This window comes from Aethalodelphis obliquidens, unplaced genomic scaffold, assembly GCF_003676395.1.
Source record: "Aethalodelphis obliquidens isolate GAN/ISIS:26980383/991018 unplaced genomic scaffold, ASM367639v1 scaffold113, whole genome shotgun sequence".
Lineage (NCBI taxonomy): Eukaryota > Metazoa > Chordata > Mammalia > Artiodactyla > Delphinidae > Aethalodelphis > Aethalodelphis obliquidens.
The window spans coordinates 384,839-456,060 of NW_020838057.1; the positions used below are offsets into that span (position 1 = coordinate 384,839).

The 71,222-nt window shown below is 45.6% G+C and overlaps 2 protein-coding genes, 1 long non-coding RNA gene and 1 other non-coding gene across 6 annotated transcripts; 2 read left to right on the plus strand and 2 right to left on the minus strand.

The window, feature by feature from the left end:
* Window positions 1-483: 483 nt before the first annotated feature.
* ZNF274 (zinc finger protein 274) lies at window positions 484-22,844 on the minus strand. The gene is made up of 7 exons (XM_027097387.1): window positions 22,353-22,844; window positions 21,511-21,637; window positions 20,646-20,741; window positions 6,203-6,685; window positions 3,412-3,503; window positions 2,242-2,368; window positions 484-1,823 (listed from the first exon to the last, which is right to left on the minus strand). Exons 1-7 carry the CDS (start codon window positions 22,461-22,463, stop codon window positions 910-912), a joined length of 1,950 nt encoding a protein of 649 aa, XP_026953188.1. The 5' UTR covers window positions 22,464-22,844; the 3' UTR covers window positions 484-909.
* On the plus strand, window positions 8,745-17,903 carry LOC113615225 (uncharacterized). The gene is made up of 3 exons (XR_003430930.1): window positions 8,745-9,420; window positions 11,926-12,058; window positions 17,167-17,903. It is a non-coding gene; the product is annotated as an uncharacterized LOC113615225 (long non-coding RNA).
* On the minus strand, window positions 14,417-14,522 carry LOC113615283 (U6 spliceosomal RNA). The gene has a single exon (XR_003430952.1). It is a non-coding gene; the product is annotated as a U6 spliceosomal RNA (small nuclear RNA).
* A 15,727-nt stretch (window positions 22,845-38,571) lies between the features above and the next one.
* ZNF329 (zinc finger protein 329) lies at window positions 38,572-54,465 on the plus strand. Of its 3 annotated transcripts, XM_027097398.1 has the most exons (3): window positions 38,676-39,055; window positions 40,931-41,061; window positions 51,344-54,465. In XM_027097398.1, exon 3 carries the CDS (start codon window positions 51,364-51,366, stop codon window positions 52,978-52,980), a length of 1,617 nt encoding a protein of 538 aa, XP_026953199.1. In that variant the 5' UTR covers window positions 38,676-39,055; window positions 40,931-41,061; window positions 51,344-51,363; the 3' UTR covers window positions 52,981-54,465. The 3 variants fall into 3 exon arrangements, with proteins under 3 accessions (XP_026953201.1, XP_026953200.1, XP_026953199.1); XM_027097400.1 differs by lacking the exons at window positions 38,676-39,055; window positions 40,931-41,061 and adding an exon at window positions 38,572-38,616; XM_027097399.1 differs by lacking the exon at window positions 40,931-41,061 and having other exon boundaries at window positions 38,675-39,055.
* The last annotated feature ends 16,757 nt before the right edge of the window (window positions 54,466-71,222 follow it).

Consider the following 71,222-nt stretch of genomic DNA (forward strand, 5'->3'; position numbering starts at 1 on the left):
TCCATTCACCTCGGAGGTGAGTTTCTCTGACCTTCTGAAGAAGTCAGCTTATGATATTAAGTTATCCATATAGCCTTATATCTTTCCTAACTCAGCATTTATTACCTTCAGGTTTCTTTTATTGAGAGTGGTGAGTACAGAGGCTCCTGCCATGAGACGAGGGCATTGCTGGCCCTCCTGGTGACATCATCCACCATTCCCTTGGTTGATCATCCTCCAGCTCATCATCCAGGCTCCTCATATAATCCTGACAGATGTCCATTCATCTGAAGGAGGTTCGTGCAACCACCTGCCCTGCCACCCGCTGATCATGCTCCCAGAGCATTTCCTTCACCTGCCTCGGCCCCCACTCCCCTTATCCACCCCAGCACAACTTCCCAGGTCTACCCAGGGCCCACCCCTTTTGTTTTAACATTGCTTCTTTTAATCAAGTCATTAGTGAAAAAACATTTAATCAAATAAGTGGGAAAAAACACACAGAGATCCTACCACAGAAATATAGTTTATTTATCTAGGTTCTCTTTCAATCCTTGTCCATATGCATAAATACTTTACCACAAATATAATATCAGTGCACAGACTTTTTGGTACCTGGCTTTTTAAACAGATTATAAGCATTTTCAGGTTTCACTAATATCACTTTTAATAACCAATGAACAAACAAATTAAAATGGCAAATCAACTGAGCGAAAAATTAAATGTTTTTCCAACTGATGTATTCATTAGCGATACTCCCCACTGCTTTTCTTACTGACTTAGGTGCAGGGCGGTCTCCCTGGTCATCCTTTGGTCTTGAGAACTTCATCACTCAAGGCTTTCCACATTCAGTCCGGAATCTCAACCAGGCTCGCTCATGTGACACTGCAGGATCAGGCTGCAAAGGCGATGTCTCTTCACCTGGCTTGAGGGCTACGAGGTAGGCTGTTTCTTCTTGCATTTCACCCCGCTGTGCGTTTTCTGATGCCCTATCAGGTGCGAGCTCTGGGTGAAGGCCTTTCCGCACTTGTTACAGGTGTAGGGGCGCTCGCCGGTGTGAGTCCTCTGATGCCTGATGAGATGGGAGCTCTGGCGGAAGGCTTTGCCGCAGTCCTGACATGGGTAGGGCTTGGCCCCGGTGTGAGTCCGCAGGTGCTGGGAGATGGCCGAGCGGTCGTTGAAAGTCCTTCCACACTCGTGACACTCAAAGGGTCTCTCCCCAGTGTGAACCCTCTGATGCTGCGTGAGGGAGGAGCTCTGCACGAACGCCTTCCCGCAGTCCGGACACACGTAGGGCTTCTCTCCCGTGTGGATCTTTTTATGCACGGAGAAGTACCTGGGGTTCCGGAAGGTTTTCCCACATTCGCTGCATCGGCACACCTGGCTCCCTTTGTGAATTCGCGTAAACGTGATCTGCTGAGTGCCCCGGGGTAAGGTTCTCCCACAGCTCCCGCTCTCCTGGTCCTTTCCCCTGCTGCAACTCTTCTGATGAAGTTTTACACAGGGGTTGTGTGTCGTCTTTTTGACCCTGGGGTCACGCTTGCGCAAGCGTTTTCTAGGGATGGCCTTCTGAAGGGAGATGTGGCTTGTGTCGGGACCTGTGCTTGCCTGGGGTTTGGGGCTTTCACCGGGTGGCTTCTGAGGGAGGGTTTTTTCCTGAGTGAGCACTACTGGTTTCAACGCTGTGTCCAAGACCTCCGGGGCCCCAGCCTGCAAGGTGTCTCCAGAGGTAGAGGGCTGGGTGTCATCCCTCGAGAATTCCTCCACTTTCAGGTGGCAGGCTGGCTCTTCCTCGGGTGTGTTGGGGTTTGGAGTTAACTGTTTGCTTTCCAGAGTATTCTCCCACCCTGAAAGAAACACAGAGGTACAGACACTGTAAACAGAAAGTGCTAAAACGGGTCGACAGTACGACATAATTAAATGTCCAGAAGCTGTGTTTTCCAAGTACAGTCATGCACCCTGGGGACGGAGACTGAAAGCAGTGAAGCAGCAAAGAGCGGCACACCGAGCTTGGGCAAGGGCTGTGGGCGTCTCCCAGCTCTGAGTCCCTGTTCTCATTCACCCTCAGGGTGGACAGCAAATCGGTCCTTCACTGGACCTGAGGCTGCCTCTGTTCTTACGAGCCCCATCCCTCCCAATGTAGTGTCAGCTAGAGGCCCTGAACGGTGCAGGGGACTCGAGGGCATGTCCAGGGCCCAGAGAGGGTGTAAGCCCTGACTCAGAGCCCCCATGGCATCCCAGTCCCGGAAGCGTGGAGGGCCTTACCCACAGAGACCAGGTGTCCAAAGGTCTCCAGCATCACGTCGTGGTACTCGGTCCTCTGTGTCAGGTCCAGCAGCCCCCACTCCTCCCTGCTGAAGTCCACAGCCACGTCCAGGAAGGTCACTGGTTCCTGCAATGTCACACACCTTGTATTTCAGCAGGAGGGTCAGGGAGTCCTTGCTGGGGACAGAAGAGAGGCTGGCGGGGACATTCCGACAGAGCTCACTGTGCTGGGATGCCCCAGCTTTGAAGGTTTGCTTGGAAACACTGACTGGGGCCTGTAAAAAGTCCAATGGGTCTGCTCTCACAAAACCAGAGTCTGGGGCCCAGGCTGGAGGAAGAGCCCTACTTCACAAGGAACTACAGAGTGCCACAAACAAACCGCCTCTACCCTTTCCCCATGACTTCCCACCGGAGACCACCCCTCGGGCCAGCCTTGCACCTCCCTGGGCATACCCCATTCTGGAACAGCCCCTCCCCATGGGGACAGGGGTTGCCTGGGGCTGGGGTGGCTGCCTGGGCCGCACCGTGATGAGTCCTTTCCGAGGAGCTGACCAGCACTCCGGGAGGAAGAGGCTTCCCACCGCCCTCTGTCTGGATCCGGGAGGCATTTTGCCCAAAAGGGGCAGAGCCTGCTTGAGAAGGAAGAGGCTGGAGCCCCTGAATACAGTTGTGCCTGAAGCCTGCACCAGACCACTCATTACACGAGAGCTGATAAATTCACTCCTATGCTCAAGCCAGATGTAAGCCCCGACCAAGATCACACAGACACCATCACTGGCTGCTCTCTAAGCCTCAACAGGCAGCAAGACAGGGCCAGTCCTATTTCGTCTACACCCCAGCTCTGATGATTTTGATGCAAATCCCAGGCTTTGTTTCAGTTATAAACACCCAGCTCTGCGTTTCTGAAGGATGAAGCCTCTTTTGTTCTAACTGGGATCCAGCCTTGATCTGGACGCCTGGGCCCGAGGCTGCGAACGCTTGGCCCCTCCCCACTCTTCCCTCCAGATTTCCCGGCTCCTGGTCACTGTGCCCTGTCGTGGTCTCCAATGACACCACAGTCGCAGGAGGGCAGGCCTGCCCTTCACACTCAGCACTCTGAAAGGCCTGCCTGTGGGAGGCCTGCAGGGGATGCTGGGACCAGAGAAGGAAAGGGTGACACTCCCCACTCACCTCAGGCAGTGCCTTCACCAGCCTGGTGGCCATGTCCTCCTCCTGCTGAGCTGTGGTCTGGAGAGAGCTGGTGGGGCCCTGGGTGGGCAGTGCTGGGAAGAGACGGCAGCGCAGGGTTAGGTGGGGCAAGGACAGCCCACGTCTATCTCTGGGACCCATAACTTATCGTGCCCCTCATTCTCCTCTCAAAGCCTGTGTCCAAATCCCCATGTGTGTGACCACAGGGCACCACTGTCCCCACTGCGGGTCCCATCCACTCCCCCTCCAAGGACTGTTCCGGACCCAGTCCCTCCACTGAAGTAGCTGCCTCACCTCCACGCTCACCTCAGCAGCTGGCCTCACACCTTCTCCTCAGAGACAAAGACCCCATTTCCGGCCTCCACGCCCTCCACCCCTTCATCCTTCCTTCCTGCTACACCACGGAGTGGGGAACTTCCCCTGGCCCCAGGACCAGACTCATTCCCCCAAACCCATCTTGATGCAAATTTTACCAAGTTTCTTCCACCTCAGAAAACAGCTCTGCCTGGCTTTATGGCCCCTCTTGACCATGGCTCTTCGATGTCTGACTTTCTTTATGTGTCCTCACATGGTCCTTGGGCTTCTATAATGATGACACCACCCCACTATCAAGGAGGACACACGATGTGACCCAGGCTGGTCCAGCAGGCCGTTGCTTCCTCCTGGCCAAAATGACTGGATCAGGGATGAACATGGGCCCCCCAGCCAGCCAATCAGAGCCAAAGGGGCATCTGTTGGAACATTTAGGAAAGAGAAATTCCATCCTGGGAGCCCCTACATGGAAACAGTGCCTTTGAGTGAAGCCATCAGAGGCCAGCAGAAGTATGATATAGCAGAGAGGACGAGTCCTGAAGATGACTGGAGCTGCTGGGTCTAGCCATGCCTGAAGCTGGATCACCCTTGGACTTTTTCAATATATTGTCCTTCTCCCTTGGGCCACTCTGTGTAAGGCTTGTGGCAGTCATGCCCAAGAGGTTCAATGGACATGCTGACCACAAACGCAGGACTCATAGGGTTCCCTGGAAGGCCTCTTTTGTTGTCCCCTGTAACACTAATTGGTTTCATTCACCCCCAAGGTGTGAAACGGACTCACTGCCTTTCATCTCAATGAGCTCAACAACTGCCACCCTGGCACCTATATTAGTTTCCTGGTGCTGCTGTAACAAGCTGCCATGCCAGTGGCTCAAAATAACACAAATTTGCTGTCTTACAATTACGGAGCTCAGAAGCCTGACACAGCCTCAAAGGGCTAAAATCAAAGTGTTCACAGGGCTGCATTCCTTCCGGAGGCTTCAGGGAGAACATACTCCTTGCTCCTTCCAGTTTTTAGAGGCTATGTAAAATACATTGCTCGTGACACTTTTGTTGTATCACCCCTGCCTCAGTTTTCACATCTCCTATTCTGACTCTGACCCTCCTGCCTGCCTCTCATAAGGACCCTCATGACATTGGGCCCATCCAAGTAATCCAGGATAATCCGTCCACCTCAAGATCCTTAACTTAATCACACATGTGAAATGACTTTTGCCATGTGAGGTTCAAGGGGTTCCAATGTGGATAACTTTGGGGCCCTCACCCTGCAGACAACAGCACCCCAGACTCGGTGCCTGTGGAAGAGACCACTCCCACTGCCACCTGCCCCTCTCCTTCCCCGCACCTGCTTCTCCAGGAAGCCCTCTTCTCTGAATCCCACCATCCAGCCTCAGATTCCCCCCTCCTCCTCAAGCATCAAAATCAATCAGTCAATCACGCATTCACTCAAGAAACATCTTCCAGGTACCCATCACAGACACAGAGAGCAGGGTCTGCGCTCCACAGAACTCAGCTTGAAGGACATCAAGCCTCATGGAGGCTGGCTCCCAAATACGTCCCGAACCTGTGCCGTCCCCCTGGCCCACCACCACCGTTACCCTCTCTACCCCACACCGTCAAACACACGTTCATTTGTCAGACTCCCATCTTTCTTGCTAGATTGGAGGCTTGTTGAGCTCATAAGTCCATGAGTCCTGTCTATCTCAGTCACCATTTTATCCACAGCCGCCACTGAGTGTATGATGTTAGAAGGCACACCAGGGGACTTCTCTGGTGGCGCAGTGGTTTAAGACTCCGCGCTCCCAATGCAGGGGGCCCGGGTTCGATCCCTGGTCAGGGAACTAGATCCCACATTCATGCCACGGCTAAGAGTTCACATGCTGTCACTAAGGAGCCCGCCTGCCACAACTAAGGAGCCCGCGAGCCGCAATTAAGGAGACAACCTGCCGCAACTAAGCCCCAGTGTAACCAAATAGTAAAATAAATAAATAAATATTAAAAAAAAAAAAAGAGAAGGCGTACCAGAAATACAACACCTGTGTGACTGATATTGATATAGCAGGGATCCCAGAGGGATGAAAATGAAGCACATTATCTGCTGGCTTCCATCAGAAATGTGTGGAGGGCTCATTAAAGAACGCAGTGCCAGGCCTCACCCAAGGGTTTCAGCAGCTCTGACGTGGGGCCTGAGACCTTCCATTTCCACAAAAGGGTCCAGAGAGGAAGCCATTCTCAGAGCCTTGGCCCAGGGGTAGTGACAGGTACGTCAGCAAGCAAGTATCTAAAGCTCTGATTCATGAACTGGGGTTGGGGGAGGGGGGGAAAGCAGATGCCCTTGGTGTAGATGGAGTGGGCACCAGCCTTCCCCTACCCCTCCCAGGAAGCCTGGGGTTCCTTCGCCCCCACCCTCCAAGATGCCTTCACAGGAACTGCTGTCTCCCCAGTCTTCCACTGCACTCACCTTCCTCCTCAGAGATCCAGGTCACATCCTCCACCAGGACTACTGCCTCCTGGCAGTCCACTGGGTGCTGCGACTCCACCCACATCCGGAGCTTCCCGGGCAGCGCGCCCAGGAACTGCTCCAGCACCAGCAACTCCAACATCTGCTCCCTGGAGTGAACCTCGGGCCGCAGCCACTGGCGGCACAGCTCACGCAGCCGGGCCAGGGCTTCTCGGGGCCCTGCCACCTCCTCAAAGCGGAATCCCCGGAACCTCTGGCGAGCGGTCTCAGGGTCAGTTGGATGCTTATCCAGATGTTGAGTGGGCTCCCTGAGGATGTCTGGGCTCAGGCCCTCATCTTCAGCATAGAGGGCGCGGATCTGGGCATTCCGGGGAAGAGCCACCTCCTCGTTCAGTGTGAGGATTTCAACAACCTCGATCTTCATCAGGGGATTCCCAGCAGGAAAAGGATGGAACTGAGGGTCCAACTGAGCCTCAGGACACTCTGTAAGTCAAAAGCAGAGCAAGACAGATGGCCAAAAAATGCATGAAAAGGTGAGCAACATCGTTAACCACCAGGAAAATGCAAGTCAAAACCATTGTGAAATACAATTTCATACTCTCTAGGATGACTATTATCAAAGATGGGTGGTAACAACTGTTAGTGAGGATGTGGAAAAATTGGAACCCTTGTGCGCTGTTAGTAGGAATACAGACTGCTACACTACTTTGCAAAACAGTCTGGCAGCTCCTCAAAAAGTTAAACACAGAGTTATATCATGATCCAGGAGTTTCAATCAAAGAGAATTGAAACCATGTGTCGACACAAAAACTTGTACAAGAATGTTCACAGCAGCATTATTCATAATTGCCAAAAAGGGAAAACAACTCAAATGTCCATCAAATGATAAATGGACAAACAAAATATGGTCTAGCTATACAGCATGGATGAATCTTGACTACATTATGCTAAGTGAAAGAAGCCAGACACAAAAGGCCCCATACTGTATAATTCCATTTATATGAAATGGCCAATATAGGCAAATATATAGAGACAGAAAGCAGATGAGTGGTTTCCAGATGGGGGAACTGAAGGGCTTTGGGGTGATGGCTAAGGGATACAGGGTTTCTTCTTTGGGATGCAGAAACTGTTTTGAAGTTAGATCATACTTATGGTTGCACAGCCTTGTGAACATAGTAAAAACCACTAAATTGTATACTTTCAAAGGGTGAACTTTATGGTATATAAATTATATCTCAACATAGAAGGAAAAAAAAAACCAAGAGATAAAAAGAATTGTTATGCTGTATATGCCTGCAGCCATGAGGGGAATAGAACCTGATCCCACCTCCGTGGGGGCCAAGAACAAGGATGTCTGGGAAAGGCAGGGACACTGGGTCTTGTCATAGAGTCCACAGAGCATTTGCTGAACAGAACTCCAGGATGGTCCTGAAATGCTAAGGGAAGCTCTCTATAATTCCAAGAAAAAATGCTAATTCTAAATGACTTAGAGGTTTAAAAAAATAAATTAAAAAAAGTAAATAACACAGACTATGATTTATTTTTGGTTAGATTTCTGTTTTATAGAGTTTTCTTTTTGACCCCAAGCCAATAATCTCCAATCAGAACCTTCTCCTTTTTTCCACTATGAATCTTCCCACTCCCAGCCTGCCTTAGTCTCTACCGAACATAAGGGACGGTGGCTGACCACCTTGCTAGGGTGGGCTCTGAGTAAGTAGCCTCTGCATGTCCTCCTCTGAGTGGTCTTTATTTCCACAACACTCACTTCCTAGCAATGTGGTAAATGATGAAATAAAACTGGAAGACACAGGTAGTGTTAAAACACAGGTCAAGAAAATTGTGAAAGATTCCCATGTAAGCATTAAAAAAATTAATACACTGGTTTTAGGGAGATTATGACAACATAGAAATGTTCCTGTCACATGAAGTAAAAAGCAGAACAGGAAATTACTATTGAATGAGTCCCCCTAAAACCAATTCCCCTGCCGAGTTTATGATTAACCTCTGTTATCCAAAACTTTATCCCCTTTCTTGTCCCTGCTGATCTCAATCCTGTGCTAACTGAACATCAATCAACCAGTGTCAGATGACCAATACTGCTGTGATTGACATCATTAAAGTACAAATTCAAGTTATCTCTTCACGGTAATATGAGCTAACAGATCCTGGAACCATGGACCACCTAGCCAGAGAATCCTAAACCAGAGACATGATGACTTCTGAAACCACGATTAAGTAATGTCACAAAACGATGATTAACCCTAGACTCTCAGTTCTTCCTTTAAAACACTCCTAACTCAAAGACCAAGTTGGAGTGGATCTGAGACTTGTCTCCACGCAATAAACTCTTAGTTTGCTGCAAACTCCTGCTGTCAGAATTTGGCTTTCTATCCCTGGAGCACAGGAGCAACTTTGCTCACACTACTGTGGGAGTAATTACAATTGCGTTAGAAAAAAAAAAAAAGACTCAGGAAGCGATTAGGAGCAGCGGCTCCCTGCATACGCTGCCTCTGTGCTTTTCCTCGCCGTCTGCGGCCTCCCAAGCACCTGCCACATCGTCCACCGGGCGCACTTATCAGACAGCGTGGGCTGCCGGGGAGCTGGCTTTAGCTGAGTCCGCGGAGCGCGCCCGGCCCCTCCTCCAAAGGGTGAAGCGGTAAAAAGCCCATGCCCCACGCACCCCGACCCTGAAGCCTCACTCGCTCCTCTCAGAGCTCCAGGAGCGCGGGGCCGCGACTTCCGGCCTGGACGGAAGTGCGTCAGGCACCCGCCTCACTACAATTCCCAGGAGCCTCCACGCCGCGGACTTCCGGCCCCGCCATGTTGAGGGTTTGGGTTAGCCTGAGGCCCTTGGCAGGATGGTGGCTGCTCGGCCAGTGGTGGGGCTTTCGCCTCTGGCCTCCACTCGCGTTCTCTCCCGGCCTCCCCGGCGACGGTGGACGCGTCCTGGGGCGACGCCGACGCAGCCTCCGCACACACCTATCCGAGCTGCAGGTCTTCCCCGTTGGGTGACGCGGGGTGAGGGGAGCGCGGCCGCTTTCCCCGAGAGCAACGACCACCCGGATTCCCCACCCACTTTCCTCCCCCGCCCCCACATTCTTCCCCTGTCTCCTTACGGCTTTGTCTTCCCTTCTCGGAAATTCCTGACCGCACACTTCGGGTCGGCGGCGGCCTCCACGGACCTCACGGGCGTCGCCCGTTGCTGGCGCGCTATCCGAGTGAGTCAGCTCGGGGTCAGGAGTCGCCCAGTGCCGGGTGGGGCCGCCCTGCCACCCCAGACTGGCCTTGGGCGCTCCAGGGTTGAAAAACAGGTCCTGGGCCATACTGTGGCTTATCGGCCGCTGCCAGTCACTTCTTTGCTACGTTTAAAGTGACTTTTTCCTTGATAAAAATCATGGCAGGCATTTGATCTCTCACTTCTAACCTCTTCCCCCCACTTCCTCCCAAATAAGGTTTTGAGTTAGTTTCATCGGGAGGCTTGCCCGCCCAATTCATATCTGCGTTATCTTGAGCATTTAGTTCCTTTCCTGTTCCTTAGGATTTCTGGAGGGTAATCCCCACCACCACCCGGTCATTCTTGATTTGAAAGCTTAGTTCACTTTTCTTTCACTTACAGCTCTTAACAGCTCTTTAAGGCTTGGTTGGAATTTCTCTCTGAGGATAACTTGGGAGATAGGAGTTTATACCAGAATCTCAGCAACACTGGCCTGAGAAGCAGCCCCCACAAGGGGTGGGCGTGGGGCTCCCTAGCGGCTCCGTGTTGGGCCACAGGCACCATTTTGAGCAATAATCATGCATGACACTTAAGAACAAACTTAATTTTCCGTATTGCTTCATAGCTTTTTAAATTCTGAAATTTCCGTTTTGTACTCCTTGGTTAATCAGAGGAATTTTTATTTAATGCTTTCTCCTTTAAAAAAACCACGTTGGGTCCTTTTTATTCTACTTCATCCCCTCCATCCCCACCCCTTCTCCTTTAATCTTGATCATATATTTAGTTCCTCTTATCCTCGGGGGCACCAGGGTGTTTTCTTAGAATCTTGCATTGAATGCTCACTGAAAATGTTTACAGTTTTAAACTGTAGAGCCTTTCTGGGTTTGGATGTCAGGAACTCTGCCGATGTTTTTGGCGCTGAGATTCCAGTGTATTTGCCTTCCCCCTGCTGTAGCAGCCCTTCAGGCGGACACTGGTTCTGCAGTTGTCATAAAGCACCTACAGGGTGCTCTGCAGTATGTGAGATGGCCACAAGCCTCTAAACCCATGGGTAAATGTCATCCTAGGCACCTCAGTCCTCTAACCGTCTCATCTCTTGGACCACTCCCCAAAACCTGTAAGATAATCCTTACGGCTGTCCGTTCCAGAAAAGTATTCGCCCCACTTGACAGCTGTGTTTACCAGCTAACAAGGCTGAAACTGGATCCCCACCTCACTGAGGCAGGGCTGACTGACTCACCCACTTTCCCACCTACCTGCCTGGGGCTGCATAAAATTATCCCTATCAGCTGCAGCTCCAAGTACTGGCTTTCAACCCACCAGCTGAATAACCCTGGGGGGAATTTGGGCAATTTAGTCCCCTCCCCTGCAACTCCCCTATCTAGCTAGGGGGCTATTACACAAATTCACTGAGCCTTTGGGCAAGGGGCTTAATTCTTCTGGGCCTCAGTTTCCCCTAAGTCCTAAGTGATTAGGGACCCAAAGCCAGTACTGCATGAACAATAGTAAAGGCTGATGGGAGCTGCTGTTTTCTTCTTCTAATTACCGTTTTCTACTCTCATGTTCTCTCTGCTGCTCCTTTCCAGGTAAGCTGTCTCCTTCATAGTGCCCACGTGCCCACTTTCCTAGGGAACGCGGACTGATTAACCAGGTACACTAGGGCTACCAGTCCACAAATATAATAGTAACTAATTACAATGATCTTTTACCAGCTTGTTGGGGGGCGGGGGCAGGGTCAGCTCCCCTCATCCCTGTTGCATACTCCCCTGTCCCTCTTCCTCCTTGTCCAGGATGCCCCCAGCTCTCACCCTTTCTCCTTTCCCCATCACTCTCTTCAGCTCTGCTGGGCACCCTGCTATATCGCCTTCTAAACGTGTCTCCCCCACTGCACCACTAAGGCTGCTAACTGGGTCTCGTGCATTGGAAACCCCTAGGCCAGATCCAGAGGAGGATCTGCCAAAACCACTTATGACGATCTTTACATCAGTCAAACTCTTTGAATCAGTAACAGTAGCTACCATTTCATGAAAGCCCCCCAGGACCTGGGCTTTTACACCACCACAGCCCCACTAAGCAATAGCGTCCAACCTTTACACAAAAGAAATCCAAGCTGGGAGAGGATAGGAACCTGCCCAAGGCCACACACTGGGGAAGGGAGCAGCTGGGATCCAAACCCTCTTCTTTTATGCCCCTTACACCAAAGAGGGCTTCACACAGCAACTATTCTTACTTTTCCTCAAACGTGCCCAAATGTGTCTTATCCAGAAGTCATTGCACTTGCCTGTCTGATAGTCTCTCCTAGCATCTCCACCTTGATCTCCTTCCCCATCCAGCTCTCAGCTCTGATGTCATCATCTCAGAGCTATCTTCCTGCCCAGTTCTAAACTAGTATTGCCTACCCATGCTTCCCCACTCCTTGATAGATACCCTATTGTTTCATTTTTCTTCATAGCACTGATTGCCACCTTAAAGTATCTGACTCACTAATTTCTCTCTCCACCTTCTCTAGAACAGCACTGCCCAGTGGAACTTTCTTTGGTGAAGGAAATGTTCTAGATCTGCAGTGTCCAACACAGTAGCCATTAGCTGCAGGTGACCAGTGAACATTTGAAAGATGGCCAGTGCGACTAAGGAACTGACTGGTAAGTTCATTTTAGTCGGTTTACATTTAATCAGCCACAAGTGCCAGTGGCTACTCTAGAATGAATATAAGCCTAGTGAGACAGGGGGCCTTTCCACCCTGTTCATCGTGGTGACCCACCCCTATAACAGTACTTGGCATTTTGGCAGGTGCTCAAGCAGTATTTGTTGACACAACACAGCTACTAAGTGCCTTGGTGAACGGTTCACCAAGACATTTGGGCCTTTTAGCCTTATGTCTGGATTTACCCATATTTCAAATTTCAGGAAATCTCACTGGCACTGTGAGTGTCCCATCTGAAGTTACCATGGGAGGATGGCTGTTGCTACAAAGTTCCCATCTTTTACTTAGGAGCCTAAGCAGGCCATGGGGTAAGAGGACACTTGGTTTGCACCCCACCTGCTTCTTCCCAGACCAGCCAGGTCAGGGACTTGTATTCATGCTCCCATAGCAGCACTTCTGTGGAGGACTTATAGGACTTAAGAAAGGGACTTCACACACTTCTAGCCTTTGTAAGCTCTCAAAAGAAGTCAGTGCTTTTACAGTACTTACTTAAGTCTTCCATGGCACTCTAACATAACTTTCTCCAAATAGAGCCTGCTCATTAACAATTTATTCTTAGGTTCCATTTCAAAAAAGTATCACTCACAAAATCTATCCTCTATCTGTGTTAAATTGGTTATTCCTGGTATAAGCCAGAGCTATTCGCTTCTGTATTTTGCAATCTGTTGCAACTGCTCAACTCTTATAGCTATTTCAGAGGATTAGCTTTTTTTAAAAAAGGTGTTAATTGTTACAAGCTACAAATATTTCCTCCTTTTCAATATTTTTCTCATTTTGTGCTTTGGTGAGAACGATGCTATGTATACATTGCAGAAGAACCTGTTAACATAGCACCCTGTGTTGTCATTGAGTAGCTCATGTTCCATGGAAACTATCTTTTAACAGGAAGCTGGAAAATATTCACTGCCCAGGTCAATATAGAAACACAACTAACTGGCCACTTTGTTCTAAGAAAAAGTTGGTTTTTACATTTCTCCTGGGACCAATTTTGCCAACTTTACACTTTTCCAGAAATGTTTCCATCTTATTGTTGGTTCTTTCCTGTACTCAACAAATAATTACTGAGCACCTACGTTGTGGCAGGAACTGGTGACATAGCAGGAAGAAGACAGTCGTTTCCATTTTATAAGCATAGTTACCGGCAGCACCTCTAAAAATGGAAAGTCACCCTCCCACCCAGTTTCCTTCTTGGGAGACAGTTACATTCTATCAGTTTCTATATTCTCCCAATGATAACCAATTGACACATTCATACTTGGTGTGTGTATAGTTTTAAGAAAAAAACCCCATGTACATCTATATATCTTTATATATGTGAAGATATGTATGTTAACGATATATATTTTAAGAAATACATATTTCTTGGAGATTGTTTCATATCAGTACATAGAGCTGGCTTATTCTTTATAACAGTTGGGTAAAGTACTATAATGAGAACTACATGTATTGCTGAATATCTGAATAGAGTTTCTTTTCCCTGTATAGGTTTTTAGTTTGCCTTTTATTTATTCTGTCTATCCAGAAAATGGGCTTTTTTTCTTCTTCATTTCTGACTCATTTATTCCTGCTTTTATCTTATTTTCCCTCAGGACTTTTGGAAGTATTTTTTCGCCAAAAAAGGTTTGAGTCAAATGCTTAGTTCATTTACTTTCCTTCTTATTCAATTAACAGTTAAAGCACTTCAGGCTTTGAAATTACTCCAGGGACTGTATGTGGACACCAGAGAGAGTGGTCCCCAGATAAAAGGATTAAGATTACATGGTCCTAGAGAACACATAGATGGATGATAACAGAGAACATAAAGTATTCTTGAATAAAGACTGCACAGTATGTGACCACACCCTGATAGGCTGGATTCCTGCCAAAACATGTTTGATGGTCACTCAAGATTGTAGACTTCTGCACCATCCCCAAGGATGTGACCCTCTCAAAGTTCTTTGTAGCAGTATCTTAAGATTTCCCTTTATCATCCCTTACCTACTCTCTTGTCTCAGAGCCTGGCCTAGTCTTCAGAGTCTCCTCTTTGAAGATTCCCTCTTGTCTCTTGAAAATTTTCCAACCATTTATTCTCTCAACAGTTTCCTGAGCTAGAAAGTCAGTCATTGTCCTAGAACTGGGGACTTACAAGGGAAACTGAAATAAGGATGCATGCTCTCACCCATGCTACTTAACATCTGTTCTAGATGTTCACATCAGATAGATAATAGAACCCAAATTGGAAAAACAGAATGTTTTACTATATATTTGTACAGTTGACCCTTCATGTCTGACTATACTACACCACTTTATTTTCTTTTTAAATATGGAACGCTTCATGAATTGTATGTCATCCTTATGTAGGGGCCATGCTAATCTTCTCTGTATCGTTCCAATTTTAGTATATGTGCTGCCAAAGCGAGCACTGTACTACACCATTTTATATAAGGGACTTGAGCATCTACGGATTTTGGTATCCATAGGAGTCTGAAACAATCCCCCATGGATACCAAGGGATGGCTATCCTTACGTGATCAAAGTTTTGCAGAGTTCGCCTTCCTTATGACCTATCTGACATAAAAACAATGAGACATTTCATTTATATTATTAAGTGTGGTTCTTTTCAGTGTAAGTTTTTCTGTTGTTCTGTCAAATAAGGTGAGAGCTAAGATTAATGATTTGCCTGTGCATATTGCATTGAGAGTCTACTCTCATATGAGTCCTCTGATCTGAACACAATGAGGACTCCTACTGAAGGGCTTCTTGCCAGTGGGTTCTGTGACTCCTGAAACCTTCCTAACACTAATTATTTTCTCAGACACTCTCCAGTATGACTTCTATGATGCTGAAAAAGAGAGCTATTCATGAAACCTTTTCATAGCAGTCATGTTCCCATGATTTCAGAGTTCTCAGATATAATTATTTGGTATAAGAATTTTTCCAAATTGAACAGAACTGGAACTTTTTGTCCAGTATGAATTCTCTCAAATCAGACTATATCAGGCCAGAAGCCTTTCCTGCTATGATTATATTCCTGAGATTTCTTCCATGTTTGAGTTCTCATGTTGAAAACTCACGATGAAAAGGATTTCCTCCATTCAGGGTCTCTTGTGTGAGCTTTCTCTTAAAGGCTGAGCTGAGAATAGGCTTTCTCACACTAGTCTTGTTCTTGAAAGAATTATCCTTTGTATAAAACAATTGATTTCCTACATCCCCCACATGTTGGTTTTATATAGCCCATGTGAGTCCTCTCAGGCTACACAAAGGATGAAATCTGGAGAAGAATTTCCTTCTCTTCCTCCCAACAAAAAAATCTTCTTGTACAAGCTATTTTTTTCTATTGATGTTTGTACTAATTTGAGAGTTGCCACGTTCATATTTGCAGGGCTCTTCTCCTGCTTAAATTCTTAACCAGTCAAAAAAAGTTAAATATTCTTCAGGCTTTCCTACAGTCATGACCTTCAAAATAGTGTCTTTATTGCTTTCCTAATGTTTAAATCTAGATTATGTCTCAAGCTTTCCACCCAAACCACACATATAGTAATACTTTATTGAAGAACACTGAGTGAGAAGGTGGAAGATTTGAGTGCCATCAAGTATTTCTCCACATTCCTTATCTTCATAGCATCTCTTCAAATTAGTGCCTTCTTGAAGATGAATACCTGTCTTCAGCATTTATCCAGTCTCCCTTCTACTTCAACCAATGCCTATGCTGCCATTTTTACTGTCATGGAGAGCTGAAGACATGCAAAATGAGCTGCATCAGAGAGGCCTAGCTTTCATTCAGTTCCAGTTCTCTGCACTGAGGAGAGGCACAGCTACATTAGTGCTGGGAGAAAGAGACCACTGCAGGAGATGAGAAGTTCTCTTAATAGTAAAGCAGGCCATTCCAAACACCTATGATTCCCATGTTTTTATGTACTGCCTCAAGAGGAGGTCCAGGCAGATACATTCAGCTGGCTTTACAAACCTCTACCTGGGTGTTTCTAAGTCCCCCCTCATTCATACTTCGTTAACAGAACCAGTCAAGACATGGGAGAGTTCTAAAAACATTTGGATCTAGGTGAAAGCTATTAGGTAGTTCTTTGTACTAGTCAACTAAGTGTTTACCTAAAATTATTTCAACATAAAAATAAAAACCAAAGAAAACCTCTATTTCCACCCTTCAAAAGTGTCTGCCTTTATCAGACTTAACCATGTCAATGACTAATGCCAAAAATTCCAGGGTCGTAATATCGCTGTTATTGTATTTTTAAAATGAAATACTGATACGTTAAAAAAATATATATATAGTAAATACATATGTTACAAAGAATAGTCACAGGAAATCCCTTGAAGCTTTCACCTATGAGCAGTTCTTGGCACCTTCCTTTCCTTTGCTCTCTTGGGTCAATTATTCAACTAGCCCCACTGAATCCACCTACGAATGGGGAGGAGCCAGCTTCTCCCCAACCCTGCTACTACGCCGTCAGGCCAGGTATTGCCACCTCTTCCCTAGATGCTACCACAGCCTGCTGCCTGCTTCCGTCTGTGCCCTTCCATCTTCACAGAGTGAGCTGTGAAAAGCACACCACACACGTACTCAATGAAAATCAAACCCCCTTCACAGTGGAAGCGCTGTGTGATCTGCCAAACTTAACTTGCACGTCAGTACACCTCGGTTACCTCCTCCCAGCCCAGTGGGTGACTTTCCATTCCCAGAATGTGCCATGCCTGCTCCATTCTCACAGTAACCCCAAGTGGTGTTTGTATCTGGAAGCTCTTCCCCACCACTCTTACGTCTGCTGACTTTCTTTTCTTCAGGAATCGGCTTAAATCTCACCCCTGCATTGTCACCTGACCAACTCTTCTAGAGTAATTCCCCATTGCTCCCTACTTTACACCATGTTCTTTTTCTTCTCAGTACTTACCACTGTTTGTGTTTACACAGTTATATCTATGTAGCTTGTTTGTAGAAGGCTGTCATCTATTAGACTAAGGAGTCTACAATGGCAGGGATTATGTTAGGTCTTTGGCTTACTACCTAAGTGTACAGTTTTTTGTTTTTGTTTTTGTTTTTATATTGCATAGGACACAAGAGACCTTCCACAAATATTTGTGAAGTAAAGGGGAAGCAGTGGAAGAAAAAAAAATCACATAAAGGACTCTTTGTGACACAGCAGAAACGTGTTAAGCACCTATCACCTCAGGCCTAGCCTGCAATTGTCCTGGTAAGCCTCCCTGCACAAGGTCTCTCGTTCTGGAGCACCACCCCTGAATCTCCTGTCACCTGTCAAGCCAGCTCCCCTGAGATGTGCAGAACCATAGGCGCCCAATGCCCCCCGACAGCAGCTAGATTTAGGAAACTACTAGACCATCCAGAATTGCATGCCTGGGAGGTTTGCCCACATGGGACTTAAGTTCCAGAGAGGATGAGACACAGACCTAAGCCAGAGCCACAAAGACGGGAAGAGACCTTAGGAGGCTGGATCAACCGGGGGGAAAGAAACCATGTTGGGTGAATACAAAGTGCTTGTGTTGCTGGGGACCTTCCAGGTAAGGTTTGGTTTAGTGACCTGTGCTCATGGTTAGAAGGGAGGTTTTCACTGTAGAGAGTGAAAGGAATGACGTGAATATGGAAAAGAAAAAATATTAATGTTGAGCCATCAGGCTAACAAAGGAGTCCGGGAAAGGGGGACAAAGAGTCAGTGAAGACTCTAGTCTATGTTGTGGCAAACAGAAGGTCATCACCAAAGATGGGGCCAGGTGCAGGCTTCACAGCTGAAGACTGCCAGGTTGCTCCGAAGCCACTTTCATGAGAGCAGAGAACAAAGGCGGGCAGAACACCCAAAGTTCTCCTTATAAAGCCAGTACACTCTGATACAGAAGTATCCAAAAATAACAAACAAAAAGAAGAAAACCACCTACATCCCCAACCTAATTTATGAATATTGATGCAAAAACCCTAAAAAAATAAGTTAGCAGACACCAGCAACACATTACAACAAGGGCACTTCTATGATTATGTCACTGTTAATTGTTCAAATGAGAAAATCCCCATGGTCGCTTTGGAGGGGGGAAATTGGGGCTATTACTAATTTTCATTTATTAGAAAGGGTGAGGTGACTATTTCTTTATCCAGATAAAAACTGATTTGAATCACAGAATCCAGCAGCATGCTTGTCAAAACCTAGAGACTTGCCCTTTTTAAGTCTAAGACCAGATACTCAAATCATCACACTCTCAGCCCAGTGTTTTGGAAGTACCAGATAATCATAATCATGAATGCAATTACATGATCGTGCAAATGAAGTAAAATAATACAACTGCCTCCTCCTTTATACTTGCCAGTAAGATGACTTTGTACTGAGAAAATTAGTGAGACTCTAACAAAACTGTTACAAATAATAAGAGAATTTAGCAGCATGACAGGTTCATCTGCAACAACTAAGGAAGACTGCAAGGGATGATTAACCTGAGCAGATTAACAGCAACTACAGTGAACTCCCAGCAGCACTTGGAAGGCCTGACTAGCACAGTGAGGTAAGCACATCCCTCTGTACACCTGTGCCAAAACTCAACTGAGACCAGTTCTGCATCAAGGAATGTCTGAATCCAATCAAATGTAAGACACCTTCTAACAAGATTTTCTCAATGAATCCTGACAAGCTGATGGTGAGTTCATTTGGTTGAAAACAGATGTGTTGTTTTTTTTAAATAATGAGAGGAACTACCATTTATCCAAGTTTGTTGTAAAGTTACAATAAGTACAGCAATATGGTGTTTACTCAGACACTGACAGAGACCATGGGAGCATAAGGGGCCAAGAAGGCCTGCACATGGTGATGACTATGGGAATTAAGTCTGTGATAAAGACGGCGTTTCCAATAATGAGAAGAACCAAGTCAGAAAACGGTGTTGAAAAAACTTGTGCCCCACATCATATACACAAGGAAACCCAGTTACAGGAAACAGCTACCCCCCCCAACAAAAATACCAGAATTGACAAAAGTATTGGTACAACCTGCCTATGTATGACATGAAACCTAGAATAGGAGTAAAGACAGATTTGAAAGAAAAAATATCTGAAATCATAAAACTTCTTTATGGAGACTAAATAAAGGTAAAAGATAAATGTTGGGGCTTCCCTGGTGGCACAGTGGTTGAGAATCTGCCTGCTAGTGCAGGGGACACGGGTTCGAGCCCTGGTCCGGGAAGATCCCACATGCCGCGGGGCAACTAGGCCCGTGAGCCACGGCGACTGAGCCTGCGCATCTGGAGCCTGTGCTCCACAACAAGAGGCTGCGATAGTGAGAGGCCCGCGCACTGCGATGAAGAGTGGCCCCCGCTTGCCACAACTAGAGAAAGCCCTTGCACAGAAATGAAGACCCAACACAGCCATAAATAAATAAATAAATAAAAAGGCCAAGCATTTGAAGCCCTTTAAAAAAAAAAAGGTAAATATTGGACTGGTATTTGCAGTATTAACATCCATAACATATAGTATATAGAGTCCTCCTGACCACACACACGCAAAAGACAAACCAAATAGGAAAAGGGAAAATACATAAAATAACAAAAGCAAAAATACAAATGATCTGTAAACTTATGAAAATACGTGCAACTTCATGAGGGAAATATGAACTAAACTGAACATATCTTTTCCCATCAGATCTGAAAATCTTAAAAGAGGAATATAACTCGCTGGTATCTTATGAAAAGGAAAAGCTCTCATGTTCTTGAGCAGCTATATGTATTTTAAAAGACCTTAGCAGTTTGTTGCTACCAGATTTTTTCACTTACATCTTGGTTGATTCTAAGTTCCATTTCTAGAAATCCTTACCTACAAAAAACCAACTTGAGTGCAAAAAAAAGTGTGCAAGGAAGTTTTTTGCAACAACTTGAATGTCCATCAAGAGTGAAAAAATCAGGGCATCCCTGGTGGTGCAGTGGTTAAGAGTCTGCCTGCCGATGCAGGGGCCACGGGTTCGTGCCCTGGTCCGGGAAGATCCCACATGCCGCGGAGCAGCTGGGCCCGTGAGCCATGGCCACTGAGCCTGCGCGTCCGGAGCCTGTACTCCGCAACGGGAGAGGCCACAACAGTAAGAGGCCCGCGTACCGCAAAAAACAAAGAAAGTAAAAAAATCAAATGTGGACTACACTTGCATTTGTTAAAATGAATGATGCAGACCTGTCTGCACTGAGTATGGAAACACCTCCCGAAACAAACATATATCCATAAATGTAAATGTATCTAAAAAATCTAGCCAGAGACACACACCAGTTACTGGAGATGACAGGATGGAAGGGCAGTTAGACAATGAGTGAAACAGGGTGAGGGAGCCCCTGTTGCCAACATGGCACCGGCAACAGGTTCATGTTCATGTTCAACCAAGCAGTACACCCTGATTCTGAAGCCAGAGGAAAATGCAGGGCTTGATTCAGCATGTCTGCAGCTACTCATCACAACACCCCACTGGGGGTTTTCCCCATCCACCTCCTTTTCTAAGACACTAGTTCCTCACTAACCAGGACTCCCGTGCCAGGACTCCCATGTGCCTGGTTCTCACCTGAAAAGGTGTCTCGAGGAATTCCTCTCTCCACCGACCAGAGTTCTTCCTCCTCCTCTAACTGAGACACCACATCTGGCTTGGAAAGCTGATGTTCTGCCCAAGGGAAAAGAGACAGTGCTTGGGGCGGGGGTCTGTGTTTGGGAGAAAATACTTTCCTGCTGTAGCGATTCTGTCCCTGTGTTCTCCCCTGCGAGGGCATGACTTCTGGTCTAGGGCAGTGTTAATAACCCTACCCATCCCATTTGCCAGCTGCTTGCTTTTCTGGACTCCTTTGCCAGTAAAGGAGGCACTGGGACCTGGTTTTGGCCAGCAAGACACAAAGGGAAGTTTGTCAGCTGGGGGCCTAAGGCATTTTTATTTTTTTTTGTATGACAGATGTAGAAAGAGAACTAGCCAGGGTTGCCGTCTCTCCTTCTTTCTGCCTTGAACATGGACATGATGCTTGGCATCACGGCCATGCATATACTAACCTAAGAATGGAAAACTTCACGCTAACCATGGAGAGATGGAAAGGATGAGGGTCTCTGATGATACTCCTGAGCTGTCAGACACAGACACCCCGTCCTGAAATTCTTGTTACAAACACAGTAAACATCCACTGCGGCATCTGGAAACATTCCTGATAGACCCACCTCCCTGGTATTCAACGCCTCTGATGGATGGACTAGGTAAAGCTTCAGAAGTTATATGTGAAATTGCCCTTTTCCAATGGGTACAAAGTAAAGCCCTCTCCCTCAGGCTCCAGGGCCTTGACATTTGAACTCGGATCCCTGCGGGCTGAGCCGAAGCAGACACACACTTCAGAGGCACCACATTCGTGCTGCAAAGCGCAGATCTTTATTGACACAGAGGCCATCCTTACCCACTGAGACAAGGTTCCTGTAGTTCTCCAGCAACACCTCCCTGTACAGGGACTTCTGTTCGAGGTCCAGCATTCCCCACTCATCCGGGGTAAAACCCAGGATCACATCTTCAAAGATCACTGGTTCCTAAAACCCACAGGTGCGTGTTCAGCCAGGGCCTGTTGTCACCCATGCTGACAGGAAGGGGAGGCTGACTGAGCACATGTAGGCACAATCAACACGGTGACCTGAGCATTCCAGGTGTGTCTCATCATGAGTTCCTGCATTTGTCTGAAACAGCAAACCCAAGCTTGACCCTATCAGGTCACAGCAAGGAAGACAACCCATGAGGCTGGAGAAGGTTTTTCATTCTCTGAAAACCTCTCCATTTTTTGTTGACCTGGGGATTCCAACATTTGTATCAGTGTGAGCTGAATGATCAAACCCCAGCCTTCAGCCCCCACCCACTTCCCATACTGCTTCTACTTCCTTCACCTGTCAAAGATTCATCCTCGCTCTCTTCTCTCAGGGACTAAGCTCTAATGCCAAAGTACTGTTTAAATATAAGCCTGATCCCTGCTTAGACCTGACAATGCATACACCCATCCCACCCCTAGTTTAAACGGTAAATTAGTATCCCCCATACTTGGACCTCTATTCTAACCACTCCCTTGGAAAGTAACTTGTTATCACTCCACTAACTAGGGTCTCTTCTTCCCATCCACTCCCCCTCCCCTTCCCCTTCCCGAGATGCTACGGGGCCCGGGGGCATCTCAGGGAAGGTGGTGTCCCACCATCAGCCCGCCACCCCCGCTCCCAAATCCAGGGGTAGACTCAAACTCATAAAGAAGCCTCTACTCACACGGAACCAGGCCGTCGGAAGCCCGGTGGCCATACCTTCCTCTTCCTCAACGTGTCTCGTGGGAGTGGGCAGAATCCTGAGAAGGTCGAATTTGGGAGGTGGGAGGGGCATGAGCGCTACGCCAAGGCCCCCCGCCCCCCTCGGCCCAATCAACAGGAAATGACAAGTCCATTCCCCACCTCGGAAGACGCCCTAAAGGAATGTCTCCACCTGCTCTTGAACACGCAAAAGGACGGTTTCCCACCTTCCTCACCGAGAGGGAATCGCCCCCCGCCCCCGTCTGCCCGCAAGCGCCGGGAGGGGGTGGCCCCGCCCCGCGTCCTCTGGGCCCCGAGTCCCCGACTCCCACTGCCCCTAAAGGCCACACGGCGGAAGGACGGCAGGCGAGGCTGGCTCTGGGCTGCTACGATTGGTATGGTAGGGGCCGCGGCTCGGCGCTCCCCGCGGAGCGGCCCTAGAACTGAACCCCCGACGGGCGCAAGTTTCCCGCCGCACTCACCCCGCGCGCAGCGCACAATGGCGCCCGTCGGCCCGCGGCGAAGTGCGTCAGCGCGCCGGCCTGGACTACAACTCCCAGGCACCCCCGCGGCGCGGTGCGCCCCACCTAGCGGGCGGCGGCCATCTTGGCCGGCCAACTCGGGGCGGCAGGCGAAGCCCAGGCGGGGGAGAGCGCCCTCGGCGTCCCGCTGGGCAGGAGGAGGCCTTGGGAGGGGCAAGTCAGGCCGCTGGGCCACAGCACCTGGGTGGGCGACGACGCAGGCCGGGAGGGATCCACACGCTGCCACGAGGGCTGCTAACGCATGGGACCGGCCGGAAGTGGATAAAGGGAAGCTTGGGCGGGGCAGGGCCGGAAGTGCTGAGGGGCGGGGCGAGCTTCTGCTCACACCCAACGTAGGGGGAGGCGAGGCGGGCCGGAAGTGCGGAGGGGCGGGGCTAAAGTCTTGCCAAGTTCTGGGAAGAGGGCGGTGCTAAAGGTGCGTCCACGTCTAATGGAGAGGAAAAAGGGGCGGGTTGGGAGGGTGGGAAATGTTCTGGAGACGGGACTAAAATCAGCCAGAGGTCCTGGGAGGAAAAGAGGGACGGGCCTGCCCCAAAGTGTGCAGAGGTTGAGACTAAATGTCCTCCAGGCCCAGGGAGGGGAGTGGGGGTCAGGACTGTCTACTCAAGTTGTGCGATGGGCAGGGTTAAGTGGACCCAAGACACAGGGATGGGGGCGTGGCTGTTGTCTACGGTAAACCAGAGCTAGACGGAAGTTAAAGAGGTGAAAGTAGATTTTATTCAATAAACTATTGCAACCGGGGAAGGGAGACTCCAGTGTAGAACTGAGATCAGTTCTGAATACAACCAGAATAAGTGGGGATTTATGGCCTAGGATTGGGGGAGTGGGATACTGGTGGATAGAAAATGAAGAAAAGGAATCATCAAGTCTGGGGGGATTCTGGCTGAACCAAGATAATAGGCTTTTTTACTGAAGCCAGGCCCAGGTGATGGGATATCACCTGGGATAGAGAGTGGGGATGAGGAGTTTGATCAGATATCAAGAGTAAGGAATTCGTGATAAACTGACTTAGGATTCTTGCTAAAATGGGATTCTACGAGGAAGTACACGTATGGGGCTTACTGGGGAGAAAGTTAAGGGTAGCCTGTCTGATGTTTGGTTAAGCAAAGAATCAGGGAGTTGGAGTGGGCTGGATAGGATTCTCTACCCCGTGTCCTCTTCTATGAGCGAGATGCCCATATCTAGGAAATGGGAGAAGTCTTTCGCTGCCCAGGACCCGGTGTGTGCTCTTCTTCCTTGAACCCAGCCCACTCTCATCTTTCTTGGGAGCCCAGGACAAATTATTTTCATGTCTTCCTCAGAGTCCAGTATTTGGTGTCCTTTCATCTTCCTTAGTTTCCAGGGCCCAGGCTCTGATGTCCTCTCTCCTCCTTGGTGCTTGGTTCTCTCTTATCCTACTCTGACCCAGGGCTCAGTGTACTCTTTCTCCCCTTCCTTGGGGTTTCCTAGCAGGTTTCAGCAGCCCTGTGCCTCTGTTTGGATCATCCTGTCCACTGCATGCTAAACTTGTTCCAGGAGTTGTTAATTTCTACGGCCACTGTGGAGAATATCCACGTGCAGGCTGCACATTGTTCATCTTATTTGTTGCAATTAAGACAGTATATCTGTTGACTTTTGCATATTAGTATTTAGAGACTATGCAGATGTCTTTACTTCTAACAGCACTTCCCTGGATTTTACTTGGCTGTTGATAAAACAACATCCCATTCATTAAATAATTTAGGCCTCTTTTCCATACTTTGACTTTAAAAAAATTGATGTTCTATAGCCCTAGGTAGTATGACTGGGCAATTAATTAGCCATATTATTGTTTTGTTTTGGATGTGACGAGAGATGCTTCCAGTGATTCACCTTCAAGTTTGATGGAGGCCTTAACATCTTAAGAAAGAGAGCATTCTTGGAAGTTCAGTTTTTTCTGTTTGTATGGTATAGAATAAAAACATGATTTTAGGTTAAAAAGTGTTTTTAAATAAGTATAGTATTTGAGATTGATTCATGAAACCCACTTGAATACAACTTTTAATAATAAATTGCATGTTCTTTTTTCATTTAGCAAATTAATCATACTATTTAATTTACTGTAATTTGATTACATTAAAAAAACATTTCTGAACAAATGTTAACTATTATGCATGTAAAATGTCAAAAATGTTATGCATCCTGTTTGCATACAGGCCCCTAATCCTTTGTTCTAAGCCTTCAGGGCCAGAAGTATTTTAGAATTCATAAGCATTTGGATTTTAGCAGTATAGTAAGGTGCATACACTGCGCAATATGTAACATCCCAACAGGTCTGGGGCAGCGTCTGGGTATATCTGTATGAAAATATATGAGGAGTCCCACTAAGTTAGAGAGAAACAAAGTGTAAATAGCCGTGTTAGTTCAGGTAAATTTTGCAGAGACATAATAGGGGGAAGAAGCTTTTCATTAGAAAACATTTTAGAATTTAGAATTGCAGAAAAGGCATTGTGGATCATTTATGAAAATTGCTGTATTAGCAGTATTAATCGTTTCATTCAATTGCAAAGTTTAATTTGCCCTTTTCCTCTCTTAGTATAGTCTGACAAACATGTTTATTGAGATACTGAATTGTTGAACTATATTAACATTCTTTCATATGCTTTTTAAAATCAGTAGTCCACTATTGGTTTAATTTAAACAATTTATGACTAAGAATAAGAGATATAAAACTATATATTGACCAAATCACTATGGTAGCTGGTGGCATTCAATCGACTGAATCATGGACCTACAATTTGATCTCCATTCACCGTTATTATTTCATCACACATAGCATCTCAAAGTGTTCCATGTGAAGGGGAACACTTTAAAAGTCATTAAAAAAACAAGAAAATGAAGAAAGATGTATATTTTTGTCTTTGAAACATGAGCCTCTAGGACACTTCTCAACTCCTCAGAGCTTAAGAACTTCAGGTTAGAGAAGGAGGAATAAATTAATCAGCATTTTACCTGTAAATTATTAGTATCATAACTATTTCCTGAAAATAGGCTTTGGGGTCTATTTATTACTGCTACACATTTGTTCGTCGCCTGTTCTCCCACACATCAAGAATAAGTTCAAAATCATGATAATCCAGACAGGATGTAGCACATGGGGGAAAGGTGAAGAACCTGAGCTCTGAGCAGAGACAGACCACATACAGCTTCCAGAAAGTGATCTCTTTCAAAAAGGAGTGTAAGAAGTCCACAGAATACTGGACAACCCAGTAAGTTGACTTTGGAATAATCCAGTTCAAAGCTTTGTACCCTGTATCCTATAGGGCGTGTTTAGCTGTAAATAACTGAAAATCCAACTACCATAAATAAACACCATTTCCTCACTGAAATGAATGTCTACAAGTAGGAGCTTCCTGGTACTCGTTAAGCCACCACTGTCATCCAGGACCAGGCTCCTACTTTCCCTCTTGGTATCATCAAGTGTAGGAGTGTCTCATCCTTTGGCCACTAGGATGTAGACAAGGGATAAGCCAGCAACCTGCTTCCTGCTGGTCCTGAATACAACCCATTTCAATATTTCTCTCTGCCTTAGGAAATTGACCTTTTCCTCTCTGATGAAAATTGACCCCCATCTTTCTTCATTCTCCTGTTTATTCACTCCTCTGTTCAATAACCATGGATTGATATACACATCCAGAACAGAAGGATATCTGCTTTCAGCAATCTGAAGTTTAAGATTTCTGTATGTCCTTGTTACCACAAAAAAGATAGGAAACAGACGTAAGAGCTGTAACTATTAGAAAAGAAAATATAAAAATGCTTCTATTAATAGATAACATTACGAACTTCCCTGGTGGTCCAGTGGTAAGACACCCTGCTCCCAGTGCGGGGGGCCCAGGTTCGATCCCTGGTCAGTGAACTAGATCCTGCATGCATGCTGCAACTAAGAGCCCACATGCCACAACAAAGCTCCCGCATGCCACAACTAAGACCCAGTGCAGCCTAAATAAATAAATATTTTAAAAAATAGGTAACATTAGAATACTTTAAAAATCCAATTGGAGGGCTTCCCTGGTGGCACAGTGGTTGAGAGTCCACCTGACGATGCAGGGGACACGGGTTCGTGCCCCGGTCCGGGAAGGTCCCACATGCCGCGGAGCGGCTGGGCCCGTGAGCCATGGCCACTGAGCCTGTGCGTCCGAAGCCTGTGCTCCGCAACGGAAGAGGCCACAACAGAGGGAGGCCCGCGTACCGCAAAAAAAGAAAAAAAAAAAGAAAGAAATAAAGATACATGAATCAACACACAGGTACACACAAAATCTGTATAACCTTAACAAGTATATTGAAAAGGAGATTCAGAGTAGAAGCATAAAGACGTAACTGTCTGGGATTAATTTGTTGGGAAATGCAAGGAACCTACAGGAAGATAAGTTTCTGGAAAGAATTACAAGTAAAATTGCATAAATGAAGATGAGTCTTATGTTCCAGGTTGGGAAGGCCAACTATAAATCCCAAATCATCATTGGGCTCAATACAACAGCAAATGGGATTACGGGATTACAGTGGGCTCTTTGGGAGCCTGGCCCTTGACTTTGCTCTGTACTTCCTCTTTAAAATGTGAGGAAAGGAACTGACTGCCATCTTCACAAGAACAATCAAGTTGGATTCAAACTCATCTTAAGGAGAAATGCCCTCAGACAGTACTAGTTCAAAAAAATTCTTTTCCTTTCCAATAAATTTAGACTTCAACGCCATCAACAGCATGCAGTAATAATCATAGAATTTTGTGTGTGTGTGTGGTGGCAGAGGATTCATCTTGTTCAGCAAGTTGGCACATTTTTTTTTTTTAAATGGAGGTATGGTTTTCTTCAAGCACCTTTTTTTTTTTTCCGTACCCAGAGAGGACCCATGTCACCCACTATGAAGACTGAGGGGGAGAGTGTACCCATGTCTGCATGTGTAATTTGATGAATCCACCATATACCCTTGTTCCTGTGTGTTTTCACATCATATCCTTGGAACTCTGGAATGTTTCTTTGCCTCCTCTGTAGCCCCTTGGCAGTGCCTCTCAGACTGCAGCTGGCCCTTCATGCTGACCACAGTGGTTCTCTGCTCTTTGTGGGGTGTCCACCTCCTGAGGAGTGACTCTAAGTCAGGTAAGCAAGCGTCAGCCTGAGCCTGCAGAAGCTTATTACCTGTGATGGCTGCTCCTAGGGTCCCTGACTTGTGTCTCAGCATGATTAAACAAGAGATTTGAGAGCAGAAGCTTGTTGGGAGCAAGAAAGGGTTATCATGTGAGATTTTTTGGGGCCACGAGTAACAGAATGTACCACCATTCACTATCTCTTTGCGTGAAATCCAGAGCAAGGGCTTCCAGGGATGGTTTCAGGTGCTCTGCGTCTTCTGCTCAGCTCTCCTCAGTGTATTGTCTTGCTTAATCCCAAGGCTCGTGTCCTCATGGCCTCAAGGAGGTTGTCACAGTTTCACACATCACACGAAGCCATACAACATTTGGCTGAAGATATAGCCATCAGGGAGTGTGTTTGTTTCCTTTGGCACTGTAACAAATTACCACAAACTTTGTGGCTTAAAACAGCACGAATTTATCATCTCAGCTCTGAAGGTCTGAAGTCCAACACGGGTCTTTCTGGGCGAAAATCAACATATTGTCAGGGCTGCCTTCCTTCTAAAGGCTCTAGGGTAGAATCGCTTTCCTCGCCTTTTCCAGCTTCTAGAGACGTCCTGCACTCCTTGGATCATGGCCTCTCTCTCCATCACCAGAGCCAGCAGTGTAGCATCTATAAGTCTCTCTCTGGCTCTGACGTCTGCTTCCTCATCACATTGCCTTCTCTGACTCTGACTTCTCCTGCCTCTTCTTAAAACAAGGACATTCGTGATTACATTGGGCCCAGGATAATCTCACCTCAAGATCCTTAACTTAATTGCATCTGCGAAGCCCCTTTTGCCCTGTAAGATAACATAGTCACTGGTTCCAGGCATTAGGATGTGGGCAGCTTTGGGGAGCCATTACTCTGCCTACCTCAACAAAGGAATGCATTCTCTTCAGAAGCACTCTTTCTTGTAGACTTCCTCAGGCCCCGTTGGCTCAGGTTGACACGAGTGTCCATGTCCTGGCTGTGACAAGAGCTGGAAAAGAGTGGCTCACATTTTGGCATCTGTAGGTGACCCCTCCACGGTGGCTGGCACAAAAGCCAGCTTGGGTGAAGCTCATCTGCCCCAGAAGCCTCTCTTCAAGTTGAGTTCTAAGGACATATGCCCCATCTGAGAGCAGCTGGTGCTGGAAGTTTCTGGACTTGCTTCCATCAGGGATCTGGAACTGAACAAAGTCTCAACATCCAGGGAGCAGCAAGGAGATGGGTATCTTGGTGGAGGATTTGATGGTAGTGCTGGAAAGGAAAGGTGGTATTCCATGGAGTATAAGGGAAGAGCAGGAGCTCTCCCTTGGGTTTAGGAGGAAAACCAGATTTTCAAAGGATTCTCATAAAGGGAGAGGGAGAGGAAGGTCTTCAGAGTTCATGTGTGGGACATTTCCCTTCATCCCTTCCCCAGAACCATATACCCTTTTGAGCAGCTATGGGTGAGGTTGCTCCCAGTCCCAGTATCACCCTTGGAGTACGGACATTTCACCAGGCTGTGGTATGTCTTTTTTAAAATAAACATTTTATTTTTTTTCCTTCCAGTTTTATTGAGGTATAATTGACATCCAGCACTGTATAAGTTTAAGGCGTACTACATAATGATTTAACTTACATGCATCGTGAAATGATTATCACAATAAGTTTAGTGAACTTCGATTGTCTCACATTGATACAAAATTAAATAAACAGAAAAAAAGTTTTTTACTTGTGATGAGAACTCAGGATTTATTCTCTTAACATCTTTCTTATATAGCATACAGCAGCAATAAGTATATTTATCATGTTGTACCATCAACCTGCCTTCATCCGATTCCCCCTCCCCCCTCCCCTCCCCCCCCTCTGGTAACCACAAATCTGATCTTTTTTTTATAAGTTTATTTGGTTGTTTGTTTTGAAGTATAATTGACCTACGATACAAAACTATTTTAGTTCCTGATACACAATATAGTGATTTGATTTATCTATATGTTTGGAAACGATCACCATGGTAAGTCTAGTTACCATCTGTCACCGTACAAAGATATTACATAATTATTGACTATATTCCCCACACTGTACATTTTATACCTATGACTCATTTATTTGGCCACTGGAAGTTTGTGCCTCTTAATCCCTCTCACCTATTTCTCTCCTCCTCCCACCCTTCTCCCCTTTGGCAATCACCTATTCTCTGAATCTGTGACTCTTTCTGTTTTGTTATGTTTGTTCTTTTTTGTTGTTGTTGTTTTTTAGATTCCAAATATAAGTGAAATCATGCTGTATTTGTCTTTCTCTGTCTGACTTATTTCACTTAGCATAATAACTCTAGGTCCATCCATGTTGTTGCAAATGGCAAGATTTCATTCTTTCATGGCTGAGTAATATTTCATTGTGTATATATACCACATCTTCTTTATCCACTGATCTACTGATGGGCACTAGTTTTCCTTCCATATCTTGTCTATTGTAAATAATGCTGCAGTGAACATAGGGGTGCGTATATCTTTTCAAATTAGTGTTTTTATTTTCTTTGTATAAATACGTAGGAGTAGAATTTCTAGATAATATGGTAGTTCGATTTAATTTTTTTCTTTTTTTTGGGTAGTGCTGCGTGGCTTGTGGGATATTAGTTCTCTGACCAGGGATTGAACCTGGGTCATAGCAGTGAAAGTGCAAAGTCTTAACCACTGGACTGCCAGGGAATTCCCTGATTTAATTTTTTGAGGCACCTCCATACTGTTTTCCACAGTGCCTGCATCAATTTACATTCTCATCAACAGTGGATAAGGGTTCCCTTTTCTCCACATCCTTGCCAACACTTGTTATTTGTTGTCTTTTTGATAATAGTCATTCTGACAGGTATGGGGTGATATCTCATTGTAGTTTTGAATGTGATGTTGAGCATCTTTTCAAGTGCCTGTTGACCATCTGTATGTCTCCTTTGAAAAAACGTCTATTCAGATCCTGTGCCCTTTTAAAATTCGGTTTGTTTTTTTTTGATGTTGAGCTCTATGAGATCTTTTAATATTTTGAATATTAATCCCTTATCCTATATATCACTTATAAATATCTTCTCCCATTCAGTTGGCAACGTTTTCATTTTGTTGATAGTTTCCTTTGCTGTGCAAAAGCTTTTTAGTTTGACATGGTCCCATTTGTTTATTTTTGTTTCCCTTGCCTGAGGAGACATAGCAAAAAAAAAAAAAAAAATTACTAAGACCATTGTCAAAATGTGTACTGCTTATGGTTTTTTCTATAAGTTTTATGGTTTCAGGTCTTATGTTTAAGTCTTTAATCCATTATGAATATATTTTTGTGCAGTTTGATTCTTTTGTGTGTAGCTGTCCAGTTTTCCCAACACGATTCATTGAAGAGGCCATCTTTTTCCCCATTGTATATACTTGCCTCCCTTGTTGTAGATTAATTGCCCATATAAGTTTGGGTTCATTTCTGGTCTTTCTATTCTATTCCATTGATCTATATGTCTGGTTTTGTGCCTGTACCATACTGTTTTGATTATTGTAGCTTTGCAGTATAGTTTTAAATTAGGGCGCATGCTACCTCCAGATTTATTCTTTCTCGAGATTGTTTTGGCTATATGGGGTCTTTTGTGTTTCCATACATATTTTAGAATTATTTGTTCTAGTTCTGTGAAAAATGCCATTGGTATTTTGATAGGAATCACATTGAATCTGTAGATTACCTTGAGTAATATGGTCATTTTAACAATATAAATTCTTCCAATTCATGAGCACAGTATATCTTTCCATCTGTTTGTGTCATCTTCAGTTTCTTTCATCAATGTCTTATAGTTTTCCCAGTGTGGTCTTTTACCTCCTTAGTTAGATTTATTCCTAGTTATTTTATTCTTTTTGATTCAGTTGTAAATGGGATTATTTTCTTAATTTATCTTTCTGATAGTTCATTGTTAGTGTATAGAAATGCAACAGATTTCTGTATATTAATTTTGTTTTGTGTGTGGTATGTCTTTGTAGTCCTGCCTGAACACTGACTATGCCCCTAGAAACATGAAGATGCAGGCAACTCTTTATGATACCTCTCTCAAAGTTAGTAGTGGAATGCCACTTGTGAAACATTTGTGAGTTTTTATAAAAGTCTGTAATTTGACGTGACAGGACTATGCAAGAAAGAAATTGTTGGCATATTTTTCAGCTCTCTTCTATGACTACTATAAAACTGTACATATGTTGATCCCTATGATACTATAAGATAAATGATCTCTGCATGACACTTCAAATTTGGTGGTTCTCTGATTTTTATATGATGTAAAAAATATGCTGTTGTCATTGAAACATTTACATTTTATTATCTATGGCAGTCATTTCTATGAGACATTGTCCATCAGGCCTAGACCCCGAGTCCCATTAAATGACTTTCTATGGGAAATCAAGGGCACATGCAGAGCATAAGTGCTCATAACTCGTTATCTGTGACTGCAGGGAGTTACAAGTGCAGAGTCTTATTACATTCAGGTACCTGTTTATGGGTCAAAAATAACTTGTGGATTCTGCCTCCTTTGTGGTTTATTTCTGATATCAAATCACATGGAATTCCAACCAATAGCCTTTCCATATTATGTTCAATGAGTTTCTCTAATCTATATGAATTTCCTGGTGTCAAATAATGTGAAAGCCATAGTTGAAAGCCTGCCAATATTGCCTCTCTTCAAAATGTTCTCCACTATGAGTCCTCTTGTGTTGGATAAAGTGAGAACACCTCCTGAAGGCTCTTCCACACCATTTACATGTATAGGGTTTTCCCAGTATGAGTTCTCTGATGTAGCATCATAAGTGCTGAGCTATGTTTAAAGCTTTTCCCACAGTGAATATATCCATAGGTTTCTCTCCAGTGTGTGTGCTGTGATGTTGAGTAACTGAGAAAAGCATGAAACTTTTCCCTGAATGATTACATTGTAGTGCTTCTTTCCTTTATAGATCCTTGGGTGTAACATAAAGCAATCACACCTTGAAAATAAGCTCCTGAATTCACTGCAAATATGAAGTGTCTCATAAGTATAAATTCTCTCATACTGAGTAAGGGATAAATTGTGCCTATACATTTATAGAATTTTTCTCCTATGTAAGTCCTAAAATGTACTGAAAGACAATCTTTCTCAGAAAAGACTCTCCCACACTCAACACATTTGTAAGATTTGTCTCCTGAATGAATTTGCTCATGGTTATAAGGGTTGAGCTCTGTTAAGACTTCGGTACACTCAACACATTGGTATGATCTCTCTTGAGTATGACTTCTCTGATGTCATTGTATAGTGGAAGAAGGAAGGACTGAGTTCTAATTAACTTTTCCCCCAAATGTATTATTCTTGCCGCCTCTGTCCTGAATCAGTGTTTCCTCAAGGGCCATGTGTTCCACCCCTCTCTTCTGGTTCTCCTACTGCCTCCTTAAGTGAGCCTCACATTCCTGGTCTCTGCCAAATGTGGAGGGATGTAGTTCAGCCTTTGTGAATCTTTCTATTTTCAGGACAGCATATGATTCTAAGAGAAATGCCCTGATTTCTGGCTAACTCTTTGTTTTTGAATCCAGTTTCCAAGCCTGGAAAAAATATAAATAATTATACAAATATAGACATATGTGTGTGTGTATATATATATATACATATACATATATATCACATATATATGCCTCCTTCCCACTTGCACAGGGAGGCTTTGCAAGTCACTAGCAGCATGTGAGGACATGTAATCCTTCTTCAAGGAGGGCAGTGAAACAATGGGACCAACAATTCAACTGACTGGTTTTCAGTCAATGAATATTCATTAAGTACCCAGTATGTGCCAGGTATGAATAAAGACTTAAAGAGGATAAGGAATGAGCTGGGCAGATATCTGATGGAAGCGTATTCCAGGCAAGGGGGGAACAGCATGTGCAAAGACCCTGACGTGGGAGCATATCATGCATGGGAGCACCAGGGAGAGGACGAGTGTGGCTGGAGCTGAGTAAGGCAGAGAGAAAGAGAGGTGTGAGCTCAGGGCTGACCTGGCTGCCTTGCAGGCTGTGGTGTGGACTTTCGCCACTGAGGGAGCTGGGAGACCTCAAAAATTTTGAGCAAAGGAGGGAGGTGCCATGGAAAGTCTCTGGCTGCTATGGGGAAATTTAGCAGGGGAGAAGGATAGAACCAGGGGGGCTGGCAACATGATCACTGTAAGAGATGCTGGCCGTCAGGCAGGCAGTGAGAGTTGGCTGCATTCTGGGTAGGTTTGAGCATGATGCTGGCAGGACCTGCTGTCCAGTCACAGGTAGGATATGAATTAGCAGAGTCCAGACACCAAAGAAGATTTGGCCTGGGACTTCCCTGGTGGCTCAGCAGTTAAGAATCCGCCTGCCAATGCAGGCGACACAGGTTCGAGCCCTGGTCCGGGAAAATCCCACATGCCGTGGAGCAACTAATCCCATGTGCCACAACTACTGAGCCTGCGCTCTGGAGCCCGCGAGCCACAACTACTGAGCCTGTGCTCTAGAGCCCACATGCCACAACTACTGAGCCTGTGCTCTAGAGCCCACATGCCACAACTACTGAGCCTGTGCTCTAGAGCCCACATGCCACAACTACTGAGCCTGCGCTCTAGAGCCCACGTGCCACAATCACTGAAGCCTGCGCACATAGAGCCCATGCTCCATAACAAGAGAAGCTGCCACAATGAAAAGCCCGTGCACCACTACGAAGAGTAGCCCCTGCTCACCACAACTAGAAAAAGCCCGTGCGCAGCAACGAAGACCCAACAGAGCCAAAAATAAATAAATAAATAAATAGATAGACAAATAAATAAGTTTATTACCAAAAAAAAAGATTTGGCCTTTATCAGGGAAAGAATGGAAATGCTGGTGACCAAGACAGGCAACGCTGTGAGAGGAGCTGGAATTGAGGACAGCACTGGCATTCGCTTTGGGGCATGTAAGATGCTCATCAGGCCTTCCAGTGGAGAGTCAAGGAGGCAGGAGAATGTTTTAGTCTGGAGTACAGGGAGGGGCCTGGGCTGGTATGATGTACTTGGGGATCATCAGCAATAGAAAATCTGAAAAAATGAGGCACTGACCGGAAGAGGGAGTACAGAGGAGAGTGCTCTTCAGAGCAGAGGAGTCTGATAACGGAGAACCTGGTGTGAGGAGGGGCAAGGCAGGGGGAGATCCCGACCTTCTTTCTCAAGCCTGAGGCACTTTGGCCTTCGTGGGCTCCTTCCTCCATCAAAAAATAGAAAAAAATACATTTTATTACTACATTGGTATAAAGATGAACATAAGCCAGACGGGATTACATTCATTTTTCTCCTCTAATTTTAAAAGGAATGATACCATTTTGGTAGACCCTTAAGGAATCTTGAGCACTCTGGCTTCTGTTCCTGATGGAGAAGTCTAGGAATTGAAAGAGGATCAGAGGCCACAGAAACCAAGGGGCTAGAACCTTGTGTACGGCCCCGGGCGTCCCCGGGAGTCCCGACCAGCAGGACAAATCCTTGTGAGTCCGAGGAGGAACCTGTGGGGGTTGAAAAAAGGGGGAAGGGCAGGAGACGCGAAAGAATGGAGGCAAGACAAAATCCTGATCAAGCCTCAAACTTTTATTGCTGCGGTAGCTGTATTTATACACTGCAGAGAAAGGGGGGCGGGATTCAGAATGAGGGAAGTACTTGGCTAATCATCATTGGTACTGCGTGCGCGGGCTTTCATTTTAGGCGCGAACTTCTATCTCATAAATCAGGAAGAGAAGCAGGGTGTCGGCCATCTTCTAATGGCGAAAACTTCTTGGCTCCCAACAGAACCTGATGGAGCTGGGGGGCAGGACTCGACCAGGCAAGGCTTTGTAACCTGAGTGAAGGATCTTTTTCTTTAAGGGCACTATGTGCACCAACAGAGGACAAGGCACCAAGGATAGACTATTGCTTGGCTGCTACGCTGACTTGCCTTCAAAGAGGGACCTGCTGTCAGCTGTGAGCTCCTTAGGAGCCCAGGTCACACTCTTTTCCCAGCAGCCTCTGGCCACCAAGCACTCAAGTCCATGGCCCACAGGCCTGGATGTTTGCACCCCACATAAGACTCCTCTCACCGGCAGTCTGCCCTGAGCTTATTGCTGGGCAGCATGGTGGTCTGACAGTGCCTCCTGGCCAATCCTGCTTTCTCCCCTTTTCACTTTTTCATTCTTTTACTAGTGTTATTCCCCAATAAACTTTTGTACTTCTGACTCCATCTCAGTGTATGCTGACCCTGACTATGACACCTGGAGAAGCCAGACAAGAACATCAGAGGAAAAGTAGTCAGGGGAGCTGCTACGTAAAGGTTCATACACAGTTGTGAGATAGACTCCAGCATATACATGGATAAACAATGTAAAGTGACCAGTCCCGAAAAAGATTGGGTAGCTAATTAACAGACATACGGGGAGTGTGCAGACTTGCTGGTTGTCAAGGGCCTGCAAGTTAAATCAATGCATTTCAACTTCTAGAGTGGACATTGTGGTAGGCAAAATTCTAAGATGGCGCCCATGATTTCCACCTCCTGGTATTACACCCTGATTCATTTCGGTTGTACAGCAAAGAGGAAGGGATTTTGAAGATGTAATTTAGGTTTTAAATCAGTTGACCTTAACCTAATCAAAAGGGAGATTATTGGTGATAGATCAAGATGGTGGAGTAAGAGGGACATGGATCGCACCTCCCTCCATGAACACATGAAAAATACATCTACATGTGGAACAATTCTCACTGAAAACGAACTGGAAGTTGGCAGAAGGACTCCTGTACATCCAAGGCTGTAAGAGAGATCCACAAGTAATTGGGCAAGAAGGGAAGAAAGGCGACCACGTTGGGACCTGTGTCCCTGGGTGGGGACTAAGAGGAAAACCCTAATAACCCAACTGCCTATCAGCAGATGATTGGTTTAAGAAGGTATGGGGACTTTCCTGGTGGGGCAGTGGTTAAGGCTCCGCGCTCCCAATGCAGGGGGCCCAGGTTCGATCCCTGGTCGGGGAATTAGATCCCACGTGTATGCCGTAACTAAGAGTTTGCGTGCCACAATTAAGGAGCCCACCTGCCGCAACTAAAGACCCAGTGCAACCAAATAAATAATAAAATAAATATTAAAAATAAGATATTGTATGTATATATTACATATATACATGTGGTATGTATGTATATATTATATATATACACATTGCATATACATATATGTGTATACATATGTAATGGAATATTACTCAGCCATAAAAAATAATGAAATATTGCCATTTGTAGCAACTTGGGTGGACCTAGAGAATATCATACTGAGTGACATAAGTCATACAGAGAAAGACAAATATTATATCACTTACATGTAGAATCTAAAAAATAATACAAATGAATCTATATACAAAACAGAAACAGACTCACAGAGAAAAGAAACTTATGGTTACCAAAGGGGAAAGAGAGAGAGGTAGGGATAAATTAGGAGTATGGGATTAACAGATACAAACTACGATACATAAAATAGATAAGCAACAAGGATTACTGTAAGCACAGGGAACTATCCTCAATATCTTATAATAACCTATAGTGGAAAAAGAATCTGAAAAAAAAACCTGAATTACTTTGTTGTACATCTGAAACTAACACAATATTGTAAATCAACTATACTTCAACTAAAAAAAACCCTACAATCACCAATACGAAAACAAAAAAGTGTATATATTGGGTGAGATTCTTTGAGAATTGTCTCCTTCACCTTGACTTAGGCTGTGTAGGAACTGTGCCTGGTACCCTAGGCCTCACACACATCCTGCCTGGGCTACTCTGGGGGTTGCCCCCCCACATTCATGCTGGATAGTGGAAGTGTGGGTATTTATTATTTTTTGTACATATACTAATTATTTCTTTTTGAAATTGTTTTATTTTATACACATACATAAAACTGAGAACATTTATTTCTTTCAAAAGCACATTTTCTAATGCTTGCTGCTAATTTTTATATACTGATTTTTCCACAACACATACATTGATTTGCATTCCTAATCGTCCATCTAAAATCCTTACCTAACTCCCATTAATTCCAAAAATGTGCAGCTTCTGTTTAGATTTCTAAGGAAATAACTATACTGTCAATGGATAATGAGTTGCCCTTATCTGAATTTTAACATATTTTTCTTAAAAATGTGATGATATAGAATTATTTCAGCAAACTATGCAGTACATAAAAATAAGGCTGCACAATAATGATGTCCTGGGATAAAGCGAAAATAAATGTCAGCGAATCCACATTGATATCAATAAATAACTGAATAAGTAAATGAGGCGAAGGGACAGCTCTTCCTGACAGAACCGCTCTTAAGTCCCTGGGCTGGAGGCGAAGACTGGGCGCAGGGCGGGCGGTGACAGCTCGGAACCTTGCGGCCGACTCCCGCCCAGGGCGAGGGGACTGGATCCGGCGCGGTGCCGAGCAGAAGCGAAAGGCAGGAACTCGGGTCTCTACACCGCAAGGGTCCAGCGGTGGCCGCGGAGTCTCCTGGGACGCGCACATCCGGGTCCCGGCGCGCGCACGCGCATTTGTACCGAACATGGCCGCGGCAGCTCCCGCCGCTGCCGCAGGTGCCGCCAGCCAGCCTCCGGTGAGTCCGCTGCGCCCATCGCCCTTTCGGTTCCCCGATTTCCCCCGAGAGCGGTGTGTGTGTCGCGGGGGGCGGTGTCCGCTGGGTCTTGGTGACGCAGGAGCGGAGCGTCTGCCGGCGGGTTTCCCGGGGTCAGTGGGCGCGTCCGACTCGCAGGGCCGGGGGTCCGCCCGAGGCGCGGCGGCCCTAGCGAGTGAGGACGCCCCCGGCCAATGTAGACGCCCCCCTTCTGCGGTGTGGATGTCCCCCGACGGGTGTGGACGCCCCCCTTTTGCAGTGTGGACGTCCCATGCAGTTGAGGACGCCCCCTCCGGCAGGTGTGGACGCCCCCCTTCTGCAGTGTGGACGTCCCCTGCAGTTGAGGACACCCCCCGGCGAGTGTGGACGCCCCGCTGCGGGTGTGGACGTACCTCGGCGGGTGTGGAAGCTCCCTCTTAGGGTGAGGACGCCCTAGCGATTTCCTCCGCGTTTCCCGGCGGTTCCGCGCTCGTCCTTCCATAGGGGCCTTTTTGCCCCTGCCTGCCGGGTGTCCTGGCCCGGCCGCTGGGGCGAGCCCCGGGTCTGCCGCCCTTCTGCTGCCGGGTGGTGGGAGGGCCCGTGTGGGCGTCGGTGGGTCTCGGGCCGAGGTGGCCGCGTTGCGTCCGCAGACTGTGCCGTTTCCCACCACTCGGCAGACCGGGAGGTGTCAAATCACCTGTTTTTTCCCCACCTAATAGCTGCAAAATCAGATCTTGCTGCACTTCTCAATGAGGGCTGCGTTTTTCCAGCTGTTAGTGGCCACTTCGCTTTCCTCTTCCTTGGTTTAGTGGGTTCGTTTCCTTAGCTCCTCTTCCCGCAGTAGTTTACGATAAAAGTTTTTCTACATACAGAAAAGTTAAGACACTTGTGCGTCCTTATACCAACTCATTAACTCTCTGCTATACTTGCTGTATGCCCTATATTTGTTCCCTTTGTCCACCCTTTTAGTCACCCACTAATCTTTTTGGGATACAGTCAAAGTAAATGGCAGATATCACTCCACTCCCCCCTCAAACACCTTACTACGCTTAACATCAGTTAGAGTTCAATATTGCTTTTTAAATTTTTGAGGGAAAACTGACTTACATTGAAATGCACAGATACTCATTGTATCACTGGATGAGTTTTGGCAAATGCAGTCCAAACCTTTATCAAAATTACCATCACCCCAGAAAGATCCCTTATCCTTTGCCAATTTAAAAAAAATTGCTTATTAGCGACTTGGGCTTGTAAAAATATGTTTTGAACACTAAGACTTTGTTATTTTTTCTACCCACAGCAAGCAACTTTTCTCCCTTCTATTGATTGTTTCTCTCCCTTAGCACTCGACTTTTTATTTTGAAGTTTTACACCTACAGAAATGTTGCAGGAATAGTTCAATAAACACTTGTAAAACCATCCAGATTATCAAGTTATTAATACTTTGCCTCATTAGCTTTACCCTACTTTTCTCCCTGTCTCAAACACACAGCTTTTTATATCTTACACACCCTCCCACAAGAAGACAAAAGGTTTATCACTCACATAATGAGACTGTCTTGGAGAGCAGGGCAGACTTCCCATGATGATCCAAAAAAGTGTGAGTGGGACTCCCCTGGTGGTCCAATGGTTAAGTCTTCTCCCTTCCACTGCAGGGAGCGTGGGTTCAATCCCTGGCCGGGGAACTAAGATCCGGAATGCCACGTGGCGCGGCCAAAAACCAAATAAACAAAAATCGTGAGACAGCAGGAAAAGGAAGCTCGCTGGGCTTCTGTAGTGATTAATGGAGTTGAGATGAGGGTGGCCTTGCATTGGTTGGGGCTTGCATGGTTTGAACTTCCTGCCAACACCAAGGAGAAAACACTCAGGCTTTCTTGTTAGTTTGCCTCGTTTGCAGAAGGAGAAGGGGCAGTAGGTGGTGGTGAGGATGGGGGGTTGAAAGCTGTCAGCAGTCAGTCATCAAAAATGAAGTCAGGGGCTTCCCTGGTGGCGCAATGGTTGAGAGTCCGCCTGCCGATGCAGGGGACATGGGTTCGTGCCCCGGTCCGGGAAGATCCCACATGCCGCGGAGCGGCTAGGCCCGTAAGCCATGGCCGCTGAGCCTGCGCGTCTGGAGCCTGTGCTCCGCAACGGGAGAGGCCACAACAGTGAGAGGCCCGCGTATCGCAAAAAAAAAAAAGAAGTCAGGCTGTTAATCACAATTGGTAATGAGGTGGGTAACTTTATTTGGACAGGACTAAAGTTAGTGGCAAACAATTTATTTTTGTTAAAGAATGTATCATTTGAAGAAGTAAACATTATCATATGTGATCCACAGAGATGGCAAGAACCATGCAGATGGGGTCAGTCATCTGAGGTCTGGCAACCATTGATGTCAAACATCCAGTCATTGGGCTTAAGTGGATCCCTCTGCAGGGTCATAGAGACTGGGTATAAAGCCCTTCAGAGGTGAGTGCCTGGGAATGGAATTCTCCACAAGCTTTATTTTATTTATTTATCAATTTATTTATTTTTATTTTTGGCTGCATTGGGTCTTCGTTGCTGCACGCAAGCTTTCTCTAGTTGTGGCGAGCGGGGGCTGTTCTCCATTTTGGTGCACGGGCTTCTCATTGTGGTGGCTTCTCTTGTTGCGGAGTATGGGCTCTAGGTGCGTGGGCTCAGTAGTTGTGGCTCGTGGGCTCAGTGGTTGTGGCACACGGGCTCAGTAGTTGTGGCTTGTGGGCTCTAGAGTGCAGGCTCAGTAGTTGTGGTGCACAGGCTCAGTAGTTGTGGCTTGCAGGCTTTAGAGAGCAGTCTCAGTAGTTGGCTCACGGGCTCAGTAGTTGGCTTGTGGGCTCAGTAGTTGTGGCTCGCGGACTCTAGAGCATGGGCTCAGTAGTTGTGGCCCACAGGCTCAGTAGTTGTGGCTTGCAGGCTTTAGAGAGCAGTCTCAGTAGTCATGGCTTGTGGGCTCAGTAGTTGTGGCTCGTGGGCTCTAGAGTGCAGGCTCAGTAGTTGTGGCCTGTGGGCTCTAGAGCACAGGCTCAGTAGTTGTGGCACACAGGCTCAGTAGTTGTGGCTCGTGGGCTCAGTAGTTGTGGCACATGGGCTCAGTAGTTGTGGCCCATGGACTCTAGAGTACAGCCTCAGTAGTTGTGGCTCACGGGCTCTGTTTTTGTGGCACGTGGGCTAAGTAGTTGTGGCTTGTGGGCTTGGTGTGGCACACGGGCTCAGCAGTTGTGGCACACGGGCTCAGTAGTTGTGGCCCACGGGCTTCAGTAGTTGTGGCACACGGGCTCAGTAGTTGTGGCCCATGGGCTCTAGAGCGCAGGCTCAGTAGTTGTGGCGCACGGGCTTAGTTGCTCTGCAGCTTGTGGGATCTTCCCAGGCCAGGGCTGGAACCCGTGTCCCCTGTGTCAGCAGGCATGTTCCTAACCACTGCACCACCAGGGAAGCCCTCTCCGCAAGCTTTAATCCCAAGATATCAGAAACATGCCAAGTGGAGTCTAGACCAGTAGTTCCGACTCCCAACAGATTCAACACCTGCTTAATTGTTTAAATAGCTGTATTGAGGTATAATTCATATACCATATAATTCACCCTCTAAGGTATACCATTCAGTGCTTCTTAGTATATTCACCAAGTGGTGCAGCCATCACCCAGATCAGTTTTAGAATATTTTCATCATGCCCCCAAAGAAAACCCCTGTCCCTTAGCACTCACTTCCCATTTCCTCCATCCTTCTTAGCCCCAGGCAATTACTAATCTACTTTCTGTCTCTGCATTTGCCTATTGTAGGCGTTTCATATAAATGGCCATACAATATGTAGTCCTTTGTTTTGGTTTCTTTCACTTAAAAATGTTTTCAAGGTTCATCCATGTTACAATGTATCAGTACTTGGTTCATTTTTATAGATGCATAATATTCCCTTGTATGAATATATTAATTTGTTTATCCATTCATCAGTTGATAACCATTTGAGTTGCTTCCATTTTGGGAGTATTACAAATAATGCTTCTGTGAACATTCACATACAAGTTTTGTGGGGTTTTTTTTGTGGAAATATGTCTTCATTTCTCTTGGATGACCTAGGAGTGGAACTGATTGTAGCCACACTAGGGGGTGTGAAATGGTATCTCGATGTGTTTTTGATTTGCAGTTCCCTGATGGTTAATGATATTGAGCTTCTTTTCATTATGCTTATTGGCCTTTTGTATATCTTCTTTGGAGAATTGTCTATTCAGATCCTTTGCCCATTTATGAAATGGGTTATTGGTCTTTTAATTATTGAACTGTAAGGGTTGTTTATTTATTCTGGATACCAGTGCCTTATCAGATATATGATTTGCAAATATTTTATCCTATCCTGTGGATTGTCATTTTACTTTCTTAGTAACATTCTTTGAAGCACAGAAGGTTTTAATTTTGATTAGTCCAGTTTATCTACTGTGTCACTTGTGCTTTTGGTGTTGTATTCAGGTTTCTGAAGAATTATGCCTATGTTTTTCATTTAAGAGTTTTATAGCTTTAGCTTGTATATTTAAGCTTGTGATGCATTTTGAGTTATTTTTCGTGTAATGCTCAGTCTTTCTTCTTTTTTTAAAGGTGGATTGTCTGAAGCCATTCTGTCTCTGCTCTTTCCACAGGAGGAGTTCTACTTTTTTAAAAAATTTATTTATTTTATTTTATTTATTTTTGTCTGTGTTGGGTCTTTGTTGCTGTGCACGGGCCTTCTCTAGTTGTGGCGAGCAGGGGCTACTCTTCGTTGCGGTGCATGGGCTTCTCACTGTGGTGGCTTCTCTTGTTACGGAGCACAGGCTCTAGGCGCGTGGGTTTCAGTAGTTGTGGCTCGCGGGCTCTAGAGCGCAGGCTCAGTAGTTGTGCCTCGCGAGCTTAGTTGCTCCGCAGCATGTAGGATCTTCCCGGACCAGGGCTGGAACCTCTGTCCCCTGCATTGGCAGGCAGATTCTTAACCACTGTGCCAACAGGGAAGCCCAATGCTCAGTCTTTATGATCAATAGTAGCAATATGCCTTTTACTGTCCTGAAAAGAATTATATAGATAATATTAAATACTCATATAACTTTAAAAATTAAATGTAAAGAATCAATAAAAGGAAAGGCATTTGTATTAAAAAAATTACCTCTATATTTAAATGTTTGGCACAGCTACCTGGAAAACATAAGAAGCAGTCTGCTGCTGGAGGTTGTAGGTTTGGATTAAGAGAAATGGGACAGTCAGAATTCATTGTCTTCAGTGCAGTTGAATGAGGTGAGGTATGGCTGGATGCTGCTGGAACAGTGAATGTTGTGGGTGGATCCAGACCAGGTGTATTAAATAGGAATGGAAGAAAGTACCTTGGTGGAAGCAGGTTCTAAGCACTTACGCAGTTAAGGCAACCCAGGCTGTCTGGATGATCTGGGGTGACAGGTGAAGGGTCAGTCACCCCCTCTGCTATGACCTGGAACAACATCAGGACAATTTATCACAGAAAACAGTTCTCCAAACAGACCTGAAGTCTCAGCATGTGCTGGGGCAACATTCAGTGTATAGAAAGCCTTAGAGACCACCTTCTTTGGTGGCCATGGGGAAGAGAAGGACAGGCTGGGGAAAATGAGTCATACTGGGACTCCAGAGAAGTGGTATTGTGAATATCTGAGGTCAGAGGATGAGTGGGGTGGGGGAGGAATAGAGACTTCCCCCCCCCCCAAATTTGTGAACAGCATCAAGGTGAATTTTTTACAACATAGTTTTTGGTATCATTGTAGTGCCAAAAATAGCTACACAGATATGTATGAGGGCAATAATACGAGATTTTTAAAACAACCTTAATTAATGAAATTCAGTGTAGTTCCTGCATTAAATACCCTAATTTAATACTATTTCCCTGAAGTCTGTCCTAATGTCCTCCTGTATGCTTGTGATTGTTCTTTTTGCAGTAACCGCTATGGCACTCAGGCCCTCACTGATTGAGTGTAGAGTTGGAATGGCCAGTTTTGGTCAAGGAGAGAGATGCAAAATAGGGAATGAGTTCATAAATTCAGGGCTGTATCTGGATTTCCATTCAACTTCCTTCCCCTAAATGAAGGCACCTTTTCCCTGATGTCTTGTAACACACGTAGTATTATTCTGTAGTTCAGTACCCCAGGTTAATACCTGCAGGGATTTCGGTCCACAGGTTGGTCAAACATCACGTGGAGCAGTCCCAAGTGTATTAGCAAGTATGCATCCCTGGTCCAGGGCCATCAGATGCTAGTAGTTCCCCCTGCTTCCGTCTTTGTGACAACCTGACACCTCCACAGATTTCTGGATGCCCCCAGGGGAAATACTGCCAAGGTCAAGCGCTGCAGGTCAGGCTAGGTGAAACTTGTCCCCTTATAGGTGTAAATTTACTTATCACAGCTTTATTGAAATATAATTCATATATCATATGATTCATTCATTCAAAGTGCACAACTCGGTGGTTTTTAGTATATGCACGAAGTTGTGCAGCCATCACCACTATATATTTCCAATACGTTTTCATCAATCCAAGAAGAAACCCCATACCAATTAGGAGTCACTCCCCATACTGCCTTCTCCCAGCTCCTGGCAGCCACTAATTGACTCTCAGTGTGTATGGAATTGCCTTTTCCGGATGTTTCACTTAAATGTGATCATACACTATGGAGTCTTTTGTGTCTGAGTTCTTTTACTGCGTATAATGTTTTCAGGATTCATCTGTGTTATTGAAGCATTTATCAGTATTTCACTCCTTCTTAAGCCTGAAGAATATTCCATTGTGTGTATTTCAACATTTTGTTTATCCACTCATCGGTTGGTAGACATTTATTTGGGTTGTTTCTGCTTTTGTTTATCATGAATAGTGCTGTTGTGTACTCATAATTCATGGAGAAGTTTATGTGTAGACATATGTTTACATTTTTCTTGAGTAGATACCTAGGAGTGGAATTGCAGGGTCATATGATAACTCTGTTTAACTTTTTGAGAAACTGTCAGACTGTTTTCCAAAGCAGCTGCACCATTTTATTTATTTATTTATTTTTTGGCTGTGTTGGATCTTTGTTGCTGCTCGCGGGTTTTCTCTAGTTGTGGCGCGCAGGGGCTAGAGCACGGGCTCTAGGTGCGCGGGCTTCAGTAGTTGTGGCACATGGGCTTGGGTGCTCCATGGTATGTGGGATCTTTCCGGACCAGGGATCAAACCTGTGTCTCCTGCATTGGCAGGTGAATTCTTAACCACTGCGCCACCAGGGAGGTCCCAGCTGTACCATTTTACATTCCCCCCAACAGTGTGTGAGGGTTTCAGTTTCTCCACATGCTCACAACACTTGTTATTGTCTTTTTTTTTTTTTGCCGTGCTGTGTGGCTTGACCCCGACCACGGATTGAACCCAGGCCCATGGCAGTGAAAGCCTGGGTTTTTTTTTTTTTTTTTTTTGCGGTACGCGGGCCTCTCACTGTTGTGGCCTCTCCCGTTGCGGAGCACAGGCTCCGGACGCGCAGGCTCAGCGACCATGGCTCACAGGCCCAGCCGTTCCGCGGCATGTGGGATCTTCCCGGACCGGGGCATGAACCCACGTCCCCTGCATCGGCAGGCGGACTCTCAACCCCTGCGCCACCAGGGAAGCCCCTAAGCCTGGGTTTTGATTAGCATTTCCCTAGTAACTAATGATGTTGATCATCTTTTCATGTGCTTATTGGCCATCTGTATGTCTTCTTTGGAGAAATGTTTATTCAGATCCTTTGCCTATTTTTAAAATTTGGTTGTCCTGTAATTATTGGGCTATAAGAGTTTTTTATATCTTCTGCAAGTCCTTTATCAGATACGTGCTTTGTAAGTATTTTCTCCTGTTTGGTAGGTTGTCTTTTCACTTTCCTAGTGGTATGTAAGTCTTATTTCAATAAAGGAAGTATCTATTATAGATGAAATGGACATTCCCTTTGCTTCTCTAGGGCTGTTCCCTTCCACACTCCCAAGACAGTCATGATCACAGCTTTGGTAGATGTGTTGCCAGGGCATTTTAATATTTTTACTTCGAGAATACTTTGTGTGTCTAAAAATTTGAACTAAGTGGTATCATCCTATATATGTCTGACTTACCTCATTTCTTTTAAGTGCACACATACATCCTCCCCTTACAGACTTGTAGGGAGGTGCTGTCCATCTCTTGTTTCCACAGGACAGCTGTAGGCCACCCAGGCCCCAGTCTACTCAGAAGGCTCAGAAGAGGAAACATGCAGCATGGTAATAAGGCAGCCTCAGGAGGTCTGAAAAGCAGGAGCAGCCAGGAGTGACAGCTGGGGATATGGTCCTCCTGGCCAGCTGGCCCTCCGCATCACTGTTGAATGCTGTGGACGTAGCCGGCCTCTGGGGTCTTGGCCTTGGCTTCAGACTGAACAATTCTCATGTTTCCTCACGTGTGATGTTTACCTTAATTCCCTGTGTTCATAGTTGATAAGAATTTTCATCATGAGTTGGAGCTTTCCTTAAAATACCTTATCAATTTATTGACGTAGGGTAAAGGCGTCTACTACTTTAATCTGAGAGCATTTTGATCAAGAGTCTGGGTGAGATTTGTTCAAATTACTTTCTGAATTTATTGAGATAGGATGTAGGGGGCTGTCTTCTACTTTAATCTGAAAATGTCGGGAATCGTATCAGTAGATGTTCTAATGTTTCATAGGCCTTCTTTTGTAGGATAAATCTAATGTTGCCATTTTGATAACTTTCTTCTGTTTCTTAATTAAATCCCCTTTTTATGATGAATATCACCTATGTATGCCTTCTTGTTCTTTATTTTATGATTACTCTTGCCAAAGGTAATTTCATTAGTTTTTTCAAATAACAGACTTTTGGTTTTCTTCATGTTCTTGGCTGTTTCCTTGTTTTTGGTTTCTGTAATTTTTCATCTTACCTTTATTATCACCTTCCTTTCACCTCCTGTTGGTTTTCTCTGTGGCTCTTTCCCTTACTTCTTAAGTCGAACAGTGATCTCACTAACTTTCAGTCTTCTCTTTAAAATACAAGATTAGGGACTTCCCTGGCAGTCCAGTGGTTAGGACTCTTCGCTTTCACTGCTGAGGGCACAGGTTCAATCCGTGGTTGGGGAACTAAGGTCCCGCAAGCTGCATAGCATGGCCACAAAAAACAAAAACAAAAACAAAACAAAACAAAAACAAAAAACAATAACAAAAAAAACCAAACCAAAAAAAAAGCCCTATGCATTAAAGACCAACATTTTTCGCCTAGCAACTTGTTTAGCTGCACCCTCCTTTGCTACATGTTTTGAGATGTGCCATCATCATCAGTTGTTCAGTTCTCCGTGTTTTCTAAGTAGATGCTTTCTAATTTGCATCAACATTTCTCTGTGAGTTACTGAGAAACAGGTTTTCATTTTTCCAAATAAATAGGGTTTTTCTTTTAAACTTACTATTATTTTTTGTATTTGGCGTTCTTTCTGTTACTGGTTTTTAACTTGAACACATTTGTAGTCAAGAGACTGTGGTCTGGTCTTTGTTGAACTTATTCTTTGGCCTGGTTTATGACCAATGTTAGCAAATGTTCCACTTGTGCTTGGAAAGCCTTTGGCTCTAATTGTTGGTAGTGGGTCTTCAGTCAGCTGTGTGACCAGGCTGGCTAATTACATTCTCTTCTGCTTGTCTCTGTTCAGTCTTTCTGCATTTCCATTTCTGAAAGAGGTTCATAAACCCTCCCAGTATGGCTGGATTTGCTGACTTTGCTCTGTGTTTGGAGGCATGCTGTTAATGTAGACATCTTTGCCATTGTTATATTGCCCTTTTATCATCCTTGAAGTTTATTGTTGGTTAGCAAAACACCATTCAATCTTTGTTTGGTTAGCATTTGTCTGTTCCGAACTTTTGCTTTTGTCTTCTGTGTCCTTTTGCTTTTGGTGTCTGTTACAAACACATTTTTTAATGCAGTCTGACACAGTGTTTATCTTGCCCATCAAAGCCACTTACATTTATTGTTATTGTGATGTCCTATTTTATACTTTCTATCTTAACTTGTCCTTTTTGAGCTTTCCCCCTTAGCACCTTCTTCTGGATTGATCTTTTTTTTTCCTTTTCTTTATTATTCTTTTCTCCTGTAACAGGGTTTTTCCACTTCAGCACTATTTACTTTTGAGTTTTGAGGCTGGTCATTCTATGTGTGAGAGGCTGTCTTGTGTTTTAAAGGTATTTCACAGCATCCCTAGATTACAGTAGCATCTGACCCCAAGTTATGACAGCCAAAAATGTTCCCAGATGTTGCCAAGTGTCTTTTGAGGGTAAAACCGTCTCTGGTTGAGAACCACTGCTCTGTGGGCTTGGAAGTTTTACATGACATTTATTCTTTTATTCCTGACTTGACCAGGTCTAACATGAATCATGAACAATATAAGAATGTCAGGACACTTAATTTTGCTACCCTGTTTTCATCTCACAGGCCACTCCATTCAGTATTTTAGTCCATCCCATTGTTAACCCCTGAGTCATTGTTACTGCTTCATTTTATGTGGTCAGTGCTGGATATTATTTAAATACATGTTCTCTCCATTCCTTCCTTCTGGGTTTTTTTTTTTCCCTGAAGAACAGTTTTTTTTTAACTCTTTTGGCAAGTGTCCTTGGAGATAAACCCTGCTTTTGCTTTTCTGAAGTTGCCTTTATCTTTCACTCTTTTTTAAAAATTTTTATTTATTTATTTAATTTTGGCTGCGTTGGGCCTTCATTGCTGCATGTGGGCTTTCTCTAGTTGTGGTGAGCAGGGGCTACTCTTTGTTGTGGTGCACGGGCAGTGAGAAGCGGTGGCTTCTCTTGTTGCAGAGCACGGGCTCTAGGGGCATGGGCTTCAGTAGTTGTGGCATTAGGGCTCAGTAGTTGTGGCTTGTGGGCTCTAGAGTGCAGGCTTAGTAGTGGTGGCGCAGCAATGCCACAACACTACTGTGGAACAGCAATGGGCTTAGTTGCTCTGTGGCATGTGGGATCTTCCCACACCAGGGCTCAAACCCATGTCCCGTGCATTGGCAGGCAGATTCCCAACCACTGTGCCACCAGGGAAGTCCCTTACTTTCACTCTGACAGTTTTTTCCTTCGGCACTTTGATGGTAATCTTCCATTACTATCAGGTTTCTATTTTTGTTACCAAGTTAATCACAGTACTGCTCACTCTTTCACTGGTTGTCTTTTTCCTGGTGGCCTTTAAGACCATCTCCTTAGGTATAGCTTGATGTCCAGTTATGCTTGGGACTCAGGCTTTCTGAATCTAAGACACCACCAAGTGGTATTGCAAGGTGGCAGAATGTGCTGTTTTATGTTTCGATGGCCACTACCAAGTTACACCGCCAAGTGGACTGACCTCTTTACGTGCCCACCAACTCTCTTCTTGCATGACCTGCTCAAGCATTATATTATCATGCCTTGTTTTACTTTTACTCATCTGAAATGTGCATATTTTGTATTCTTAAAGTTACAGTTTGTAAATGCCTTTAGGTGCGAATGAGCAAGAATTCATGTATTCAGGACATTTCTATTTTCTCTCCATCAAGTTCCTCCTTGTACCATTTATCCAGTTTTTTCCCTTTTATGTGCTATTCTGGAAGAATTTTTTTATAGATATCTGGCACTATTCCTTTGTCTCTTTTATACTTTATAGTATCGTCTCTCCACCTGCCACTTGTATTTTGACTCTTACTCTATTTTTTGTTGTTTGGAAATTTTAAAAAATTAATTTATTTTATTTTTGGCTGTGCTGGGTCTTTGTTGCTGCGCGCGGGCTTTCTCTAGTTGCAGTGAGCAGGGGCTACTCTTCATTTTGGTGCACGGGCTTCTCACTGCGGTGGCTTCTCTTGTTGCAGAGCACGGGCTACAGGTGCATGGGCTTCAGTAGTTGTGGCATGCAGGCTCAGTGGTTGTGCCTCGTGGGCTCTAGAGCGCAGGCTCAGTAGTTGTGGCACATGGGCTTAGTTGCTCTGTGGCATGTGGGATATTCCCGGACCAGGGCTCAAACCCGTGTCCCCTTCATTGGCAGGCAGATTCTTAACTACTGTGCCACCAGGGAAGCCCGAGAGCCAGTTTTCTTGATATCTTCAAGTCAAAGGAGTGGGAGCATGGTTAGAGAAAGATCCATAACAGTGAAGACACTGGCACACTTACAGTACTGTCTGTTCCCCAGCTCAGAGCCAGCACACATGATGTAATTCTCATAATAACCCTGCAGGAAGGTCATTGACAGATCTAGGAATTTCAGAAGTGTCAGGTCACCAGGCCTGTGTTGTGTCCCATCCACGAAGGCAGAACTCTGACCACAAAGGTGGGGTGAAAACTGCTCATTCAATGCTATTGTAAGCCCATTGTGAAGTGGAGGATCTGGAGTGTGTACTGGTTATTGGTAGGGGAAGTGCGTGATGGGGACAAGATCACAGTGGCCGAGATGTGTTACTGTGTCATCAGAGTGACACCTGGCCTCTGATCTCCCATGTCTCAGGCTAATCCTTTTGGTGATATTTACCCCCAACACCATTCCCCCTGCTTGTTCTCTAGGAGGGTGGAAATGCCATGTGGCTCTTCTTGAGCCTGTTCTTGGCTCCATCCCTCGACTCTCACAGTATCTCTCCCTCATATAGATCTGAATTTCAAAAAGAAAACAAGTAAAAAGACACACTTACACACTTGGCCTGTCACCATCTTTCATTCCTCTTCCACACACGACTTCATGTACTTAAGTCTGTCTTTTTCATTCTTTGCTTTCCAGCCTGGGACAGAAGATTGAAAATGACAGCTGAGAACATTCCTGAGGAAGAACTGTCCTGTGACATGGAGGTGGAAGGATTTACACGAGAGGGTCCTCATTTCTCCATTCTAGGTAACAGTTGGGACTGTGAGAACCAGGGGGGACATTTGAGGCAATCAGCTTTAACTCAGGAGGAACCAGGAGCTCAGGAAGCAATTCGTGAATATCCTGGATTTGGGGAGCATTTGAGCGTGAGCCCAGACCTTCCACGACGTCAGAGAGTTTCCACAAGAAACGGTTTCCATGTACGTGGCTCAGGTGTTAAAAGCCTGGATTGTGACCCAGCTTTACACAATTGTCAGAAAAGTTACGTAGCTAAGAGAACGGGTGACAGTGACACCTGTGGGAAATCCTTCAACCATTCCATAGAAGTTATTCAATTTGGAAGAACTCAAACTAGAGAGAAACCCTATAAATACCCTGAAAGTGTTAAGTCTTTCAACCATTTTACCCCTCTTGTTGAACAAAAAATAATGAAAAGAGGGAAGAAACTGTATGAAGGTAAGGACTTTGGGGACATCTTTACCCTGAGTTCATCTCTTAATGAAAACAGGAGGAACAGCCCTGGAGAAAAACTGTACACATGTACTGAATGTGGCAAGTGCTTCAAACGGAACTCTTCTCTTGTTTTGCATCACCGAACTCACACTGGAGAGAAACCTTATACCTGTAATGAGTGTGGAAAATCCTTCTCCAAGAACTATAACCTAATTGTGCATCAAAGAATCCATACAGGAGAGAAGCCCTATAAATGCAGTAAATGCGGGAAAGCCTTCAGTGATGGGTCAGCTCTGACGCAACACCAGAGAATTCACACTGGGGAGAAACCTTATGAATGTCTAGAATGTGGGAAAACCTTCAACCGAAATTCGTCCCTCATTCTGCATCAAAGAACTCATACAGGGGAAAAACCATATAGATGTAATGAGTGTGGGAAGCCTTTCACCGACATCTCCCACCTCACTGTGCATCTCAGAATCCACACTGGGGAGAAGCCTTATGAATGTAGCAAATGTGGAAAGGCCTTCCGAGATGGCTCATACCTCACCCAGCACGAGAGGACTCACACTGGAGAGAAGCCCTTTGAATGTGTGGAATGCGGGAAATCCTTCAACCGTAACTCTCACCTCATTGTGCATCAGAAAATCCATTCTGGGGAGAAACCCTATGAGTGTAAAGAATGTGGGAAAACTTTCATTGAGAGTGCTTACCTCATCAGGCACCAGAGGATTCATACTGGTGAGAAGCCCTATGGCTGTGATCAGTGTCAGAAACTTTTCAGGAACATCGCCGGCCTCATACGTCACCAGAGGACTCATACTGGCGAGAAGCCCTATGAGTGTAATCAGTGTGGTAAAGCTTTCAGGGACAGCTCCTGTCTGACCAAACACCAGAGAATTCACACTAAGGAGACCCCGTACCAGTGTCCAGATTGTGGAAAGTCCTTCAAGCAGAACTCTCACCTGGCAGTACATCAGAGGCTCCACAGCAGGGAGGGTCCCAGTCATTGTCCTCAGTGTGGGAAAACATTCAGAAGGAGCTCTTCCCTCATCCGACACCAAAGATCACACCCTGGAGAACAACCCATGGATATTTAATGAACATGGGCCACACTCATCTTCCGACTGGCTCTCAAAAACCTATGTGAGAGAGAAGTGTCTTCAGGGGTGGCTCCTCCCTGTCAGTGGAAAAGACTGCTCTGAGCTGTCCAGTGGACCGGTGGATGTGAGACATTCCTCAGCCATCCTGTTAAGTCTATACATTAGGGAACTCTTGCAGAGGATACAGGATGGTAGTAAATGTGGCAAAGGCTTCAGGGATGATTCAGCCTGTACCAAACATGATAGTGCATACACTGGAATAAAACCTGAGAAAGTCAGGTAGATACTTCCCTGGAGAACTCACCTACCCATACATCCGAGTCCTTAAACTGGAAAGAGCCTGTGTAATCGGGAAGAGGAATCTTTTAAGAGGGAGTGTCTGCCTTACTGTTCGTAAGCAAACTCTTACTGGAATCCAGCGAGGGAAGCTGTCGGCAGGAGCCCTTGCTGTCTTAGCTGTGTCAGCAAAGGCATGCTGGTGAGAAACCCCACACAGTGCTCCAACTCACAGCAACCACAGAATTACAGCGGATTGACATTTGAATGTATTTCCGCGTTACATTCCTGCCAGGTGCTGAGGACTCGTTTCAGCAGGGGCACCCGGGTGAGGAAGTCGCTTGTGAATGAACAGTGATGTTATTCCTCTTAATATGGAGACCAAAGCAGGTTCTCCTAAGAAGGAAAGGGCTGCTGCTGAGAAATATGATGCGTTGCTTTAGTTGTTGAGACAAACAAACAGAGAAACACTGAGTTGTTATGTTTACATTGTCACCCCTCATTGTTCATTTGGGACACTTGTGATTTGTTCCATGCAACCATGCCAAACGATGATGATAAAGGTTTTGTTGCCATATTGAAAACGCTTATAATATGGCCGGCAACCAAAAGCATAAAATAGAAAATTTGCCATGTAAAGTGTGCACACATACGGATGTAGGTTGGGAGTTGATCATAGAGAAATAAACATGGGGTCTCCTAAGTGACTGTTACTTGTGTATGATTTTTCCTCTATCACAAATCATACATTGTTATAATCATTTGATGAGGAATAAAAAGGTGGAGATAAAAAGAGGTGAGTTTGGGTTTTCTTTGGACCTTTTTAAAACCAGAAGTGGCTAAGTCAGGGTCGCAGGGCAGTTGTAAGCATGGATGGGGGCATCTTGGCAGAAACTTCTCTGAATCAGCATCCCACAGCTCAGGGCCTAAGAATAACTTCTTTCTTTGGGACTTGGATAATGAGAGGGTGTTATTGTGAAGAAGAGGGTGGGTCTCCGGGAATGGGGAGTAGGAGGCTACAGAGAGGTCTGGGAGGACCTGGGAGCATCCCTCCTGAGGCCCTGCAGTGCTGGCTGGCTGAGAGCTGCTCACACTGGTTGGCATAGCCTCGGAGCCCCGGGGTGGCTCCCCTTGGAAGTTTGACTTGTTCCTATGGAGGCAGAGTCAGAGGGAAGGTCACTGAGCTAATGAAGGCTATGAGATAATAAATCTGCGTTGTTTTAAGCTATGTTTGTGGTACTTTGTTATGGCAACAATAGAAAACTAGCACAAGCATTAAAGAAAACTCATTCCTGCCCTTTCCCTCTTTCTTCTGGTCCTCCTTGCACTCTTTCAGCCTCCTCCTGGCTGAGACTGCAGCAGGGCCGCTGATAGTCTACACCTCACCTTCATACAAATTAGGAACACCAACCCCAACCCCACCCCCCGCAGGGCAATGCAAGAGGAAAACTCTCCTTGGTGCAGCTCTTGCTTTGGAGATGCTGCAATTGGATGTTGGGCTTCTCTACACCGGGGCTAACAGCTGAATCTGAGAGAGACCCAGGGCATAGCCTCTTTTTTTTTTTTTAAATTAATTAATTTATTTTTGGCTGCGTTGGGTCTTCGTTGCTGTGCGTGGACTTTCTCTAGTTGCGGCGAGCAGGGGCTACTCTTCATTGTGGTGCTCAGGCTTCTCATTGTGGTGGCTTCTCTTGTTGCGAAGCACGGGCTGTAGAGCGTGTGGGCTTCAGTAGTTGTGGCACATGGGCTTGGTTGCTCCACAGCATGTGGGATCTTCACAGGCCAGGGCTCGAACCCGTGTTCCCTGCATTGGCAAGTGGATTCTTAACCACTGCACCACCAGGGAAGCCCCAGGGTGTAGCCTCTTACAAGCCTTGACTGATTGGTGGCCAGTACGGCTAGTTTTAACCATTCCTGTCCAGACCCAGGCCCTCTTCTGTTCTCCCACAGGCTGGGTTGCAATACTTGATTAACATAGCAGTCAGGAGGGTTTGATCCCTGGTTGGGGAACTAAGATCCCACATGCTGCGTGGCGCAGACAAAAAACTAAAAATAAAACACAGCAGTCAGGAACCCTCATTGATAGGCTGACTAATGGCCTCCCACATAGGTCTACATCCTAATCACTGGAACCTCTGATGGTTTATATGGCCAAGGGACTTGGAAGGAGTAATTAAGTCAAAGATCTGAGACGGGGAGATTATCCTGGGTTATCTGGGTGGGCCCAGTGTCATCACAGGGGTTCTTACAAGAGGGAAGCAGGAGGATCAGAGTCAGAATGGGATATGATGATGGAAGCAGCTTCTAGAAGCTGGAAAAGGCAGGGACACTGGTATCCCCCCTGGAGCCTCCGGAAGGAACCAGCCCTGCTGACACCTTGATTTTAGCCTCATATGACTCATTTCAGATTTCTGGCTCTGGAATACATTTGTGTAGTGGTTTTTAAAATATATATAAATTTATTTATTTATTTTTGGCTACATTGGGTCTTCCTTGCTGCACGCAGGCTTTCTCTAGTTGCAGTGAGCGGGGGCTACTCTTTGTTGCGGTGCGCGGGCTTCTCATTGCAGTGGCCTCTGTTGTGGAGCACAGGCTCTAGGCACGCAGGCTTCAGTAGTTGTGGCACATGGGCTCAGTAGTTGCAGCTCACGGGCTCTAGAGCACAGGCTCAGTAGTTGTGGCACCTGGGCTTAGTTGCTCCGCAGCATGTGGGATCTTCCCAGAGCAGGGCCTGAACCTGTGTCCCCTGCATTGGCAGGCAGATTCTTAACCACTGCGCCACCAGGGAAATCCATTTGTGTAGTTTTAAGCCACAAAGTTTGTGGCAGTTTGTTACAGCAGCCATAGGAAATTAATACATTGCCCTTTCTAGTTCTTTTAGAACTTTAACCTTCCCTGCTCCTACCTGGAGAAGTATTCGGTGTGCATTCCCTTGCCCAGCAAGTTTAAAAACTCAGCTTGAAAAAAAAAAAGGAATTCCCTGGCAGTCCAGTGGTTAGGACTCTGTGCTTCCACTGCTGGGGGCCCGGGTTCAATCCCTGGTTGGGGAACTAAGATCTCACAGGCCTTACCACGAGGCCAAGAAACAAACCAAAAAAACCCTCTGGTGGTGTCTGTTTGCTGCTTTGAGAGAAAGCATGGCCTGCTCAACCAAGTGCCCTTTGGGAAATTCCAGAACTAGTCTTGAAAAATTAAGTCCTATTAATGAACAGCCATTAGTGAAAAGAGATCTCAGAAAAGTTAAGGATGAGATGCCCCGTACCTGTACTCCCAGCTTCCGCCCCCTTCACTGGCTGAGGGGAAGGAACCTTTCAGCATTCTAATAGAAGTCCATCTCCTAAGAATGTGTAGAAGTTCCAGATGTGCTCTTGGTTCATAGATGGCCATCTTCTCGCAGTGTCCTCACATGGTGGAAGGGGCAGGAGAGTTCTCTGGGGTCTTGTTTATGAGGGCACTGATTCCATTCATGAGGACTGCATCCTCAGACCTAATCACCTCCCAAAGACCCCAGCTTCACATACCAGCATATTAGAGATTAGGAGCTCAACATGAATGGGATGGGGTGGGGGACCACAAACATTCAGTACGTAGGTTTTCATTCCTCTTGGTTAAATACCTAGGAGTGCGATTGTGGGTCATTACAGTAAGTCTATGTTGAGCTTTGTAAGAAACTGCAAAGCTCCTGTCCAAAGTGGTTGTGCCATATTGCTTTCCCACCAGCAACAAATGAGACTTTGTGATGCTTTGCATCCTGGCCAGCCTTTGAAATTTCAATTTTTTAATTAATTTATTTTTTATAAATTAATTTATATTTTATTTTTGGCTGCGTTGGGTCTTCATTACTGTGGACGATCTTTCCCTAGTTGCGGCAAGCAGGGGCTACTCTTCGTTGTGGTGCACGGGCTTCTCACTGCAGTGGCTTCTCTTGTTGCAGAGCACGGGCTCTAGGCGCACAGGCTTCAATAGTTGTGGCTTGCGGGCTTCAGTAGCTGTGGCTCGTGGGCTCTAGAGCGCAGGCTCAGTAGTTGTGGTGCACGGGCTTCGTTGCTCCTTGGCATGTGGGATCTTCCCGGACCAGGGCTGGAACCCGTGTACCCTGCATTGGCAGGCGGATTCTTAACCACTGCATCACCAGGGAAGCCCCATAATGTTTTAATTGATAGCCCCGTCACCTCCCTGTTCCCTCTTCTCCCATCTCCCCTTTGGTCACTCTGTTCAAGTTTCAGTGGCCTCCCTGCTCTTCCTCATACACACCAGGCATGTTCTCATGTCAGGGCCTCTGCAATCCTTGTTCTCTGCATGGGGATCCTCTTCCCCCAACACCTTCTGGCTCAGGTCCTCACCTCCTGCAATTTGTCAGTCACACAGCACCTACTCAGTGAGGCCTTCCCCGAATTCTCTTATTTAAAACTGCAACTGCCTCTGCCCAACAGTCACACTCTGTCCTCTTTCCCTGCTTTATGTCTCTCCAAGGCATCAACCCATGCGACTGATACATTGTGCTTGTTTACTTTCCCTGCTGGACTGTAAACACCTTGTTCTGTTTTCTGCTTTATCCCTGGCTGCTGGAATACTACAACAAGTACTCAATAAATGTTTGTTGAACTAAAAGAGCTAGATGGAGGTACACCAGCACAAGTGAACAGTGGGCAGCCACACCTTGGGTACATGTCTTTGTTGTTTTCTGATTCTAAAGTAATCCTTGCTCACTGAAAGCCAAGACTTGGAATGTCCAGAAAAATATGAAAATAAGAAATCACATCCAGAGCCTCAGCTGTCACCAGCAATCATGATTCATGTTTTGGAAAACATCTTCCAGTTAATTCAATCCACAAACGCTTGATGAGCATCTCCGATGTATGTCGGCACGTTGGTCCCTGTAGAGTCTAACTAGGAGCACGACAGACAGTGTGTCCGGCCTTGTGGAACTGGCTAGTTAGAAAGCAAGATGGGCATTTATCAAACTATCACAAAAGCATCGACGTGAACTTGAATAGGAAAAAGAAACAAAATAACAGCAGAGAGCTGTGAGGAGTGATTAACCAAGGGGTAGAGAAGGAAGACTACCCCTGCAGGGAGTGGTATGTGCTGATGTGGGAGGGGAATTAGAGGCATGAGGGAGAAAGGGGTGAGGGGAGTGGGCAGGATAAGGTAGGTAGAGCCTTGTAGACCTCAGACCATGTTAGGGGAACACTCAGGGAGGAGACCCAGGAAGCAAGCAACCATGGGAAAAACGGAAAGGAGGCAGCCAGATGAAGATGAAATGGCCAAGAAGGGAGGAGGGGAGCTAAGGGTGGATGATGTTATGGACCAAGAGAGAATGGGATTTAGGGAGAAGAGACCCCCTCCACCGTGGGAGGGGCAAAAGGCCATAGGTGAAATCCCTTCGTGGACAGCAGTTGGGGAAATGGCTTCACTGGAGATGAGGCGGGTATAGGGTTCAAGGCTGCCTTTGCCAAATTAAAAAAAAAACACATTTACAAGGGCAGCACTTAAGACCCTAAGAGATGAATAGGTTGAGAGTGTATTTAACGCAGAAGAAAATAGCAAATACATAAGTCTAGGATGTCTAGGCTGAGAGTGACCAAAGGAATTCAACTGAATCCTTTCTGGTAAAATAGATTAAACAATTTTTAAGTAGAAAAAATTTGTAGGTGTACAAATCAATGAATTTTAGTATTTTCATGAGGTCATGCAGTGATCACCATTCTTTAATTCCAGTACATTTCATTACCCCTCCCCCTCCAATTAGCAGTCACTGCCCATTCCCTCCTTCCTCCAGCCCCTGGCAACAACTAATATACTTCCTGTCTCTACAGATTTCACTACGCTGGACATTTCATATAAATGGTATCATACGACAGGTGCTGTGACTTCACTCAGCGTAATGTTGTCAGGGTTCATCCGTGTTGGAGCAAGTGTCAGTACTTCATTCCTTTTTATGGCTGAATAATATTTCATCATATGGCTGTACTACATTCTGTTTGTCAGTTGATGGACCTTTGGGTTGTTTCCGCTTTGGGGCTCTTATGCATAAGGCTACTATAATTGTTCATGTACAAGTTTTTTTTTGTGAATATATGCTTTCAGTACTCTTGAGTAGATGCCTTGGAGTGGAATAGCTGGGTTACATGGCAACTCTGTTTAACCTGTCCATGAAAATTCAATGAACAATCAAACTAAGAAGAGAAAGAAGAGGATTTTATTTGAGCCAAACTGAGGATTATAACCCAGGAGACTCTCAAAAAGCTCTGAGAACTGTACCACCTGCTGGAGGTCAAAGATACATTCATACACATTTTCGGGACAAAGGAACGTACATCAAAATGATACACTGATGTTGTACATAAAGTTCATCAAAGACACATAGTCCAGGTAAGCACAGACAATGTGAGCAGTGAGTCACCACGACCCCCTACAGAGTTGGGAAAGAACCCCGCCCGCCGCAGCTCGGAATCTGCGCATGCGCACAGCCAGGTGGCGCGCTGACAGGGAAGAGGAAGTCGACGGTCCGGTGTCCTGCACTGAGTTCCCTTCAGGTGGTTCTTGGGCCTCGGTTTTCAACCCCCGGGCGGGGAGAGAGCCCTAGGTCTGGCTGTGGGGAGCGTCAGGGCGTCCACGGCGACTGGCAGCTGCGCGGCGGCCACCTCCGGGCTGGGCGGGAGCGGGGTGGGCGCGGGTGCCCGGGAGTGGGGGGGGACACCTTTGCCTGAGTGGCACGGACCCCCTTATCTCACGTTCTCCCCATGGGGCGCGGACCCCTTATTCCCTACTCCCATGGCGCGCAGACCCCCTAGTCTTCCCCCATACCCATGAGGTACGGACCCCCTATTCGCTCCTCCCCGTGATGTGCAGACGGCCATTCGCCTCTTCCCATGGGGCGCGGGCCCCTATAGCCCCCTCCTCTCCCTTCGTCCTTTCTCCTCCCGCGTGGGCGGATTCCCCTTCTTTCTCCCTCCTCCAGGGCACGACTCCCTAACCTCCTCCCGGTCCTTGCCTGTCTTCATTCTCTCAGGTGCGCAGCCCTCCGCCCCCCTGCCTAGGTTCAAATGCCTCCACCCCCGTCTCACAAGGTTTGGGCTTGCACAACCTGTTCAGTTTCCTGTGTCGCACTCCCAAGGATGCTTTCCCCTCTTTTCGTCTTCCTCACCCAACAGCCTTGTTCCTGCCCGCCCCCCTCTGCTCTTCCAAAGACCGATTCCCCCCTGCCCACTACGAACTCTCCCTCATCCCCAAACCCCGGTCGTGGACTGAGGTGCCCTTACCCACTGGCCCCTAATCCCCTGAAGCTGTCATCCACCCTCACCGCCCCCCGCCCGGTCCCCCGGGACAGACACTTCAGACTGTGGGGTCCTCAGCAGAACCTCTGGGCCCCAACGCCAGTCCTTCCACTCTCTGTAAATAGCGTCTCCGCCTTCTGCCCACGTTCCCCACCGTCCGCCTTGATGTTTCCCTTTCACCAACCCCCACATCATCTCTGCCTGAAAGTCCCATGCCTGTACCTCCAATATAGTTCCAGAGTTCAGCCACTGCACCACCCCTTCTCCCTGTAACGGGACTGCTCCCTGCTCCCCTGCCTCTGCCCTCCCCACCGTCAGGTCCCCAGCAGGAGCCCGTCAGCTTATGTGTCACATCATGTCCCATCTGTGCTCCAAGTCCCCCATGGCTCCCCTTGCTCGGTAACAGCCGGAATCCTTCAGGGGCTGGGGCTACTGGCCAGGAGCTCTTTGCTCCTGGACTCCGGGTGGTAAGGAGCTTGCATAACAGTGAAAATCAGAGCCCTGCTTGCTTCCTTGGACAGTGTGTTCCCTGAATCTGGTTGGTTTCTGAGTTGTAGATAGTGCTGGAGGTTGGAGCAGTCAGGGCCACCAGCCGTAACTCCAAAAACTGACCCAGGTCTGTGCGCTCTCTGAGTTTGCAGTGGGTGTTTGATAGCGACAGATTTTGCATTTTGTCCTTCGTCTGCATCTTCCCCACCAGAATGCTAGCTTCACCAGGTGGAGGTCTCTCTCTTTTTTGTCATTTATTTATTGTTATTTATTATTTATTTATTTTAATTAATTAATTTATGGCTGCGTTGGGTCTTTGTTGCTGCCCGCGGACTTTCTCTAGTTGCGGTGAGCGGAGGCTACTCTTCATTGGGGTGTGCAGGCTTCTCACTGCAGTGGCTTCTCGTTGCAGAGCACAGAATCTAAGCACGAGGGCTTCAGTAGTTGTGGTACACGGGCTCAGTAGTTGTGGCTCACGGGCTCTAGAGCACAGGCTCAGTAGTTGTGGCGCACCGGCTTAGTTGCTCCGTGGCATGTGGGATCTTCCCAGAGCAGGGCTCGAACCCGTGTCCCCTGCATTGGCAGGTGGATTCTTAACCACCGCGCCACCAGGGATATGTCCCAGGTGGCGGTCTTCATCTGTCTCATCCATCGATGAATCATCCCTGCCTAAACAGGGCCTGGCACACAGTAGGTGTTCCGTAAACACTTGCTGAGTGAGTGGAAAAGGGCCATTCCTGTGCGACCATGGGAAGGAGCTAGACCTTGTCCAAGAGACTTGAGATCATAGAGGTGGTGTGGTATACATCTAGCAAGCACTCATCTGTTGTCTCCAGGCTGTCGTTACAGCTTTTCCCTTTATAATATCCATAGCTTCGAACAACATGGTGTGTGTGTTTGAAATTGATATGTTCAATGTGTGAAACTCTGCTACCTGCTTCTCTCACCCACCTCTTGTGTACTAAGTGGGGCTTTCTGCACATACTGTTTGCACTACCGTGCAGTATTCCACCTTGTGAGGCTGCCACAATACATTTGTTCCTTCCCACCACCTGTTGATGGACATCTTGTAAATTTACGGTTTTTCAACGTTCCCAAGAGTGCCTTAGGGGGCATCTTGAACATGTGTCCTTGTGAAATGAGTAAGGATTTCTTCAGCCTGGTGGTTCTCAAGGTTTTTTAACCCAGGCATTGTAAGAAACACATTTACATCACGACCCCCATACATATGTAACTGGAGGAAAAGTTTGATGAAACAACACTATGTGTGAGGTCCTCTTACGTAAGTTTTGAATTTTAATTTACATCATTTTAAAAAGAATGCCAGTGTTGATTCACTACATTGCTGTGTGGTTTACTTTTTGAACCTGAGCCACAGCAGTGAAAGCACTGAGTCCTAACCACTGGACCGCCAGGGAATTCCCTGCTGTGTGGTTTAAATTTTTTTTTTTTTTTTTTTTTGCGGTACGCGGGCCTCTCACTGTTGTGGCCTCTCCCGTTGCGGAGCACAGGCTCCGGACGCATAGGCTCAGCGGCCATGGCTCACGGGCCCAGCCGCTCCACGGCACGCGGAATCTTCCCGGACCGGGGCACGAACCCGCGTCCCCTGCATCGGCAGGCGGACTCTGAACCACTGCGCCACGAGGGAAGCCCTAAATTTTGATTTAAACTCAAAATTATCATCCAAAGAGACTGTCATTTTTTTATGCTAATAAAGACACATTAATGATATGGACACTACCAATAATATAATGTTAACAGGGAAAAACAAAAAGGCGGCCCAAAATTGTCTGTACAGTTTGACTTTAAGTATGTGAAAAAGATTCTGCAGCAAGAAAACAGGAAGTAAATGCACCCAAGACAATTTTCTTTGTATTTTATGTTTTCCAAGTTTTCCATATTGAGTGTGTATTATATTAATTCATTATATTAATTTTAGAGTGACATTTTTAATAGTAAAATATTTAAATGGAATTTGATACAGGTTTTATTTAAATAGGATGCTCCCCTGTTGAATCTAAAATAGAATTGTTTGCCCTACTTCATTTACTTACAACTTTTCAGAAACATATTTAACTCACAGAACAAAGAGATAAAATAGCTTTCAATTTGGATCAGCTGCCAGCTGTTGCAAGCAGTTGGAGGGCCAGATGATTCTGGAGCTGGCTGGAGGGAACTGAGTGGTTTGCACAGCTCTACCTGCCTCGACCCCAGTTCTTCGAGGCAGAGTAGAGATGTCCAGACACCCCAGCCTTCCTGTTTTCTCCTGCATCAAAATCTACTGTGTAGAAAGGATTTTACAAGTCAGCATTTTGCTAGGGTGATAACTGCATGGTTTTCATACATGTCCCAGCTAGTATCATATTTTCCCCGTTAAAATGCCTGTAACCATCTCTTGAACACCTTTTGAGAAAACTGTTATAAATTTATTCTCACCTGGGTGTTAATGAATGCTGATCCCTGAGGTAGTACCTCTCCCTTAGGAGCATTAACGTTTCCCCTATTTTCTATTTTAACAAGTTTCTAAAATATTAACAGAAAAGTTGAAAAAAGAGTATAATGAACACCCATCACCCATCATCTAGATTTATACGTATGCAGTATATAACAGTTATATAGTATGTATTTGTAATATGTATGTGTATATGTGAATGCATATTTGTGTATATGTATTTTAATCTGTGTATTTGCGTGTATGTGTGTATATCTGTATGTACACGTGTTTATATGTGCATATGTGTATATTGGTATGTGTGTGTATGTATGTTTATGCGTGTCTATGTATATTTATGTGTGTGCATATATTTACTGTGTGTATAATATGTGTATTTCTTTTTGTGTGTATGTATAACCATTTGAATATAAGTGCAGATATGACACTTTACCCTTAAATATGTCAGGACATAAATTCCAAGAATAAGGGCATTCTTCTGCACAACCATAATACTGTTATTGCTAAGAAAACTAGCAATAATTCTCTGTATCATCTGATAATCCATCCGTATTCAAATTTTCCCAATTGTCCCTAATGCCTTTTTCTTAAATTTATTTTTTTGAACTATAGTTGATTTACAATGTTATGTTAATTTCTGCTCTACAGCAAAGTGACTCAGTTATACACATATATACATTCTTTTTTATATTCTTTTCCATTACAGTTTATCCCAGGATATTGAATATAGTTCACTGTGCTATACAGTAGGACCTTGGTGTTTATCCATTCTATATGTAATAGTTTGCATCTACTAACCCCGAACTCCCAGTGCATCCCTCCCTCACCCCCTCTCCTCCTTGGTACCCCCAAGTCTGTTCTCTATATCTGAGTCTCTTTCTGTTTCGTAGATAAGTTCATTTGTGTCATATTTTAGATTCAACCTATGAATATGGGAGAATTCATACTGGAGAGAAACCCTGTTAAGTGTACGGATTGTGGAAAATCCTTCACCTGCAATGGTCACCCCATTGTACATCACAAAGTCCATTCTGGGGAGAAACCCTGTGAGTGTAAAGAATGTGGGAAAACTTTCATTGAGAGTGCTTACCTCATCAGGCCCCAGAGAAGCCCTATGGCTGTGACCAGTGTCAGAAACTTTTCAGGAACATCCTTGGCCTCGTCCGTCACCAGAGGATTCATACTGGTGAGAAACCCTACGAGTGTAATCAGTGTGGTAAAGCTTTCAGGGACAGCTCCTGTCTGACCAAGCATCAGAGGATATAGGATCAAGAACCCCTGTACCTGTGTGTCAACAGAAACAGAGAGCTTCCCTGGTGGCGCAGTGGTTGAGAGTCCGCCTGCCGATGCAGGGGACGCGGGTTCGTGCCCCGGTCCGGGAGGATCCCGCGTGCCGCGGAGCGGCTGGGCCCATGAGCCACGGCCCGTGAGCCATGGCCGCTGGGCCTGCGGGTCCGGAGCCTGTGCTCTGCAGCGGGAGAGGCCACAGCAGTGAGAGGCCCACGTACCATAAAAACAAAAAACAAAACAAAACAAAACCTTCAGGGATTGTGCTAAACATACATGAGACTGTGACACATCACAATGAAACCTTTTGAAGGATGGTGACACAGTTGAGAGAGGGAAACAGGATGGCAGGGGGAAACTTCTCGTGGCGTTTCTCTCTGTTGTTATATGATATGCAAATCAAAGTCTAGGAATGGAATTAACGTGGGAAACGTTTAAACTGGAACTCTTGCTTTTATTTGCATTAAAAAGAAGATTTGGTTAATGTGATGAGTTTGAGGTTTCAGTAAGAACACTTGCCAAGGGACTTCCCTGGTGGTGCAGAGGTTAAGACTTTGTGCTCTCAATGCAGGGGGCCTGGGTTTAATCCCTGGTCAGGGAACTAGATCCCACATGCATGCCGCAACTAAGGAGCCCAACTGCTGCAACTAAGGAGCCAACGTGCCTCAACTAAGGAGCCTGCCTGCCACAACTAAGACCTGGCACAACCAAATAAATAAATAAATAAAATATTAAACAAACAAAAAGAACGCTTGCTGAAACTCTTAGGTAAAAGGGAACGTATTTTTGAATTAGCCAATATGAAGTGATAATACAGGAAAGTCCCTTAAGGTGATACTAAGTTTATTGTGAAAGAAAGCTCATACTAAAGATGGACAGAAAACGTACACTTGATGTGGGAAAGCTTCCACCTGGAGATCTGATCTTCCAGAGTAATGCTGTCTGCTGGAAATATAATGTGAGCCACATGTATAATTTCAAATTTTTTAGTGGCCACACGTTTTTTTTTTTTTTTGGCCACATGTTTTTAAAAGTAATAAGAAAGAGGTGAAATTAATGTCAATAACATTTTATTTTACCACCTAGATTCCAAATACTAATAATTTAAACATATGACACTCACTCATTTCAGATCCTCTGTAACTGCACATCTAGTTGCTACTTCATCGGACAGTGGGACTCTAGTGTATCAGAGAATGAATTCTGGAGAGGAGCCCCCTATAGAGCAATTGTCCCATTACAAACCCACAGTCAGGTTTTTAACACATTTCTAGAAAAAGTGTTTGCCTGGAAGTTAGTCCTGACATAGAACCCTAAGGACTCAACTGTATTCCATTTTTTCTAATATGCACGTTCTTTTCACATTGTAACATCTCAGAAATCAGTTTAATTGGTAGCCTTTTGTCTTCTCATTTGCATTTTGTCTTCACAAAATGTGCATCTTGCCATCAGTTGTGTCTTAGGTCTAATAAAATAACTAATATCAGGAGGAGGAACTAAATGACTAGTGAGATTCATTCATTTGAGGAAACGAGAATTTTCAAGGAAGAGACTGTTGCTGAGATAATGATTAACGACCTACCTGCTGGAACAAAATGTGGTGATGTTGTCCCTGCCGTGTTGCTGCATATTAAGTGTTATTCCTTTCCTGTAGCCTGTATCACCTGTAATTGTTTTATTACAAGATTGAAAATTCTCTTAAGGTGGAGGGAAGCAAAACACAGAAGTGTGCATAGGCTCTTAACAAGCTGGTTAAACAGGAAAGAGTTCCTGAGCTCATGGGGCTTCTATTCTAGCTCATATATCGAAATAGCTTTATGTTTAGTATTGTGTGTATATATGTGTGTGCACACTTTGGGCCTTTTAGTTATAAAAGAAAACGCTGTGCCTGATGGTCAGTAGACGCTCACTCAGCTGGCAATTCCTTGGCTGCTCAGAAGGCCTATACAGGAAAGTTAATCCTAGTTAAAGAAAAATTGTACGACATTGCATGAAAACATTGGACTGCACCACGTGAATGTTAGTGTCATGGTTAGGAGCACATCTCTTGACTTCAGTCAGACTTGGGTTTCTCATGGGATTACATCTCAGTAGCTGTGTGATCTCAGGTGAATTATTGAATCTCTCTGTGCCTTAGTTCTTCACTTATAAAATGTGGATAAGCCCTACCTCATTAGGAGTAAGAGAAGTGAGGTATGCAGAGTGCTTGGGACGTGACAGTGTTCAGTGTGGATCAGCTGCTCCGGCTCCCACCCCTGTTGCTATTACTGCATTTCCTACCGTTACTGCTGCTCTTGTTATTGATGTTTCTGTTTGTTTTGGCTGAGCCATGTGACTTGCAGGATCTCGGTTCCCCGATCAGGGATTGAACCTAGGCTACGTCAGTGAAAGCCCGGAATCCTAACCACTAGGCCACCGGGGAACTCCCCATGTTTCTGTTGTTGCTGCTGCTGCTACTGTTGATGTTACCCTTCTCTGACTCAGGAGACTGAAAGAGAAGGGACATCAGCAGCCTTCTCAACCTCTGTAGGCTCTGGGCCCCTGTCGCCAGTACTTCACACCTGGCACTGCTTCCCAAACCCTGGTGTACGTGATTGGCTGGAAGCCTCCTGAAGGAGCTACGTGGGAGAGGGCTAGAGTCTCCAGGGTGTGGATGATGGCAGCTGGGTTGTGTGCAGATGCCTGACTGGAGTGGAGGTGGGGCTCCACGCGCTGTGAAGATGAGCTCTCTGGCACGTGTGCCCCAGAGTGATGGCGCATATTGTGCTGAGAAGGAAGATGTTGCCCAGTGCTCATTCCACTGTGGTACACATCCATCCCACAGCAGTTGCAAGAGCCTGGTCCTGTTTGGGCCTCAAGCTCCTGCACTCAGTATCACAAGGACTTCTGCCCCAAATCACAGCTTCTCCCACTCACCCAAGACTCCTCACAGGCCCTGCCCCAGCAGCTGAACCACAGTCAGATGATAACTGCTGCTCCCAGGGTAACAGCCACACATGTGCCGTCCAGTCTGGAGCAAGACTTCTTATGAGATGTTGCCTCCCTGGGGGTCGCGTGAAGACTGAGACCTGCTCCACTTTAACAAGGTTGGCCTTGTGTGCCTCTTGGCAGTCAGGACCAGGGCCTCAGTTGGATTGCTGTGCTGGAAGAGCAGCAAGTTGGTGTCCTAACTTCCTTCCAGTGGAGCTGGGGTCCCCAGTGTGGCCACTTCCCTTACACGTGTGTGATTGGACTCCAGGATTCTGAGCAGTCAGCTGAGGCTGCTGGACTGGTGAGAACGGGCCATCTTGGAGGCTGGGGCTGCCATTCTCTGGTGTGGGCAGGGATAAGAATAAAGCAGATGGTGGGGGCAGAGACAGGAGTGTGAGGCCTCATAGAGAGGAGTGGCTGAGACAAACGGGGTGGAGGGCTGGCGCTTCCCCGCTCCCGGGGTCAGGCTGCACTCACATTGTGAGATGCCCTGATAGACAGCCAGTGGATTCTCCTGTGTCTCTAAGCTCATCCAGGTGTGTTCTCGCTGCTTGTCATTGGAGAGAGCCTTAACTGTCCCTCCATCTAGCTTTTGTAGTTCTCTGTTTGGGACCAAATATTTTTACTTTAGTTGAAAAAGCAACCCATGCGTGTGGTAAAGAATTAAAAAGGAGGGAAGCAGATGAATGAAAAATGAGCCTCTTTCTCACCTGAGACCCCTCCTTGGAGACCACAGTTGTTGATGTGTTCTTGTGTATCCTTCTAGAGGCATTTAATGGGGGCGGAGGAAAGGGCGATCTCTGGACACCTAGGTTGTAGGTTTTTGTGTTCTACCTTGATTGTTCTCTTCACGGTGTGTTCTGGAGGCCACTCCGTGTGTGCATGTGTGTCTGCCCCAGTCTTTTTAATGGCTGAGAGAGAGATTCTGGGCTGTTGAACACATTGTCGCGCTGAGAGGGTGGCATGCTGGGAGGAAGCACGGGAGCTCTGCACACTGCCCCCTTCCAAAGGCTGCCCTATTTTAATTTGGTTGCTCCTGAGTTATATCCTTTATATTAAACTGGTAAACATTAAGTAAAGTGTTTTCCTGAGTTCTAGTGAATTTCAACCTGAGGGGCCTGCGTGTTGTGGGAACCACTGATTTTGAAGGCTGCTGAGCAGAAGTGTGCATAGCCCGTGGCAGGCATCTGAAGTGGGGACAGTCTTGTGGGACTGAGCCCTTGACCTGCGCTAATTGTAAGCAGTCAGTCTCAGAATTGAATTGTTGGGCATCTTTTGTGTTGGAGAATTGGTTGGTGTTGAAAAAAACTACACATATGGTGTTGGAATTAGTGTCAGAAAAAAGACGCCCAACATCAATAGGGGAAAAAAACGAACCTCAACATAAACCTCACATCTTATACAAAAATTGACTCAAAATTGATGGTTGACTTATACGTAAAAAGCAAAATGGAAGTCCTTGGGACTTATAAACAAAGAGTTCTTAAACTTGACATAAAAAGCATGATCCATAAAAGAAAAATTGATAACTTGGACATCTTCTGAATTAAAATACTTTGTTCTGCTAAAGGCTCTGTTAAGGGAATACAACTACAGACTGGGAGAAAATGTTCGCAAACCATATATCTGACAAAGTACTTACATTTAGAATATAAAAAGATCTCTCCAAACTCAACAGTTTTTAAAAACTAGAATATGGGCAAAAGACATGAACAGACATTTCATTGAAGAGGATATACAGATGGCAGATAAACCTGAAAGTATGCTCAACATTATTAACTGTTAAGAGAACAGACTTGTGGTTGCCAAGCGGGAGGGGAGTGGGGAGGAAAGGACTGGGAGTTTGGGATTAGCAGATGCAAACTAGCATATATAGAATGGATAAACAACAAGGTCCTACTGTATAGCACGGGGAACTATATTCAATATCCTGTGATAGACCATAATGTGGAAAAAATATGAAAGGGAAAAAATATATATGTATAACTGAGTCACTTTGCTGTACAGCAGAAATTAACACAACATTGTAAACGAAATATACTGCAATGAAATTTTTTCAAAAGTTATTAACTGTTAGGGAAATGCAAATTAAAAGCACAGCGAAATGTCACTACACATCTATCAGAAAGGCTAAAAAACAATAACACCAAACACTGGTAAGGATGTGGAGAAACAGGTGCACACATACATTGCTGGTGGAAATGTAAAATGGTCCAACTACTCTGGAAAAGAGTGGTAGTTTCTTTTAATACTAAACATGTGCTTACCTTGTAACCCAGCAATTGCACTCTTGGGCATTTACCCCAGAAAAATGAAGACTAACGAAGGTTCACACAAAAACCTGTACACAAATGTTTACAGCAGCCTTATGTGTAATAGCAAAATTTTGGAAACAACCCAAATGTCCTTCAGTGATGAATGTTTAAACAAACTGCGGTATATCCTTAGCATCAATGCTACTTAGCAATAAAAAGGAATGAACTGAATGGACCTTAAAAGAACTATGTTTGGTGGAAAAAAGCCAATCTCTAAAGTCCACATACTCTATGATTCTGTTTATATGACATTCTGAAAAATGCAAAACTATACTGGGGAAAACAGATCAGTGGTTGCTAGGGTTATGGGTGGGGGAGAAGGTCACCAGGAAGGAGGGTTTTTTTTAAATTTTTTATTGGCATATAGTTGATTTACAATGTTGTGTGTACAGCTAAGTGATTCAGTTATACATATACATATATCCATTCTTTTTTATTTTTATTTTATTTATTTTAAAAATCTTATTTATTTATTTTTGGCCGTGTTGGGTCTTCATTGCTGTGAGCAGGCTTTCTCTAGTTGTGGTGAGCAGGGCCTACTCTTCGTTGTGGTGCGCGGGCTTCTCATTACAGTGGCTTCTCTTGTTGCGGAACACGGGCTCTAGGCACACGGGCTTCAGTAGTTGTGGCGCGTGGGCTCAGCAGTTGTGGCTCATGGGCTTAGTTGCTCCATGGCATGTGGGATCTTCCCGGACCAGGGATCAAACCCGTGTCCCCTGCATTGGCAGGCGGATTCTTAACCACTGCGCACCAGGGAAGTCCTATCCATTCTTTTTTAGATCCTTTTCCCATATAGGTTATTACAGAATATTGAGTATAGTTCCCTGTGCTATACAGTAGATCCTTGTTGCTTATCTATTTTATATATAGTAGTGTGTATATGTTAATCCCCAAACTCCTAATTTATCCCTTCCCCCCAACGTTTCCCCTTTGGTAACCACAAGTTTGTTTCGAATTCTGTGAATCTGTTTGTTTTGTAAATAAGTTCATTTGTATCATTTTATGTATTTGTTTGTTTAAAAATATTTACTTATTTGGTTTGCCAGGTCTTAGTTGTGGCAGGCGGGCACCTCAGTTGTGACACGTGCGCTCCTTAGTTGTGGCATGCAAACTCTTAGTTGCGGCATACATGTGGGGTCTAGTTCCCTGATCAGGGATCAAACCCGGGCC

Bases quoted from the DNA above. Each gene is read 5' to 3' on its own strand.
- ZNF274 (XM_027097387.1), bottom strand. From the start codon at position 22,463: ATGCCCCTCCCACCTCCCAAATTCGACCTTCTCAGGATTCTGCCCACT. The intron at 20,742-21,510 runs GTAAGGATGGCC...TCCCTTGGGCAG, and splicing joins CAGGAACCTTGTCTCAGTGG to AACATCAGCTTTCCAAGCCA. The intron at 6,686-20,645 runs GTGAGAACCAGG...TTTGACTTACAG, and splicing joins TCCTCGAGACACCTTTTCAG to AGTGTCCTGAGGCTCAGTTG.
- ZNF329 (XM_027097400.1), top strand. From the start codon at position 51,364: ATGACAGCTGAGAACATTCCTGAGGAAGAACTGTCCTGTGACATGGAG.